The following is a 72,089-nucleotide window of genomic DNA, read 5'->3' on the forward strand; positions in this document are numbered from 1 at the left end:
ACACACGAAACTTTTATTTTATTTTCATTTAAGAGTTTTGTGAGGTTTTTTTATTTTGTTGTAATATTCTCTCTCTCTCTCTCTCTCTCTCTCTCTCTCTCTCTCTCTCTCATGGTTTGTAATTATTCATTGAAAGTGTTGTAATAATTTCCCGACTTGCTTCTTTTTATCCCGTTCTTTTACTTACTTTCATTATTTGTAAATACACATCATATTTTGATTTTCCTCATATCCATGCTTTGCATCTATGTTCCATGCATCTTAATTTGGCTAAATTTGCATCTACGGATTTAATCAAATCTTATGTGATTATGTGCGCTACCCCATGTTCTTGAGATGATTCACATGTCATTTATTGGAAGCCGAATCTTTAGTTGTATTTCATAAGTGAATTATATTAGGATTTTGTATATAAGATCATGCATGTTTTAGTAACTTTGTTTTGTAGCTATTCGCAGGACGTTGGTACATATGTAAGTTTTTATGCTTTATGTTTAGCATCTTATCATGATGCTACTTACTTATTTGATATAACTATATGAATGTCGATGGATGGAGGTTGTGTTGCTTAATTTAGAATGATATTCATTTTCATGTTTGTATACTCAAGTTCTTTGAATTGTACATCTTCAAAACTCTTTCAAAACACATGAAATCAAATTGTTCCAAAATGAATGACATAGTCTATACTTGTATGCTTCGTATAGTAATTTTTAGGATTCATTAACTAATCGGAACATGAACATATAAAGTAAATAAAACTCATATTATGGTTTAGTAGAGGTTGATCTTTTGATCGAGTAAACTTGAGTGCTCAATTAATGACCTTTTCCTCTCATACCTAAGGTCCGAATCGATATATCTTTGGTTACGACAAACAATGGCATTCCCACAAGTCATGGATTTCCTAATTTCCTAAAATATTAGGTGACGACTCTGAGATCTAATGACATAGTCCATTTCTGACAAAGGTTTTGCAATAAAATGATTTTTCTATAAAAGTTGTCGGATTTGGATTCTCATCTATGTTTCACATTGCATTCGTGAGATTAGATCAAAGAAATCGAGAATCCAAATTGTTTAACGCGTGCAGGTACCCCCCGGGCGATGTTACAGCATAGTTTTGGATGGTTAGGAGATTGGAGGTTCTAAGACCACAACCGAACCACGAGGACCCCTAACTAGTACAAATTGTCACACCACATGAATGCTCATTGTTTAAAGTTCTTATGTAAAAGAACCCATTTGTTTTTTTCTACTAAAGCATGTACATGCTACATGCATGCCCTTGATTCCTTATATGCATATTATGCAGTAATCCTTAGCTTGTCTTTTCTAACATACATAAAGTCAAAACCAACCTCAATAGCATACTTGCATAAAGCAGTACAGAACTCAATCACGCTACCCTCAAACTTTTGTCTAACACTTCTAATATTATTTTGCCAACCAGCTGACAATAACACATTTTCTTGGTGTGAGCAAAACTTAGAGTGTGAATTCTTTTCAATATCTACAAGCCTATTATATTCACCATGCGCAACATCCACCCAATTAGACTCCACTTCATCCACTAATCAGAAGTACTACACCTAACAACTGTAACATTAACTATCTCAACACCATGTGTATAAACAACTCTCAGCATATTCACAAAATCAATATTATTACGAACCATACAATTCGGATGGCCCACAATACTATATGAAATTGTGATCGTTTCAGATTTCAAATTCTCTCATGTTTTACACAAAATGCTAACCAACTCTTTAAAGTTCAATTTGTATAAAACATTAATGACAATAGTATTATTCCCATATTTGCACATCAACAACACTGTCTTATCCATCTAAATTGCCAAAAAAAAAAAAAAAAAAAAAAAAAAAAAAAAAAAAAACAAAATACAAAATACACAAAAAAAATAATTTGTTCAATATAAATAAATTTAGAAAATCACATAAAAAGCACAACGTAAAAAAAATAACATAAACATAAAAACTTACACAATAGAGAAAATAATAAAATATCATGCCTACAGAAATTTACAAACTTAACAAATATAACATCTTACAAAGAAATTCCTCTCTGTTAAAACAACTACAACTGAAACATAAACGTACAAACTTACATTCACTTTGAAGATCACAAAAACAAAAACATATATTCACATCAAAACATAGAACGCTAACTATAGAAAAAATCACAGACAAAATTTGATTTGCTCACACAATTTTCATTTAATTTCCCAATTCATACAAATAATCTAGAGAAAATTTAAAAAATAAAAAATAACAAACTTATAATAACATGTCCATATAAAATTATTAACTACAAATAAAAGTTCAGAGAAAATTACAAACTTATAATTGATAAGCATGTTAAACATAGAAAAAAGCATAGTGAATTGCTAACTATTTCACAAAAACACAAGGAAAATCTTATTTGAGCACAATTCCACAAATTCCAATTAAATTACCAATCCATACATCTAATCCAAAGAAACTTATAATAGCTTGTCCATTGAACAAATCAAAACAACAATTCCAATGCAAATAAAAAAAAGCATAAAAAACAAAGATCGAACTCCACTACAAATCGAACAATGAAAAAGAATAGTTTAATGATTCAAAAAACATACCAGATCAACTTCGAAGCCGAAATTAACGAACAACTCAAACAATGAACACGATATGGAAATCAACGAACACCAAACAAACAAAGAACACGATCAAAATAACGAACAACAGCAATACGAATAACTTGAAATTAATTCCACTGGAACAACGAACAAAGAATTTGAAATAACCTTGAAACCTAATTCGAAATCAGAAATCAAAATCCAATCTCCACCTAAAAATCAAAAATCAAAACTCAGTCTCCACCAAAATAGAAAATATATATATATATATATATAATCTTCAATTATCAAATGAAAATCAACATACTTATATGGGAGGGAAAATTAGGTATTTTATAATATAAAAAACAGGTAAGGGACCTGAACCATCAAAAAAAAAAAAAAAATTTGTGGATATCTCCGACCACCAAAGTTGGAGAGGGATTAGACCAATTTTTTCAAAAAAAAAAAAAATTAAAAATTTATTTAAAAAAATAAATTTCAGATTTAACCATTGTAACAAAATAAACTTCAAATTAAATTTGATTTCACTTTAAATTATGTCTATTTCCATTAGGTACAATTGGAAAAAAAAATATTTTAGTCATTAAAAGTCAACAAAAAGAGTATTTCAAATATTTTATACATATTTAATGACTAAAATATTATTTTTGTTCTTTTGATTTTACTTAAAGAAAATAGGTCGATAATTTAGATAAAAAATGAATTAAAAAAATTATGATTTAAATTTATAAAATTTAAAACTCATTTTTTATGTTATTAGAATGGTCAAAATCTGGAGATTTTTTGTAATTTCTTTAAAAACAATTTACAAAAAGAAAAATGATATGAAAAATCCGTTTTTTGGGCTCAATTTGTGCACCCAGTTACGTGGATAGCTTCTGGGGGATACTATTTGCATCAAAATAATAACATAGTACGTTTAATTAAAATTTTATAATTTTAGTTCATATTATATTTTAATATAAATTTATTAATAAGAACAACACATACTAAATCTTAAAATAAAATATATTTTTTTTCTTATGGTACGCTATAATCACTTACACATATTCTTCATATTCTAGTCTCTTGCTTCACTAAGTTTCAATTATTTTCTTTTCATCTTTTTCCTCACTCCAAAACTCCTATTCACCCCACTAAAACTCATCATTATCATCAACATCATTATTTTTATTGTATTGTTACTTGTAAATAGAAGAAAGTTTAACAAAATCAAACAACGGATGAGAATAATAATCAAAAATGTTTTTTGGAACAATCTATCAAAAAAGAGATAAATATTCACATAAATATCAAAGTATAATTATTTATTTATTTATTTATTTTTTAACGTAAAGCACATATTTTGTTTATTTTACATAAATATTGTTCTGTCTTTCTAAGCCGAACAAAGGCAATATGTTCGGCATATCAAGGCGACCGGCTTCAACGAAGATTAGAAATTGAAATCAACCATTGCGGTTCTAATAGGCTTACAACCACTCTACCAAACAACAAAAATATATAATCAACGAAAAAACATGAGGCATTTATCTATTCATGGAGATGAAACAATATCATTATTTTTCTTCGAATCCGGATCCTCGGCCGCCCTTCTCGGCGGCCGTTCCCAGCAGCCCCCCAAAACGACGTCGTTTTGGGGGTTTTCTGATTTTTTTTTTTTTTTCTTTCTTCTTCCTTCTTCGCAGAACCAGAGTAGAGGGGAGGGGAAGAAGAGAGAGAGGAAGGGGAGGGGAGGGGGTCCGGATTCGCCGAAGACTCGCCGTCGCAGGTCGTCCGATCGTCGCCTCACCTCACCTCCCTCGCCTCCGCCGTCGCAGGTCGTCCAGCCGTCCGATCGTCGCCTCGCCTCCGCCTCCGGCCCGCCTCTGCCTCCTCCTCCTCCTCCCCCGGTGATTATGGCCCCCTCCAGTCCGGCCCACCGGCGGCTCCCCTCCCCTCCCCCTCTCTCTCTTCTTCCCCTCCCCTCCCCTCTAGTTCGTTCGAACGAGGAAGAAGAAAGAAAAAAAAAATCAAAAAAACCCCCAAAACGACGTCGTTTTGGGGGGCTGCTGGGACGGCCGCCGAGAAGGGCGGCCGAGAATCCGGACTCTTTTTCTTCTTCTTCTTCAGCATTTGCCAATGATAATAGCAAAGGAGCACCGTAGCCGAGAAGAGAGGAAGAGATTGAGGAAATCCTTTTTGAATTAATTTGTTTATTATTTGGGTGTACCACAAACTATAATTTTATCTTGAATGGTAATTTATGAAAAAACATAAAGTGTATTGAGAATAAATTATAATTTTAAATAAAAAAATCTAAAAATTTAAGCATACTAAGGCTTTGTTTGTCATAACCCTAAAAGTTAAAAAGCCAAAAAATTACTATAATATTTAAATCACATCATCTTATTTAAGTCACATTACATCTCTATCACATCACTTCAAATTCAATATATATTTCATAAAAAGTCAAAAAATACACTTATTTAAATCATTTTAAATAATATTTTTTTGAGTACAAATAGAATCTTCCATAACATGTAGACGTAGGTTCTGGGCCCAAATAACAACCAGTGTGTTTGGTTTGAGTTTTTTGAATTAAGTTTTTTGAAAATTAAATTTTTTGATTTTCGTGTTTTTTTGTTTTTAGTGAATATTTTTAAAATTTTAAATATTTTTTTATGTTTTTAGATGCATCATACTTAGATGTATCTAAAAAGTAAAAAATTTGTGAAAAAATATTTTTAAAAATTAATAAATACATAAAAATACAAAAAATATACTGAATTCTCGTATTTTTTTTGTATTTTTGGTATTTAGTGAATTTTTAAAAGGTTTTTTTCAATTTTTTTTTTTACTTTTTAGGTATATTTATGTTAGGTATGTCTAAAAATTAAAAATTTTGCTCAAAATATTAAAAAAAATCAATAAAAATAAAAAAAAACATGAAAAATAAGAAATTAGGATTTTCTGAAAAGTGTTTTTGAAAAATGATAACCAAGTATAGTGAACACTTTTCAAAAAACTTTGAAAGGAGAAAGAGAGAGAGAGAGATCCTTATAAATCTAGTGATCAATAACAAATCAACAATGCTATCGACCCGATATAAAAATTCAGAATTTTATACTAATTATTCAAATTCATTTCATATGTAACACATTATTTTAATTTAAAAAAATCTGAATAGATATATCATGTTCCATAATATTTATGATAATAAATAATCAATGAGGTACATCAGTGAGTGTATAATAATGAAATCTCCGTTAAGTCTAGTGGATAACAATTACAACGCGTGGCTGGTTAGCATTCAAAGTTGACAAACTAGGGGACCGCGCACGACAGGAGCATCAACAACTGCAGCCAGAGCCGCGCCCAGATTGATTAAAGCTCTGTTTATCTTGTTTCCCGTTCCCCCATTCTCTCTCCTCTATCCTGACAAAAGATTTGCAAGAGGAAAAACATTTTTTGTTTGTCTTGTTTTGCCTTAGGTTTACTTCTGAGCGCCTTACAATCTGTTTTGATCTTTCAGTAAAGTGTCTCTCAGCTTTCAAAGATCAGGTAACTACTATCAAAGCATCTCTTGAGATTTTCCTTTTCAATTTGTTTATTTGTAATTTGTTTATGAGAAATGTTTTTTTCTCCGAAATTCCCCCCTCCCCCCAAATAGTCCGAAATTTAGAAGAGAGAGAGAGAAGAGAGGGGAAGAGGAGGAGCTCTGTCCGCCGTCGCCTCGCCTCCGCCCGATCGTCGCCCGCCGTCGCCTCCACCTCTGCCTCGCAGCGCCCCCTGCCTCTGCCTCTGCCCCCCGCCCCCGCCTCCGCCTCTAGCCTGATTTTGTTGGCCTCCTCCCGTCCTTCTTCTTCCCTCCTCCTTCTTCTTCTTCCTCCTTTTTCTTTCTTCTCTTCTTTCTTCTTCTGATTTTCTTCTTCTGAAAAAAAAAAAAAATCAAAACGACGAAATGACATCGTTTCGGGGGATTCGGGGAAAGCAAATTCGAGCTACCAATCACTTCTGTTTATTTATTTTAAACTCTCTTGCATATGTTTGATTTTTTGCTTCAAAGGATGCTTCTCGTTTAGCAAGCAGGCATTTTAGCTTAAAAATCAAATAGATATTGAAACTGCTAAAAAACAAATAAACTATACGAGAAGTCAAAAAATTCTATTTCTCTTTACTTTTTTGTTTGTTTTTTTTTTATTAAATATAAGAGGAGTTAACTTGAACTAACTAAATTAATTGGGTCAATCAAAACTCAATCTGAAAACCAAAAAAATTTGTGAGCTCAAAGAAGTTATCGCCAAATGCACCCAAGTGAATTCTATTGAATAGGCTCATATGAAAGTCAACAACTTGGACCGAGGAAGACCCATCGGGCTTTCTCTAGAGAAAGTCCAACAAGCCCATTTGAGGAGGCCTAAATGATAAGGACGTTCGAGAAGGTTGATCATTGTTTTCAGAAGAGATGAAACTCTAGGAGAAAATCTATTCTCTGAGTTATTTGCTTAGTCTTGAAAGGCCTCCGAACCATGAGCCTAGAGACCTATTTGAGCTCGGACTCGAATGGTTTAGATCTATGAACCTAGAGATCCGAAGCATTTGGCTTCAAACGAATTTGATTGCAATCTATAAGTAGCTCCGTTAATGAGTCTCAGAACATTAGCGATCTCGGAGCTTTTTGAAATCTACGCACTAGAACCATGGGCGTGATGGAGTCCAAATAAAGTACCTGATCCCGAGGATGGTGAGTGGATATAAATTCACTCTTCGGATAAACGAACCTATACCCGAATCTAGGTGGCACGATCTAGCGGGTCTTTGAGACTCGACGATATTTGCGGCAATACGTTCTCTTATACTACCCCTGACCTTTCCGCAGCAGGGCGTCCTCTGGGACTATCCCTGACCCTTTGAGATGATTGGGGATCATTGGTTAGGCGTGGCAATGAAAAAGCGTTCACCAAGAGGTTGATCTCCTCTTCGAGATTTTTCTCATCCTCGGAGAGGTCACATCCTCAAACAGAGTGGTTAGAGAGAATATTCTCTATATGCTTTGCGCATGAGCTTCATCCTACATCATGAGGTGCCTATAAATAGCACCCATTCATAACTTTACAAGTGATGAATTTTGGGGAAACAATTTGAGAAAGAACTAATTTCCCTTTTCCATTATCTACCTTCAGAATGAAAGTGAGAGATCCATGGGAGAGTCTTGTCATTATTCTTTTTCTAACTACGTTGTCTTCTTTTTCACCCTATCTCTTATCTCCATCATCTCTTTACCATTGTGTTTCTAGTTGTAATCATTGAAAAATCTAAGCTTCTCATAATTTCTAGAGAATTCGGATTTTCCAGCGATCTTTGAAAATTTTCGAATTTTCTGATAGACATTCGAAGTTTTTGGCTACTTTTCCAACAACATTCGAATTTTCCGGCGATATTCCCAGACCCTCTCATGCACCAAACATAATAATTTTTTTTTTTAACTCATATTTTGACTAAAAAATCAAAAAAAAAATTACTAAAATAGTATTCCCAAAACGAGTTGTTTGAGAATTAGTTATTTAATTAACATTTTAATTTTTTACGAAATGTATTTTAAAAAAAAGAAGAAAAAAAAACGATGGAAAAGGGTATGGAAAAGGTGTAATAACTTATAGTGTATTTTCTTTCGGCCGGAGGCTTCTCTCGAGTTTGCGTGTTAACTGGACTCCATGGATTGAGATCTTGCCACCACATCTTTTCTACAAATGGCTCAAATAGGGCCACGTAAGCTGAAGCCCAAACGAATATATTTTACCTTAGCTAAGCAAAACATTGTCATTTTGTCTCTATTAAGCAAACAAATGGTGTTGATGCGGCGTTCAAACTGCATCTTTTTATTGTTAGCAGGAAGTTACAACAAACACAACGACCATCCATGAATTTCACCTTTGCGAAATTATTAGTGTGTTTGATTTGAGTTTTTTGAATTAAATTTTTTATTTTTTATATATTTTTATTTTTAGTGAATATTTTTAAAATTTTAAATATTTTTTAATTTTTAGATACATCATACTTAGATATATCTAAAAAATAAAATATTTGTGAAAAAATATTTTGAAAAATTAATAAATACATAAAAATATAAAAAAATAAGTTGAATTTTTATATTTTTTGGTGTTTAGTGAATTTTTTAAAGATTTTTTGCACAAAAATTACATATATTTTTTAAGTATATTTATGTTAGGTGTCTAAAAATTGGAAAAATTACTTAAACTATTAAAAAAATTCAGTAAAAATAAAAAAATACGAAAAATAAGAAAGTAAAATTTCTGAAAAGTGTTTTTAGAAAACCTAAACCAAGAAGTGATTATTTTCTTCTCCATTTTCAGATTGTCATGGCAACTTGAAGGAACAAAAATCCTTTACACTGTATTTAATTGAGAGATTTGAAGAGAGATTTGGAAAGAGAAAGAAAAAAAAAATGAAATGTGAATAAAATATACTTACATTTCACCTAATTTCACATACCTTTTCTCTTTTCCTTTCTAAATTCCTTCCTAAATCTTTCAACCAAACAGTGTTAATAAAAAATTTCAGAAACTCTTTGTTTTCAACAAAAGAAATTCAATGGAAAACAAAACAACCCATAAAATAAATTGGAAATCTGAATCAAGAGCTGACCATGAAATGGACATCATCATCCTCCATCCATTCCTATTGATGAGGTCGAATGAGTTGAAGAATGCATACCAAACTGTATGTGTGTGTGTGTGTGTGTGTGTGAGACACAGAGAGAGAGAGAGAGAGAGAGAGAGAGAGAGAGATGAATGGATTTTTGTGCTTTTAGTTACAGAGAATTAGATCCCTTTTTTCTCTTCTGATAAAATAGAACCTGGTTAGGACTTGGGACAGAGAGTAGAGAAATTGAAAAGATGGAAGAAAAGAGGAAGGAAAGATAGCGTCTCTGTTTTGCTTAGACTATGGCCCTGTTTGGTAGAGTTGTGGGAAAGTGCTTATAGCTTATGCCTTAACAGCTTATAACTTATAACTATGAACATAAGTTGATTTCTGACTTATAAATTAAGTTTCTCTTGCCTCACTCAAAGAATAAGTTGATTTCTGACTTACAAAAAGCTACAAGCTGCATTGTTAAGTTAAACCAAACACATCAAAATAGCTTAAATTAAGCTGAAAGCTGAAATAAGCTGAAAAAAAACTGTACCAAACAGGGCCTATGTTTGGGAATCTAAGGAGAGAGAAGAAGAAAAATGATTACTTAAATTATAAGATAAAAGAAAAGAAAAGAATTAATTGTGATTTCTCTTCTTTTTGTTTGGTTAGATTTTATAAGAGAAAAAAAAATTATTTTATGTTATATTACTAAAATAACATTTTTATATTTTCAATCATTTTATTTCTTTTATTTTTATAGGAACAAAGTTGGTATTATGAAAATATTAGTTTTTTTTCTTTCCCAATCTCTTCAATTTTGGGAAGATTAAAAATGAGGATTATAAGAGAAATAAATTTCTGTTCGTTTTTCTCTATTTCTCCCCATTTCTCTTCATTTAAGTTATCCAAACAAGTTAGATAAATACATTTCTCAATTTTTTTCTTTTCTCTTCAAATCACTCAATCCAAACATAGCGTCAGTATTAGAAAAAAATACCCACTCACCTCAGCAAGATAAACAATCACTGTCTCATCACCTTGATTTACTGCTTGTATATGTCAATCATAATCCTTATTCTTAGGCTCTGTACAATTAGGGATGTAATTTTGGCCCAGCCCATGTCGGGCCTTGCGGGCTCCAGCCAAAATCGGATTGGCCCGGGCCGGTCCACAGGCTAGAAAACTAGGCCCAGGCCCAAGCTCAGGCCCAGGGGTATTTGGGCTTTGGGCGGGTCAATGGGCCAAGCCTCGGGCCGGGCCCCTGGGCTTGGGCCTAGGCCTGGGGCTCGGGCTTTGGGCGGGCTTGGACGGGCCTAAACAATTTTTAATTTTTTTTACCAAAATTTTATTATTTTCTATTAAAAATAACACCGGGCCTCGGGTGACTCGGGCGGGCTGGGCTTTTGGACGGGCCTTGAGCTGGCCGATGAGTTGGGCCACGGGCCGGGTCGGACATCAAAACGATTGTCCAAGCCCTGGCCCAAGGTCTCGGGCTGGGCTTGGGCCCGAGTCTTAACAGGCCTTAATGGGCCGGGCCCACCTCGAGTCACGGGCAGGCTTCGGACTACTCGCGGGCCACGGGCCAAAATTACATCCCTAGGTACAATTGGCTTTCCATTTTCCAAATTGTATATCTCGTATAAATATCTGTTTAGAATACCAATCAGTGTGTTTGGTTTGAGTTTTCTGGATTAAGTTTTTTGAAAATTGAGTTTTTTGACTTTTGTGTTTTTTTGTTTTTAGTGAATATTTTTAAAATTTTAAACATTTTTTTACTTTTTTAGATGCACCTTACTTAGGTGTATCTAAAAAGTAAAAAAATATTAAAAAAATTAAGAAATACATAAAAATATAAAAAATGTACTGAATTCTTGTATTTTTTTTTGTATTTTTTGTATTTAGTGAATTTTTAAAAAAAAAATTTACAATTTTTTTACTTTTTAGGTGTATTTATGTTAGGTGTGTCTAAAAAGTAAAACATTTGCATAATATATTTAAAAAATTCAATAAAAACAAAAAACACGAAAAATAAAAAAGTAGAATTTTCTAAAAACTGTTTTTAGAAAAATGGAACCAAGCAAGATCAATGTAATTATTCATTGACTCCATTATTTTATTCACATTTCTGCCTTGGTTCTTTACTTAGCTAAGATAAAATATACCGGTTTTGGCTTCAGCATATGTAGGGATGGCAATTTAAACCCGGCCCGACGGGGACCCGATCCCCCGACCCCGAAATAAGTGGTTTTTCCCCGAAAAATATCCCCACGGGGACGGGGATGGTATTAAAAAATCACTCCCCGATCAATTTCGGGCCGGGGACGGGGATAGGCCCGTCAGCCCCGGCCCCGCCCCGGAATTTCCCCGATTCCTCCCCGCCACTGATGCTTAGTTGTATTATTAAATATTAGTTGTATTATATTACTTTTGATGTGAACTCTCTCATTTCCTGTGTCTCTCTCTCTCTCACCGACCGTGGCCCTCATCTCTCTCTCCCTTAAATCTCAGACTCAGTCTCATCTCTCTCCCTCCCTCTCCTCGCCCTCTCCCCCTCTCCCTCTCCATCTCCCTCCGTCCGTGAAGCGTTCCATCGTCAGATCCCTCCGTCCGTGAAGGCTTCACGGTGAAGCCCTCCATCCATCAGATCGTAAAGCTTTCCGTCAGATCGTGAACCCTCTCCCTTTCCCTCCGTCCGTGAAGCGCTCCGTCCGTGAAGCCCCTCCGTCCGTCAGATCGTGATTCATGAAGAAGAACAGAAACAGATCTGAAGAAGATCGTGATTCATGAAGAAGAACAGAAACAGATCTGAAGAAGAAGAATAGATCTGATTGTTGAATAAATCTGATTGTTGTGTGTATATATATATCTATGATTTTTTATGATTGTTATATATATATAATTTTTTTTATGATTGTTATATATATATATATATATACATATATATATCTATGACAGATTTTTTTTTCTTTTTTTTTTTTTTTGATCTTCTTAATGTTGCTTTTTGAGCTCACTGAGAATCTGAGATGTTGAGATTTGTTGATGTTGTTTTTTAGCCGGGGATTTTCGGGGTCGGGGAAACCCGATCCCCGTTAGGGGGCGGGGGTGGGGGTGGGGGTGGGGGTGGGTTCTCCGTCGGGGACGGGGACGGGGACGGGGGAAAGTTCTGCCATCGGGGATCGGGGACGGGGAGGGTGATCCCCGGCCCCGCCCCGCCCCGTTGCCATTCCTAAGCATATGTAGCCCTATTTACTTAAGCCATTTGCAGAAAAGATGAGGCGGCAGGATCTCGGCACATGGACTGGACCGTCCAGTTAATATGTAAATTGGAGAAGCCTCTCCCCTAAGGAAGGCCAGCTACTGTCCTCTTCTGCATAGGTCGGGCCTGCTTGCTTTTAATTTTTGGATTCTTTGTTGAAAGATGCTTAGGGCTTGTTTGGGAGGTTAACAAAATTTTAAAAATAAAATTTTTTTGAAAAAGTCAAAAAATTAATAAATTGTACAAAAAATTCAAAAATTCTTTTTTCTCTTTATTTTTTTGTAGGTCTTTTCGTGAAAAGTTAAAAAATCATCCAAAATGTACTAAATTTTTTATAACCTCACATTTTAATCAAAAAATCAAAATATTACCAAAATAACTTGTTCCCAAATGAAGGAGATGATTGATGATATCTTTCCATCTCTATGTCTATGTGAATTTGCAATATTGTATGCTGATTTGCTTCTTTCATTTACAACATCAACATGTTTATTTTTATCCTTTTATTTATTTATTTATTTACTAACGTATTATTTGTGCTATGAATGGGTATAATTAAATAATCAAAAAATAATTTTTAAAATTAAATAATAACATAAAATTTATCTAAAATAAGTAGTAAAATGATTTATAATTAATTAAATTTTATTCATTTTTATTAGAGTTACACATAAGAGAATGATTTTTTTTTATTATTTATTATTATGATGTGTTCTAAGTTCCTAATAAAAAATACATGTTATAATTTGATTCGTAAAAATTAATAATAAACTACAAAAGTTATATTTACAATTAAATATAAACACATTTAGTTTTATAAGTTTCGTAATTTTAATTTACCATATGATAGTAGTAATTTTAATTCACCATATATTGATAAAATATAATTATGTTTCATCTATATTTCATATATATTTTTTCCTTTTTTTAAAAATTTCTACCCAAATCCACAAACCAAACACAATATTAATATTTGAAAGGAGTTAAAGAAGTTCCTCGGGAAGGTATCTTATATTCGGAGGTTTATTCCAGCACTTGTGGAGATCTCCGCCCCTTTCAAGTTTTTGTTAGAGGAAGATGCCATGTTCGAGTGGAACAAAGAGCACCAAAAAGCCTTAGAGATCAAGGCGACCCAGACTTTCCACAGATCATGATAGCTCGCAGCCCGAGGTATCTTTGATGTTGTATCTAACCTCAACCCCCAAGTCCATAAGGGCATTGTTGGTGTAAGAGTAGAACATCCAGTGTACTACATCGGCCAGAACATCAAAGGGGTAGAAGTTCGGTATACTTTGGTGGAGAGACATTGCCTAGCTTTGGTATTCACTGCCTAAAAGCTCATACATTACTTTTTAGCACATCAAATTTAGATTGTCACCAGAAGTGATCCAATGCACTACCTCTTCAGCAAGCCTGCTCTAATCAGAAAAGTGGCAAGATGGTTGCTAGCTCTGGGTGAATTTGAGATTACATGTGTAGCTCCCAAGGCGATCAAAATCCAAGCCTTAGCTAATCTCCTTGCCCAATTTCCATACGGCGACTAGGAGTCAGCGAATGAAGAATTGAGGGGAGAAATGTATGCAACTATGTATTTTAAGGGAGGCTTCTGGACATTGAGCTTTGACGGACCAACAATTGGAGGGAAAGGTGGAACTGGGATAGTTCTTATAAGCAAAGGTGGAGAAAAATTGTACTTATCTTATAAGCTAGACATCTATTGTTCAAACAATGAGACCAAGTATGAGGCTATTATTTTAGGCTTCATAGCAGCTGTGAAGCACAATATCAAGAGGATTCGGATCCGAGAGGATTCAAAGCTGATAGTGAAGCAAGTTTCAGGACAGTTCACCTTAAAAGAACTTGCCTTGGTCACATATCGAACTATGGTCCAAGGACTTCTAGACAAATTTCAGAAGGTTAAAATGAAGCATGTGCCTTGACCCGACAACAAATTTTCAAATGCCCTCGCAATACCAGGGGCAAGAGTTAACATCCTAGAGGAAGAGGTGACAATTGTTATCAAGAAGAGAACGGAACCTTCAGTAGTGCCCGAGAACAAAGACATTTTGAGGAACTGTAAAGGAGAAGTCATTGAACTACTCAAAAGTAAAGGCGGAAAGTTGACTATGGCCAAACTTGCATAATTCACAGTTATTGGAGGTGAACTTTACTTCTGGGGCAAGTACCAGATTCCTGGCCCCGTGCATTGACCAAGATGAAGCAAACTTCTGACTATAACAGATTCATGAAAGGTCCTGCGGGGATAGAGATATGAGTCTGTACCGAAGGATCTAGAGATAGGGCTACTATTGGCCTATATGAAGAAAGACTCGAACCAAGTACAAAAAGAATGCCCAAAGTACCAATCATACATCCGGGAGGATGAAAGTTGCTTTGAGATTGATACCCTCAACTGGTGACAAGTCTATCAACTATCTTAAGGAGGGGACATTACCTAAAAATCCGAGGGGCATTGCACACCTCAAGAGGAGAGCGAGGCAGTACTTTCTTGATCAAGACAAACTTTATAGAAGAAGCATTAAGGGAACTTCCCTGAGGTGTCTCTCTAAGGATCTAGCCCTTGGAAGAGCTCACAAAATTGAACATCAATGAGGGGCTCGATTGTTCGAGCAACTGATACATCTCAAGTATTATTGGTCGACCATGGAGTCAGATGCCTCCCATTATGTGAAGAGATGTCAATTCTATTAGAAGCACAGAAACTTGATCCATGTGCTAGACATAGACCTGCATAGCATTAGAACACTGTGGCTATTTCATTCCTGGGCTTTCGACCTTATAGGGCCAATCTCTCCACCATCCAAGAGGTATAAACGGATCCTCACAACCACGGGGTTGAGCAGAAAATGGGTTGAGGCGATCCCTTTGAAGAATGTTACTAGGCCCGTGGTTGCAAACTTTATCAAGGAAAATATTAGCAGGTTCGGAGTGTCGAAAACCATCCTTTTGGACAACGACACACCCGTCATAAACAAACACAAGAAAAGCCTTCATGAGACTTACCAAATGAAGCATCACAAATCCACTCCCTATTACCCCAAAGGGAATGAACAAACAGAGGCCACAAAAAAAGACCTTGATCAGAATTCTGAGTAAGATGATGGATGAATTCAGCGGGATTTGGTTTGAACAGTTGATAATAACCCTATGGACATATAACATCTCGAAGAGAAAGTTGACTCAAGAAACTCCTTACTCCTTCGTGTATAGGTCCCAAGCGGTGCTACCTATGGAGTTCCAGATGTCATCTGCCCGGATGGCCCTCGCCTCGGGAATTGTGCTTCAGCTGCGAACCACTAGACTTGAAACGTTGGAAGAAAATAAAGATAGGGCCGCGAAAGTCATGAAAAGGTATCATGAGTCCATCAGCTGAGCCTATAATCAGATAGTGGCGCCGAGAATGTTCGAAAAAGCGTGATCTAGTATTGAAGATCGTAGAACCAATCATGTGAGGACAACCCTTGCCTAAGTCCTTCCCAAAGTGGGAGGGGCCCTACAGGGTGATCCAAGCAAGCCCAAACGTGTCCTACAGGCTCATAAGAGTTGAAGATGGCTTCTGAATAGGCCCGCTCAATGCAAAGTTCATCAAGTGTTATTACCCATAAATAAACTCATCTATGTTAAATACCACTTTCATTCTCTTGCTTTGTCTATAAGTTTCATTTTCCTTACGTTATGAAAAAAGTGGTTTTCCTTTATGATGTATATGTCTGTTGGATCACTTGAGATCCATCACTTGAGATGAAAACTTTTTATTTTTGTCAAGAAAAGTGAGAAAGTAATGAGAATACTTCAGCTTTTATATAAATATGCCTATGATTGTTCTTTCCATTGCATCATTTGAGATAAATGTTTTATCGAGTAGAATGAGAAAACAATGACAAAGCCTCCAAAACTTTGTTATTCCATTGCATTGTCCTAAATCAAAATTTTTTATTGAAAGGGGCAAGAAAACAATGAGAAAGGAATCAAAAAAGCACACAAGAACTCGGAGGAAGTCATACCTACACAACACTCGGAGAAAATCTCATGGAAGCAAGAGTTAGGTTATACTCATACAACTATCCAAGTGAAGTCATAATCAACAAGCCTATTAAGTCATCTGTGCATCTACTTAGCATTTACAAGAAGCTAGAAAATATCATAATATCATGTTCAATAGCCTTCAGTAATCTCTATTATAGACCCAAGCAGAAAAGAAAATAGAAGTGCAAATAAAAGGCGAAATGTCAACAAAGTAAAGTGAAGAAACTTAATCCCTTCTAAAGACCCCCTCGAAGAAGTTGTCCGTCACTTCTACATCCTAAAGACAATTAGTGGAATGTGCCTCTAAAACCTCCAAGGCTTGAGTATAGCCCAACTCAAACTCACGAAGAGTCGCCTTAGTCTCATCTATAGAAGTCTGATAAAAGTCAAGCACAGACAAAACCTCTACCCGATGATTGGCATTCGAGGCTATATCCAGGTGCCTCTAAAGCCATGATAGATCCACCTAGTGACGCTCTATATCCAAGATCCCCTAATATGCTGTCTCGACTACCTTCCTATTAAGGTCACATATTCATTGTTTATCCAAGCTATATAGGAGAGTGGCAAAAGACTCGAGAAGAACAGTCTGAATTAGTGGGTTTACCCAATGCACAAGTCGAAAAAAGGTCTCGGGGTAACTCGAATGCACAAGCTGTAGAATTGATGTGAACTTAGGAGTTAACCAATAGTGAAGAAATGGTATTTTGCCAAAAGTTGGAGATGGAGTCGGGTCGGGGAGATGTTAGTTTCAGGAGCCTCTCTAATCTCTATCGGGTTAGACGAGCCACCCGAGAGAGTGGCCTTTGGAAGAAATCCTGAGCTTGAGAATTCAATCCGATGAGGGAGAGGACCAAAAGCATCACTATCAAAATGAGAATCGCTAAGATCTAGATCTAGAACATTCGGGGGTACTTCTAATAGGGAGCCCATAGCAATTGTCTTAAAGGTAGATGTGTCCCCTGCTATGAGGAGTCACAAAGAGAGTTGGGACTGAGTCTAAGGCAAGTGAATGCAAGACCCCAGTAGCAGCTAGCACTGAAAAGAGAGGGGAGCTTTATTAGGAGTAGTGACTAGTAAAACCATTTGAGCAAGAAACTCTCACAAATGAAAATACTTAACAAACTTCAAAAAGCAAGATTACAAGATGGGAAATCATTAGGTGGAGCCGGGGTAGTCGGGGCTGAATCAAGTAGAGTTTAAGGGCCCCCAGCTATAGCATTACCCAAGGGGTACCCCCACGCTAAACAATTCAGACCCTCGATCTCTTTGATCTAGTCTCACGAGTACAATGTGAAATATAGATGAGAGTCCAGATTTGGAAACTTTTATAGAAAATCCATTTTATTGAAAAATATTTGCCATAAATGAATTGCATCACCAGATCTTAAAGTTCCCACCTAATATTTTGGGAAAATTAGGAAACCCATGACTCTTGCTAGGCCACTGTTCGTCGTAACCAAAGATGTCTCGGTTCGTAACCTTAGGTATGAGAGAGGAAGGTCTTTAATTGAGCACCCCCACTCACTCAATCAAAGATCGGCCTATACTAAACCATGATATGAGTTTTATTAACTTTATATGTTCATATTTTGATTTATTTAAGAATTTCTAAAATTTACTATATGAAGCATATAAGTATAAACTATGTCATTCATTTTGGAATAATTTGATTTCATGTATTTTTGAAGGAGTTTTGAAGATGTACAACTCAAAGAAATTGAGTTCACAAACACAAAAATCAATATTATTTCAAATTGAACAACAAAACCTCCATCCACTGGCATTCATAGAGATATATCAAATAAACAAACAACCACATGGTAGGATGCCAAACATAGTATAAAAAAATAAAAATAAATAAAAAAACACACAAAAGCGGGATGCTAAAGCATAACAATTTACATATTTACCGATGTCCCGCTAACAGTTACAAAACAAAGTTAGAAAAATATGCATGATTTTGTATATAAAATCCTAATGCAATTCACTCATGAGATGCAACTAAAGATTTGACTTCTAATATATAACATGTGAATTATCTTAAGAACATGAGGTAGTGCACATAATCACATAAAAATTGATTAAATTCATAAATATAAATTTAGCCGAATCAAGATACATGAAATATGGATGCAAGGCATGGATAGGATAAAAACACAATATGATGTTTATGTACAAATAAGAAAATCGAGTAAAGGAATGGGATAGAGAGAAGCAGGGCGAGGAATTATTACAACACTTGAATAATTACATATCCAAATAAGGAGTGAGAGGAAGAAAATATTACAACGAAATAAAACCTCATGAATTTCTCAAATTAAAAAGAAAAACAAAAACTGCATGTGCCTCGGAGACCGCCAGAAACTATTCTGCTTAACGCCGAAAGACTGCTCTATTCTGTCTAGAAGAAGTTGGCTGGCTGGCCAAAAACTTAGTGGTTAGGCAATTAATTAGCCAACCGGCCAATTAGGCCTGACAGAATCTATTTTGTTGCAACACTGAGACAGGACAAACAAAGAATATGCATGTGGCTCAACCAAAAACTTCCAATTAGATTACAACATGTTTATAATATGAAATCAAAGTAAGAAAATTAATATAAAAAAATACAAAAAGAAAAATAAAAGAGATTAAAAATTTACCTTTCAAAGAAAGAATGAATTTCTTAATTTCCAAACTTCCTTTTGATCACCCTCAAGTGTATGAAATTTGTTCTTAATCCTCAATTCGAAAACTTAGAATTTTAGCTATAATGGTGTTTTGGATTGTCTAACAGTGTGGGGAGGGGGGAGGGGGGGAGTTGATTAACACAATGATTTTCTTATTTTCAACAACAATAACCCTTTCTTTGATCAAGGCTCTTGAATTTGACTACAATGGAATTTTTGTGTGATTTTGGTAATGAAAGATGGGCTATAATAGTGTATGTAAATGATAGGCAAATGGAAGTTTTAAACTCAATTTTGATCAACTCTCAATTCAAGCAAGACTTCTCTTTCTATCAATTTCTCTTAGTCTCTCAATCAGTATCCTCTCTTTAGTCCTCTCATTCAAGACTTAAGCTCTTTTTATATAGGCAATGCAAGTATAGAGATGGTGGAAGACAAAGTGGAAGACTAATGGAGCATTAGTGAAGATAATGGAGCTAATAGAAGACAAAATTAGAGCATTACCTTCAATGGATCAAGCACTAGGCAATGAAGGTTGAGTGTGTATCCATTCGTGTATGAATGGATCAGAAAATGGGATAGTGTAGTGTCTCACACACACTAAATAAGAATTTTGCCACAACTGCCTTGTTGCTAGACAAATTTGTCGGCCGGCCAATTTTTTGGCTAACCGACTACTATTTATGCACTATTGGCCGGCCGGCTACTATTTATGCACTATTTGGCCGACCAACCAATTAATTGGGTGGTCGGCTACTATTCATGCCGATTGGCACTATTCATGCACTATTCACAAATAATTTTTTTCTATAGGGAAAACAAGATTTTTCAACAGAATTATTGGAATTATGCGTAAAAAGAATATTTTGAAAAAAGAGAATTTTGAACAAGTCTAAAATACTTGGCCAAGATAGGTTTGAGGTTGAGGATAAACCTCAAATTCCATTTTTCTTACTGTGAATTTTGTGAGATAGCACATTTTTGTTTTCATCATCGGGTGATAAAAAAAAAGCGTCCAAGTCTTTTGGCCAGTCAAAATGAGGTGTTTACACCAATATCAACAAAGCCACTTGGCTATACGAAGGGCACCTAATCAACTACCTGATCAATCATGATGAAACCAGAATATGAAAACTTGTCGTCGTGGAAGGAAGGAACGTCAGAGGATGGGAATCCCCATAAGTGCTAGAGTGAGTCTCAGAGACTTTTGTCATAGCCAACTCCATACTACTGCTAGAGGCACACCTCACTTCCGCACCGCTTCCGAAATTGTGTCCCTTGGCACCACTAGAAGCACACCTCACTTCTGTATTACCTCTGGAAGCATGTTCCTTAGTATCAACCCGCTTAATTATCTTAACACCGAAATCGTTTCCCTCAACGATCTCATCACTGGAGCGGCGCTCCTCCCCCACAGCTGATTGAAAAGGGAAACATCTAGTAATAAAGATGGTATCCTCAGTCATAGTTGGCAGGGGACAACGCACACTAGGGACAAGATCAGAAAGGTGATTAGAATGCTCATCATCATCATCAGTAAGAGCCATCGGAGGGGTGTTTCACAATCCTAGTGGACAAAGGAAGGGTGTCGTTTGGGTCTGAGTTTGGTATATATGCAAAAAGAAGGTCGAAAGCTTGAGAAGAAGAATTAACAAAGGAGGAAACTTCCAAAAAGAAAATAGATTTCATTACCCTCATGACTAGCCGCCTAAGAGGCAGGCCCGATAGGGGCAGTATGACCAATATCTGAAACATCCTTAAAACTAGGAATGTCAACAACTACAAGATTAGAAGGTGGGGCAAGGTCTTGTATAGCGAAAAAGATAAAAAGTGCTCATTTAAAAAGACAAAACCTCGAAAGAAATAAAGAAAAAAAAAAAGGCCACGAATCAGGGAAAGAACTAAATGTCTATTTAGTACCTGACAGAGCCTTTTAAAAATGCGAGGGGCAAAAGGGTCAGCATTGGGAGCTCGCTTATGGGCCATCATCTTGAGACTAGTCGTCTGAGGACCAGAAGCCTTGGTCAAAAAGCCTGGCTCTGAGACAACAACTGCCAAAGTAGTAGTATAGGCCTGAATAGAAGGATCAGTCAGAGCAGATGAAGAAAAGAAGCTCTCATACATATGGTCAAACTTCTGGCTCTCGAACAACCGAAAAGTCAAGTCTTTCTTATTGATCAGTGAAGGCGAACAGATAACTGGTTTACTCCGAACAAACTCAATGAATGCATCAATATTCTTTCACGAACATCTCTTGAAAGATGGAGTGGAACCCCTCATCCAACTTAAACCCAGTAGTAATAGAGAGCCAAATGTAGGAAGCAAAGTGTGTAGGAGTCCACGAGTAAAGTGCCCATAACTTTCTAAAAAGGACAATAAATGAGGTGTCGGCTTCGGTACACATTGATCAAACCCAAATTGACAGTCTGCCTTATCAGGCCTGTAGACAGCGCTACCAAAGCCTTCATTATGCCATACCAGTAGTGAGCTAGGAAAAACCATTACGAAGATATTAACAAGGTGCGCAGAAGTATCCTCTGGCAAAGGAAATGACACTAGCTGAGGGAAAGCATGGAAAATAAGTGGTGTCGCCACACCCATTAATAGACATACATAAGGGTGAGCCACAAAGCCCCGAAGATCATCTACTAAAGTATTCAAAGATAGGGTGGAAATGACACGCGACCAATGTGAGATCAACGACTGACAAGTTTTCCCCTTTTCAAATATACGGGATCCGTCCTTTCTAAGCACGTGAATACCATCCTTGTTTACTACCTCCGAAAGGACGTTCACCTTCAATACGGTCAGAGTATAAGCAAACTTTGGGAATCTCTTAAAGAAAAAATAGAGTAGGAATTGACTTTGGACGAACGAGATAGGCTCAGATTGATCCATAGACCGTATTGTGTCCCGGTGAAGCAAATCCAATCAGTAATATAAATTCCCAAAAAATAGTGAGGCCAAGGGGATTCGATCACCCTTAAAAAATATGATCGGCAGGGGAAAGACAAAGGGTTTAAGAGTATTCGAAGGCATGCTTAGAAGAATAAAAAATGACAGGAAGCAAGTCAAAAACCTCAGAAAGTAAAACTTGGAGCCATACATCGGACCAACGTTGTACTGCTGAGAAGCAAGGTCAGTATCTCTAGCGAAGGGTTGAAGATCTCTAAAGAAATGGAGGATCCATGCAGTGTAAGAAGTGCAGTCCATCCTTACTTATTTAGTCCTCCTCTTCAGACCATCGAACCAAGAACTCCATCGACCACAATCTTGAAAATTCTATTTTAAAGATTCGATCAGAGGCTCGTCATCATGGGGAATCCACTCAGGACATAAAACATCAGGGCCAGTCATCTCCAAGCACAGCAACATAAATACATCTTCAAGGGTAAGCCCCAACTCATGGTTGCGAAACATGAAGGTGTACATCTTGATACCCCACCGAAGAGCCATAGCTTCAAGGCTAGCATTATTGTAACGGATAGATAAGGAATGGGAAATCCTCACAAGAATCAACAGTTGGGCTGCCTAAAGCCTTTGACAGAAACCCTTGTCTGAGAGAACATCATCAACCCATTCTTGCCAGTCGAAAGGAGGATTAGAAAAAGCTTTGAACTAGAAGTAGTAGTAAGGGAAATCCCCTAGCTCAATCCTGAGGCACAACACTGAGGAAAGAGGGATGATGGTTTCCTCTCTTGAGTCAATATAGTCAGAAAGACACAGTGGTGTCCTCCTCAGAGATGGAAGAGAGGTGGTAGATATAACCGCTCGCGATGAGGGATCCTTCTTTCCAAAATAAGGGGATTTCCTCCACTTAGATGTCGGAGGCACATCCCTCTCCTTCATAAGAGTCGGTTCTGACAGCCTCGGAGTTGAATTATTAAATTTATTTCTTTGAATTAACTTGAGGAAGTTAATGTTAGTAATTCGAAAGTGAACACTTGTATTATATTTTATAATTATAGTCAAAAGAGGATTTTGATATAATTAACTAAGTGTTGGAGGTATTTACTTATGCTTATTGAGAATTACAATTTAACTTTGAAGATCCCGAGACTTTACTTGCATGAGAAAAAATGGGAATTTAATTGTATTGAATGTTTGGGATAGTGATGAGTTTTGGAAAGAATGTAATTGTACGGGGAGGAAATAATTCTCCTCGTATAATCCTGTTGACCAAGTCCACGCTCCTCCGTACGACGTCGCTTTATCACCTGAAAACACAAACGTGAGCTAGCCGGCGGGTGTGTGCCGGAAACCTCTCCGATGCCTAAGTCAGAAAAACTTGACAAATAGACAAAGCTCTAAGTTCTCAGAAAGATTGTGTTCAATTACCTCCTCCAAGGTGATGCTTGTGGGTTTTTATAAGTTTCCCGTGGCACAATCCTGGTAGGACTTGTATTTCTCCATGCAGAGTCCTCCTAGGATTCATACTCCAAAGGATAACGCTTATCCTTTTACACCCTCCCCCACTGCTTAAACCAAGTGGGATGGTTCTCTTTATGGCCGAACTTCCATTTGACCGAAGTAAAATTGGCTATACCGAGCCACAGAGGGCCGAACTATCCTTAGCTCGGTCTTCTCCTCTAACTCCTTACTTCGGCTGCCCTGTTCAACCTTGGTGTGCTTAGATCAAACTTCCAAGTAACAAGTTCTGACCGACCTAACCATTGTAAGTCACGACCGGACTAATTCCGAAACCGGCCTTCCCAGAACATACTGCGACCGGACTAACTCTGAGACCGGCCTAACTCTGAGTTGCCTCCGGACCGGAGTAGCTTTATTCTTCCTTGGGCCGACGCAACTATCTCTTCTTGAGCCGGAGTAATCACACCTCCTTAGGCCGGAGTAACTTTGCCGGAGTAACCTTGCTCTCCTGGGCCGGAGTATCCTTTTCGGCCTTTTTTACTCAGTCCTTCGCGTTTTGGGCCTCAAAGCCCAACTCGCAGCTCGGCCCAATTTTTCCCAAAAATTACCCTCTCAATTGCCCCTTAATTCCATCTGCGCAACATGATTGGGATTATCAGTCTACTGGCCGAGCTAGAGTTTATTAAGCCTTTTCAGCCGAGCTAAAAACCCTTTAGCCTCTCCAGCCGAGCGAAAAACCCTCAGGCTTTCCAACCGAGCCAACTTTACCTCGGGTATCACTATGTCCGGTCAAAACGTCTCTTCAATCACAGCGACTGTAACGCTTCCCATTCCAGTGACACGTGGCAAGCTCTGATAAGCTGCGGCCAACTGTCATGCCGCCCTTCAGAATTTTTGTACTGTTCCCGCCTCTTTTTGCCGCCTTTTTCTCTCCCTTCTTTCACAAAACAACCTTTCTACTCCTTGAATCACTTACTCTACTGTTTTCATCTTCTCTCTGTGCCTCTACTCCTTCCATACTCAAGCTCGTGTTCTTTACTTGCTGCCACCGTTTCCGACTCCAGTCTTCTTTCTCTCTTCTCTGGTAAGAAAATCTAACCATCTTGCTTTCTATGTTTTCGTACTTTACTTTCCATGCTTTGTATGTTTTTTGCAAACATTTTTCTCCATTTGTTGCTTTACTTTCGTACTTTTATGAAAGAAAACCAGTAGAACTCCATGTGTGTATGAACTGTTATGTAGAAAACCACTTTTAGATCCAAAATCACGTAGCAACCGAACTAGGATCCTGTTTGCCCCCAAATAGATAGATCTTTGTAATCAATAACCGAACTCGCTCTAGCCGAAATAAGATCACCAAGTTTTGAATATAGCAATCTAGGAACCTCGGTGGTCAACCGAACTAAGCTTTTGGGGCCAAGTCGGCTCTCTTGGTTCCTAAACCGAACTCAGAAAGCCGCCCCCAGAGGCTTAACCGAAGTAACTCTATTCACATTGCAGCCGATTTAGGCCTTGGGGCTAAACCAGCTCTCTTAGTCTTTTAGACCGAACTCAGAAAGCTGCCCCTAGACATCAAACCGGTCTACCGAGCATACTGCTCAAACCGAGCTGCCAAACTTTTAGATGAACCGAGATAGAACCAGCTAATTTGAGGCCGAAGTAGGGCTCTTATACCTTGCTTTAAAATTGTAGCACGGTCCATAGATCAGTGCTTTAACCCCCTCTGTTTTTTACTTTGCAGACTTAGGTTACCCAGGTACTCCCGTGTGCGCTCAACCGAGCTACTGAGCACGATTTTTGCACCGAGATAACTTATCCGTAAATTATACAACAAATGGGCAAGTATAGGTATCTAGTTGAGACCCCGGGTGGGATGGCCGAATTCAGGAAGGACTATAACATACCGGATGACGTCCATTTGACTTTGGCCAAAAAAGACATCACACCCTGGGATAACGAAGGCTTCGTCCCCTTTACTCTTCAATCCATAATAGAAACCGGACTACGGTTTCCCGTACAACCGTTGATCTGTGAGTTCCTTAGGCAAACTAGGTTATGCCCCACCCAACTGTCCACCAATACATACCGTATTATTATGGGAATTGCCGCACTAAACCACCAAACCGGTTTAAACCTCGGCCTTGCCGAAATATTCCATCAATATTCCATCGGCTCGAAAGATGCTGGGTGGGTCTACTACCTTAGGATCCGCCGCCGCCGAGAGAAGATTGTTAAGCACACACCGGACAAAGACCTTAATGATGACGACTTCTTCTGGGTCTCTGGGAATTTTGAGGATTTTCAAGCCCAAATTCCTGGCCGACCTATAAATTGGAAAAAGGGAGAGCCTGGTAATCTGACTTCGGTCTTCTTATTTGTATTTTATTTCGGTTTTTGTTAGTTTATTAGCCGAACTAACACTTCTGTTTTTTGCAGATTTCGCCCACCTTCATTCCTTATATAGCTATCCCAACCTTGCGGTTTTGCGAGCCGCACTACGGATTAAAGAACGAGGTTGGGCCAAGCTTCTAAATTTTGAACCGACCTACCGATATAGTGGTCGCCGAAAAGCAAGAGTGACCGATTTCCTACTTGAGGAAGAACCAGAACCGGACCCAACCTTGCCCGAAATAAGACTTGTTCCATTAACTGCTGAGGAAGAGATGGCAAAGAAGAGCAGAGTCAGGGCCCTTCTAACTTCAACAACCAGAGCCGAAGTACAGCCATCCGTCGAGGCGCAGCCTGCCGTTGTGGCCCTCCTTCTCAGCAGCCTTCTACATCTCGCCCTTCCAAACGCGCCCGACCTACATCGACCGAACGGCAACTTGTCGATGAGGTTGAATCCATCCCCCAGAGTCCTCAACCTTCCCCTCAACCAGAGCAAACTGACCGAGCTGAGTCTCCGAAGTGGGCTCCGCCGCTGACCTTCAACGACCGAGACATCAAAGCTACTGATTCGGTCGTAGCTGAAAAGGACCACCAACTGGCCTTTAACCTGGCCAAAAGTGTGTGCCTCCCCAAGGACATGGAGCACCACTTGAAGCAACTGAACACCGAAATGAAATCAATTCGGTCTGCTTCCAAGTCCATGATCTTGGTAAGTAGCTCTGTCTGTTTTTTCTGTCTAAATTTTTCCAACTTTTACTTCGGTTGAGAAGAAACCTTTGTTTTGCCAGGCCTTGCAAAAGAACAATATCACTTATAGGAAAGTCCAAGAACTCCGCAAAACCACAAGGCAAGCGATGGTGGAAGCCGAAGCAAAGGCGGCCGAACTAGTGGAGGCCGAAAGGAAAATGACCGAGCTTCGAGCAGAGAACGGCCGACTTGCCGATCTGGTTAACTCGGCTGAAGCGGAGAAGCAAAAAGCGGCCATTGTAATGAAAGACAAATATCTGCGCGAGCTGCTGAAGCTTGAGAAGAGAAAAGACGCCGAAATCAACGAACTAAAAAAGAACATGGAGGCGGCCGAAAAGGAGGGGTACAAGCAAGGTTACAAGGAGGCAGAGGAGGCCTATGTCAAACAATGCGACGCCGCCAAGGAGCTTTTCTTCAAGTGCGGCTGGAGGGCGGCTGTGGAGAAGCTCGGTCATGATGAACAGACCGAGGTCTTCGACCCTCCAGCGTACTTTATACCGAAGTCCCTTGCGGCGTATGCAGACGCCTTGCAACAAGAGTTCCTAGAGGACTCAGACACTGATGACTCCTTTGCTCCTGAAGACATTCCGGTCGTTGGTGCCGACCCATCACTTCGGTTGGAACCCATGGTAGAGGACCTTCCTAACGAGCAGCCGAATGAAGACGTGATTCCAACCGAAGGAATCATGGCAGCCGAGAGTGAGCTTCCTCTTGAGACCGGTCTTCGAGTTGGTGATGATGCGGCTTTTGACACCGAGATAGATGAACTTTTCTCTTAATTTTGTACTCTTTTCTTTTTAACCGAACTAAGCCCCTTTGTAATGACTTCTCTTTTGAATGAAAATTTTACTTCTCTTACTCCGGTTGTTGTGTGTATGCTTGCATTTGTTATGTCTTCTATTACTCTAATCTTTTCTTTCGGTTTAGGCTGGTTAAAATATGCTTACTAGCCAACCACTCCTTAGCCGATATAATCACTTCGGCTGAAGAGTAACAAGTGTTGGTTTATTCCAGCCAACCACTCTTCAGCCATACACTTACTTCGCCTGAAGAGTAACAAGAGTTGGTTTATTCCAGCCAACCACTCTTCAGCCATGCACTTACTTCGGCTGAAGAGTAACAAGAGTTGGTTTATTCCAGCCAACCACTCTTCAGCCATGCACTTACTTCGGCTGAAGAGTAACAAGAGTTGGTTTATTCCAGCCAACCACTCTTCAGCCATACACTTACTTCGGCTGAAGAGTAACAAGAGTTGGTTTATTCCAGCCAACCACTCTTCAGCCATGCACTTACTTCGGCTGAAGAGTAATAAGAGTTGGTTTATTCCAGCCAACCACTCTTCAGCCGTGCACTTATTTCGGCTGAAGAGTAACAAGAGTTGGTTTATTCCAGCCAACCACTCTTCAGCCATACACTTACTTCGGCTGAAGAGTAACAAGAGTTGGTTTATTTCAGCCAACCACTCTTCAGCCATGCACTTACTTCGGCTGAAGAGTAACAAGAGTTGGTTTATTCCAGCCAACCACTCTTCAGCCATGCACTTACTTCGGCTGAAGAGTAACAAGAGTTGGTTTATTCCAGCCAACCACTCTTCAGCCATGCACTTACTTCGGCTGAAGAGTAATAAGAGTTGGTTTATTCCAGCCAACTATTGAAGTTAGTTTTTCCAGCTAACTTATAGTATTTGGTTATTCCGACCAAATGTCCTGCAGCCTGGATCCTTATCCTGGGCTTAGGAAGGGTGTTGGTTTAATCCAGCCAACCTCTAAGTTAGTTTTTCCAGCTAACTTAGAATAGAATGCTTGCAATATACTTAGTCTTTCAAGCTAACTTTTACAAAGAATAATTCGTGCTAAAAAGAATTTCTCATTTTATTGAAGGAAGACAGAAGTACATATGTTTGGAAAAGAAAAGCTAAAAGTAAAATAACTTGAGATTGGCCGTATTCCATGGCCTAGGGATTGCCTTGCCATCCTTGTCTTCTAGGTGGTATGCCCCTTTGCCTGCTAACCCAACCACCTTATAAGGACCTTCCCAATTTGGGCCTAGCTTGCCGTCTCCTAGGATCAAGGTGTTTCCCATTACTTTGCGTAGTACCCAATCCCCAATTTTGAATTGTCTTGGATGAACCTTTTTGCTGTATTTTCTGATTAACTCTCGTTGGTATGAGGCGATGTGGACTAGTGCTCTTTCTCTTCTTTCTTCTGCAAGGTTGAGTTCTAAGGCTATGGCTTCTCCATTTAAGTCTGGATCAAAATTTTCGCTTCGAATTGTGGGGAGGCGAACTTCTAGTGGGATCACTGCTTCCATGCCATAGGCTAAGGAGAATGGTGTTTCTCCAGTTGATCGCCGAGGCGTGGTGCGGTAAGCCCATAAGACGTGAGGAAGTTCATCTGCCCACTTGCCTTTTGCTTTCTCTAGCCTTTTCTTTAGTCCATCCAAGACGACTTTATTTGATGCTTCAGCTTGCCCATTTGCTTGAGGATATGCCGGTGTGGAATTGTAGAACTCTATCTTGTATTCTTCACAAAAGCTTCTAAAGATTCTGCCGTCGAACTGAGTTCCATTGTCTGAGATCAGTGCTTTTGGTATGCCAAACCGAGTGATAATATTCTGCCAAACAAACTTCTTCACATCTTTTTCTTTGATTGACGCCAATGCTTCTGCTTCCACCCACTTTGTGAAGTAGTCTGTTGCTGCGAGAAAGAATTTTCTGCCCCCGGGTGCTGTTGGAAGTGGTCCTACTATGTCTAAGCCCCACATTGCGAAAGGCCATGGGCTAGTTAAGGGTAGGAGTTCTCTTGCTGGTTGATGTATTTGGTGCGCGAATTTCTGGCATTTTTCACACTTCTTCACATATTTCTCTGAGTCTGCTTGCATATATGGCCACCAATATCCTTGTGAAATAGCCCTGTAAGCGAGCGACCTTCCCCCTTGATGACTTCCACATACCCCTTCATGTATTTCGAACAGGAATGCCTCTACTTTGCTGGGATGAACGCACTTGAGGTAAGGCCCAGAGAACGACTTCTTGTATAATGCCAAAGATGGAGATAGCCAAAACCACTGCGACTTTGCCCTTATTCTGTTGGCTTCTTTTTTCTCTTCTGGTAGGATGCCGTCTTTTAGGAATAGGATGATGGGATCCATCCAAGAAGGGCCTAATTCTGCGCAACATACTTCTTCTGCTTCGGGGTCTTCTATGCTTGGTCTTGGTAAGAAGTCGATGAGTAATGGGTGAGGGATTGATGTATCTGCCATTGAGGCAAGGCCTGCTAGCTCGTCCGCTCGGCTGTTTTCCTCCCTGCCAATTTGTTCTATCCTTACCACATCAAACTTCTTGATCTCCGTTCTGACTAACTCTTGGTACTTGGCCATTCTGTCGTCCTTTGCTTCGTATTCGCCAGAAATTTGGTTTACCACCAGCAGAGAGTCACTATATACCATTATTTCGGTTGCTTTCATGAAGTGTGCTGACTTGAGTCCTGCGAGAAGCGCCTCATACTCCGCTTCATTGTTGGATGCTGGGAAGCCAAGGTTGATTGCTTGCTCTATAACCAGGCCGTCTGGAGAGATGAGGACTATGCCAAGCCCTGCACCATGTCAGTTGGATGCTCCATCCACAAAGAGTTTCCACATCTCTCCAACGAATAGTTTCCAGCAAGTGGAAGGATCAGACGATGCCATGGGGTCAAGGATGGTGTTTTCTTCAAAGTCCATGTTGGCTGTCTGTCCTTCGTCCTCTGTTTGAACTGTTGGTGAGCCTTTGTTTGCCTCTTCCTTGTTGTCCTTAGTATGGTCTGCCTTGGTGCTTGATTGACTACCTTCTACTAGGGGTTGCGCTATTCCGGCGTCAACTTCCGTCCCTAGTTCGGTTGTGTCAGTTAGGTCGACTGGGCAGATATGATGACTTCCAGGAGTAAACTCTGCGACGAAGTCTGCCAAGGATTGGGCTTTTATTGCGGTCTTGGGTTGGAACTTGATGTCGAATTGTCCCAATTCTACTGCCCACTTCAAAATTCGCCCACTAAAGTTCGCCCTTTCAAACAGAGCTTTTAATGGAAAGGCTGTGAGGACGACTATGGTGTGGGCATGGAAGTAGTGCGCCAATTTTCTGGATGCCATCATTAATGCTAATGCTAGTTTCTCCAAGGGCAAGTACCTTGTTTCGGCTCCCAACAATGTCTTGCTGACATAAAAGATGGGCAGGTGTTGTATTCCTTCTGCACGAACCAACACTGCGCTAACTGCGTGCTGAGAAACTGCCAGGTACAAAAAGAGTTCTTCACCAGGTACTGGAGTAACAAGTAGTGGTGGGGAAGACATGTACTCCTTCAAGCTTTCCAGAGCTCGGTCGCATTCCTCATCCCACTCAAACTTGGCCTTTAAAGCTTGGAAAAATGGTCGTAGTCTGTCTGATGACCTGCTTATGAACCGGTTGAGTGCAGCCGCCATGCCAGTGAGATGCTGCACTTCTTTGACTGAGTTTGGTCTCTCCAGCTCCTGGATCGCTTTAATCTGAGAGGGGTCTGCTTCTATACCTCGGTTGGTTACCAGGAAGCCCAAGAATTTACCAGATCCAACTCCGAATGCGCATTTAGACGCATTGAGGCGCAACTTGTGTTTCTTCAGGATCTAGAACATCTCGCCTAGGTCTTTAAGATGGTCATTCTCATCCTTGCTTTTGACCACCATGTCGTCGATGTAAGCCTCCATTGTTCTGCCTAACAATGGTTCGAACATCTTGGTGACCATCCTTTGGAATGTCGCCCCTGCGTTCTTTAGGCCAAAGGGCATGACCTTGTAGCAATATAACCCCCTTGGTGTTGTGAAGGATGTGACCTCCTGGTCTGGTTCGTGCATGGCGATCTGGTGGTAGCCTCTGTATGCATCCAGAAAGCTAAGTCGGTTATGCCCTGCCGTTAAGTCCACCAGTTGATCTATCCTTGGTAGAGGAAAGCTATCTTTTGGGCACGCCTTGTTGACTGTTTTGTAGTCGACGCAGACACGCCATTTACCATTCTTTTTCGGTACTACGACTGTGTTGGAGATCCATCTTGGGTAGTGCACTTCCCTTATTGCTCCTGCCTCCAGCAGGTTGCCTACCTCTTCTGCCACTATTTCGGCGTGGTGGAGTGCCGATCTGCGTGTGCGTTGAATGACTGGTCTGGCGGATGGGTGGACATTGAGTTGGTGACTGATGAAGTTTGGATCAATGCCTGGCATGTCGTAAGGTGTCCAGGCAAACACTTCGATATTAGAGGTCAAGAATTCCAAGACTTCTAATCTCTCAGCGCTGGATAACGATGAGCCAAGCAAGAAGAACTTATCCGGGTTCTTCTCATCTATTTTTACCTCCACCAAGTCCTCCACCGCTTTCTGATCAGCCTCTTTGCCGACGTCCGCGAATAGTTCATTACTTTCTGGCTCTTCCACCGAATGAACGTATCCTTTGGCAGCTCGGCTTCCATTCGCTGTGGCGAAGCACTGTTTTGACATGATCTGATCGCCATAGACTTCTTCAATTATACCGGCGTCATTGGGGAACCGCATTACCTGATGGTATGATGACGCTACCGAACGTATGGCATGCAGCCATGTTCTGCCCAGGATGATGTTGTAGGTGGAGGGGACCTTCAATACCCAGAACTCCACTTGTTTTGTTACACTTCCTGCTCTGACTGGAAGGATTATTTTGCCGACAGGCCACTCTGGCATGGAGTTGAATCCAATCAGGGGAGAAACTGCAGGTGCCAAGTCTTTGTCTTGCAGTTTCAGTTGCTTGAATGTGTCGTAATACATGATCTCACATGAACTACCCTGGTCAATCAGAATCCGCTTGACGTCAAAATCCTTGACTCGGAGAGTGACAACCAGGGCATCATTATGGGGGCAGTAAATTCGTTCCAAGTCCTTATCCGAAAAGGACATGACGTTTGTTGCCTCTGTCCTCCCCTTTTTGATGGCAGGTTGGGCACTTAATACTTCCCTAAAGTGCTCAGCCTTCTTGATTGAACCTCTGAGCTCGCATACGCGCTCAGGTTCAAAAACTCCATGAATTACATTGATAGTGCCTTGAGGTGGTGCATCAATTGGCATTCTATTTGGATGGTTATCATGATCTTGGGGGGCCTGTTGCGCTCCTCCTTCAATGTATTTGTCCAAGTGGCCTGCTGCCACCAATTCTTCCAAGTGTTGTCTTAGTGGCGTGCAATTCTCAGTTCGGTGTCCCTTTTCCTTGTGGAAGGTGCACCGTGATCTGTCGTCGTAGTTCTTCTGAGCTTCCCCTAGCTTGGCTGGCCACTTGACGAATGGCTCATCTTTTATTTCGCTCAGAATCCGATATATTGGTTTTTTGAACATCGTTGTTATGGCAGTGCGGATTCTCAACCATCTTTTGTCTGGGTCTTCTCCGTTATCTCGTCTGCCACGCCCGTTTTTATTCTGTCGATCTACTGTATTGACCTTTGCTGAGGTCTTCTTTTCTGGTACCGTGGTTGCACTAGTTTTTGCTTTTGCACATGCGCCATCCTCTTCTACCCTGATGTGCTGATGCACTCGTTCCATCAGGGCCTCCATGGTGAGGGGTGGCGTCATGGTAATTGAATCCCTTAGTCGGTTCCCTACTGGTAGGCCTCTTTTATATTGCGCAATGGCGAGATTGGTGGGGCAGTCTCCAATCTGGTTGAATGTCTCCCAGTAGCAACTGTTGTAAGATCTGAGGGTCTCTTTTTCACCCATGTCGATGGAGAGTAACTGGTCTATCTCCACCGGTGTTTTAGTATTTGTCCGAAACCTTGTTACGAACGCTTCTGCCAATTGGGCCCAGGAGGCTATGCTGCCCTCTGGGAGTTTTTCGAACCAAGTCAAGCCTAGGTCGCCCAGACTTGACGGGAAGAGTATGCACATTAGGGCCTCGTTTTGCCTGTACACAGCCATGACTTGGCGAAAGTGGCTCAGGTGTGAATACGGGTCCGTCTTCCCTTCATATGTATTGAATTTCGGCTGAAGGAAGCCTGATGGTAGGGGTGCGTTTTCAATTGCTGGGACAAACGGCGAAGTCTGTAGTCTCGCCAATGCCTTGTCCGTTGGTTCGTAGGCCGGTCGCGGTATTGGCATTCCAACCTCGACGCTTCCATGCGTCCGAGGAGCCAACCGTTGTAAGGCCGAAACTCGGTGTGGATCCCTTGCCCTGGCATCCTCCTTGCATCGTGCTTTTTCTTCTAGCACGGTTCGTAAGTCGGATGACCTGGGTAGCTCTGTTTGTCTGGATCTGGTTTGGTGTGAATGTGAAGGCCAATACGTGCTTCCTTCAGTGTATGATCTTTCGGATCTCGTCCTCTCAGACCTGGAGTGATGAGTCCTTGAAGATAAGGAGTGAGTGTCGCCTGTCCTGAGGCTTCTGCTCTCTCCTTGGGAGGGTGTAGTATTCCTACTACGATTCTCTGAGTGGCGAGGGGGCGTCTTGTGTTTGCGCCCCTCTCCTGTCGCCACATCTTTAGTCTTCATCTGGCGTTTCAAAGCCTCCATGTCCGCCGCCATCTTTCGAATTAGTTCGTCTTGTTCCTTCACGCGATCTTCCAAGGCTTGAGGATCAATCCTCCTCCTTTGCCTGTCAGGACTCTGAGAATGTCGAGGGCTGTTATTCCGCCTTCCCCTGCCACTCCTCCTGGAATTATGTTGTTGGGGCTCCAGATCTGCCATAGGAGGGACAGAGGGTAATCCTTCACGCCTTGCGCCCCCCTCTGGAGTTAGTCCGTCTACGGCGGACTGCGGCAAGTCTTCAATGTGTGCCATTGAATGAGAAAAGGAGAAGCTTAGTCAAGAGGTTTTTGTTCTTGTCTGTTATTCCCACAGACGGCGCCAATTGTACGGGGAGGAAATAATTCTCCTCGTATAATCCTGTTGACCAAGTCCACGCTCCTCCGTACGACGTCGCTTTATCACCTGAAAACACAAACGTGAGCTAGCCGGCGGGTGTGTGCCGGAAACCTCTCCGATGCCTAAGTCAGAAAAACTTGACAAATAGACAAAGCTCTAAGTTCTCAGAAAGATTGTGTTCAATTACCTCCTCCAAGGTGATGCTTGTGGGTTTTTATAAGTTTCCCGTGGCACAATCCTGGTAGGACTTGTATTTCTCCATGCAGAGTCCTCCTAGGATTCATACTCCAAAGGATAACGCTTATCCTTTTACACCCTCCCCCACTGCTTAAACCAAGTGGGATGGTTCTCTTTATGGCCGAACTTCCATTTGACCGAAGTAAAATTGGCTATACCGAGCCACAGAGGGCCGAACTATCCTTAGCTCGGTCTTCTCCTCTAACTCCTTACTTCGGCTGCCCTGTTCAACCTTGGTGTGCTTAGATCAAACTTCCAAGTAACAAGTTCTGACCGACCTAACCATTGTAAGTCACGACCGGACTAATTCCGAAACCGGCCTTCCCAGAACATACTGCGACCGGACTAACTCTGAGACCGGCCTAACTCTGAGTTGCCTCCGGACCGGAGTAGCTTTATTCTTCCTTGGGCCGACGCAACTATCTCTTCTTGAGCCGGAGTAATCACACCTCCTTAGGCCGGAGTAACTTTGCCGGAGTAACCTTGCTCTCCTGGGCCGGAGTATCCTTTTCGGCCTTTTTTACTCAGTCCTTCGCGTTTTGGGCCTCAAAGCCCAACTCGCAGCTCGGCCCAATTTTTCCCAAAAATTATCCTCTCAGTAATTATATTAATTGATAAAGTATGTAAGTTAGAAATAGTGAGATTGATTGAAATCTTGAATCCGCTTTTACGTTATATGTTAGTGATATTGATGAACCTATTGCTTAGAGGTTTTGTCCTTGGCAACTGGTAGAGAGTTGCATTGTTGGTGGTAGAATGATATGGATTTAGGTTGAACAAAAACCCTACGTGTAATGTAGTTGTTTTTATATTGGAAATGAAATGGATATGGTATATACATTGTGATTAGTTGACGTGAGTGTCAAGTTCCTTACGATTAGCACCTAGTAAAGTGGATTATGGTTCTAATGAGAGGTACCAATTTTCTTCCAGCTAGCGTCTGGTAAAGTGGTTTCCCTTCGAATGATGGGTTCCAAGTTTCCTCCAGCTAGCACCTGGTAAAGTGGATGGTTGTGGCTTGACGAAGCTAGATTGCATTATATATATTATGTGATAGTAGGTGATGATATTATGGTAGATGATTAAAGTGAGTAATTGAAGTTGTTTAATTATTTAAGTAAACCGGTGTTTGTTGATTAAATAATTTGGACTTATGGTCCTATTGACAGTCGCTAAGTTTAATAACTGTGGATCTTTTTAAGTTAATGAGATATGAGTATACTTGTTGATAGCTTGTTACTTATAGATTTATTTAAGTTAATCGGCATGAGTTGATTAAATAAACTGATTGAAATTGAGGCCTTGCTAATAGTTATTATAACTTATGGGTTCATTTAAGTTAACTAGTATGAGTCGTGAAAATGAAATGTATTTGATGCTTTGTTGGACGCCATTATGAATTGTTTAACTATTTAATTTTACTAGGATGTGTTAGTTGAATAGATTAAAAAGGATATTTTGTTGACATTTAGAGCATTTTTATTTAATTAAGTTAACTAAGTCGGCTTAATTAAATAAATTGTATTTAAGAGATTATGTAATAAAATCATAAGATTTTGGCATGATATGATTTTACGTTTAAGTATCATTGTACTCGTATGTCTTTTAATGTTATAATATGAGTTTGCTTAGTGAGCTAGTGGTTTGTTCACCCCCTACCTGTACATATGTACAGGGAATGTTTTCGGACTTGAGGATCAAACAGCAGGTTTATCTTGACATAGTTATAAAGTGGTGATGAGTCGTGGTGCATTTTATTTGTTTCTTTGGCTGAATACTATACTTTGTAAAGGGCAACACCCTTTTATTTATTGTAAGCCTTTGAGGCATTTTGTTTGTAAAAGAATATGTTATATTCAATGTAATACATGGAGAGTGGGTTTAATAGTTTTTATCAATGGTATTTTCTTGTGTTGACTTGTGAAGAATAAAGAAAATATTTAACTAAAAGGATTTTTGATAATTAGTTGAATGAGAATGGGATTTCTTTCAAAAACCTCACGATTAGGTTCATTATTTTCCACCTAATTAATCTTTAAAAATCGAGGCGTGACAAACAAAGCAAGACTAAACCCATTGTTAGCCTTAAGGTAGGGAATCCATTGAGGAATGGCTGAAATTGGCTTTACAGCCAAATGCCAATAGAATAAAAAGAGGTCTTCTAATCCGCGATTTTCAGAGTAGGGTTTGTATGGATATGCGCCCAGGGGATGACTTAGTGGTTGAGGCCAAGCTCGTGCTCGAGGGAGAGATGGCCATGTAGCCCTGATAACAATTGTTGTAGGCTAGGGAAGAGGCGGGATTTCCTAATGGGAAGCTATGGGTTTTGACTTCGAAGCATTGGGAGGAAGTTCAAGAGCATGGTGTGCATTAGGTATGGAATCGTCTGGAGCGAGGACAACATGAAGAGCATCAGTTAGGCTAACGGCTTTGAAACGGAGGTTCAGATTCATAGGAGGATATTTGAATCCAATGGTAGCATTGGCATTGGCATGCCTCACATTGTTTTCAGCTTGATCATATGGATCAAAACCATCCATGTTCAAACTTGTTGGATCTTCAATATTCAGAATACAAATGGTTTGGAGCTAATGGGTCTTATTTCTCAGTTCGAACCTCATTAAATACAAAAACCCAACAGTGCAAGCCAAAAGAACGTGGAGGTAGTTGATCATAAAGGCTACATTTAAGGAGTGGCGATTGCGGGAGAAGAGCAACCGCCAAAAGTTATGTTCACTGCTGTAACCATTATGCTTACACTAGTGCGACGCGTATTGTTGGCACCACATTTAAACCATCCAATGCGAATGCGACACGTGGCAAGCACAGTGTATTCAGATATCGAAGAGTCCAACCTTCGAAGGTGCCCACGTGAGTTGCGAATGCAAGTCTTCAACCAGCAATTATGATAAGCGGCATGTGAGAGGCACGTGAAAAAGGAGTTAATAAAAAGCAATCGGTAGTAGTTACACATGCACAAAGAGAGGATTATGGCCCTAAGAAGTAGTGAGAAGGAAAGATGTCATGGTGAATAGAGCGACCTAACTGCTTTGAAGGCACCGAGAGAAGACTATAAACAGATGGAAGCAAAGACTAAAGAGGTCTCCTGACCAAATCCAGACTCTACGTCTTTGTCAATTTCATTTATCTTTAAATTTCTGCACTTTATTTTCATGCGCTGCCCTTACATTTCGTAGGAGTAGATTAGCCTTGTAATTCCAGAACCCAGTCGGTTTAAAAGTTTTGAAGTTGTCCTTACTAAATGCAACATTTTGTAATTGTTTATTCAACCAATTAATTGCAATTTCTGCCCAGTTTCTCCCTCCCATTCTGTTACGAATTTGAGTTTTGGTTCATATTTTCAACACAACACAGTAAAAGTCTTTTTCATTGAGGCCAACAGAACCTTAACACAATAGCTTGATAAAAATTAACATTTATTATCTATAAGGACTTTTCAAATCCTTATTGATACGCTTAAATTACACTTCCAACATTCAAAGTGTTAAAAATAGCCAATAAAAGAAATTAGCATAAAACTCTGGTGCAAAGAAAATGCTTTTAAGATGGAAAATGCACTACTTTAGTTTGAACCGGTAATGCAATGATTAAGCCTTTTTTTCCAACTCAACTATGCAGTTATTAATTTTTAATTTTATAATATTTATTTTGCATTTAGGTTTATTGGGTAGATTTTAGATTTTAATATTGTTTTAGAGTCGGCTTAAAATGAAACTTTAGCTTAAAGTCAAAGGGTGGTCTCCAGTTGGAGATTAAGATTGAACCGTGCAGTCAGTGAGGTGGGCTCATTTTTGGGTTCCACTTCAATAACTCGAACAATTCACATTTTTGGGTTCGTTACTATATTATTCATGTAAAAAATCAAGTCGATGTGATAACAATAATCATATGTTCGAATTAGTTTTCTATGAACCGTTCACCATCCATTTTTTTTGTACAAAACTGATTCAAACATGTGGTTGGCATCATCCCATCTACTTGATTTTTTATATGGATAATGTACTCGACGAATCCTAAAATATGAACAGTTTAGGTCATTGAAACAAGACCCCAAAGTGAATCCATGTCGCGGACTGGATGGTCCAGTCTTGATCTCCAACTGGAGACAAGTTGGACCCAAAGTGAGGCTAGACTAAACTTCAAACTAGCAATTTTTACATACTCTGATGGCGAGTGACATGTTATTAAAATTTGTAAATATATATATATATATTTGTGAAAAAAAATGGTTTGTATGCATGGACCACGTAAATAACAGCACACATAGATTATAATTCTCATATGGTATTAGTATGATGTGGAAACATAAATACTTTAGCACCATCTTCTCTAAGAACCTTTGCCGCTCTTTTATTATACTGATTCTTCATTTATTTTATTTTATTAGTTGGGTAACATCATTTTTTTGGGTACAATGGAGGGCGAAGCCAAAAGAAACACTATAATTTTTTCTTGTACCAAAAGTTGGACCTCTCACATGCTAAATCTTTTGCTCACTAATTTAAGCACAATTTTGTTTTTTGGGTATCAGGCAGTGCTGTTGGAATGGAGCTATGGAGGAAATTAAGCGGCCAGGAGGAAAAGATGAAAACACTCGGAAACAACTTTGAAGCGTTGGAAAGTCAAGCAGCTGACGTAAAAACAGAAGTAGAAGGTGCAGAACTGCAAACAGGAAAGAAACGGAAATACGAAGTTGAAAATTGGCTGAGAAATGTAGAAAGGATGAAAAATGAAGTCCAAAACTTAGAACAAGAAGTACGAGAAAGGAAGATTTCTTTGCTCTTATTGGGAAATCGTGTTGATAAATTGAATGCAGAAATTGCGCTACTCTGTAAGCAATGTAGTTTTCAAGGGAAGCTTCTACTTGACGTGTGCGCAACTCGAGGAGAATCTCTGTTGGCAACAGAATTAATAGGTCAAACAGTAGAGCAAAATCTGAAGAAAATTTGGGCACACTTAATGGATGACTCTGAAAAAATACGCATTGGGATTTGTGGAATGGGGGGAGTCGGCAAAACATCCCAGGCTGTGAACATCTATAATAAACTTATAGAAAACTCTAAAACTAGTCATCATGTCTTTTGGTGTACTGTATCGAAGGACCATGACTATAGCATTGGTAAGCTGCAAAGTGACATTGCTAAATGTTTGAAGTTAGATTTGTCAAATGAGAATGACGAGAAGAAAAGGGCAGCAAAATTGTCACAAGCCTTTGCAAGAAGGGATAAATGTGCTCTCTTTTTGGATGATGTGTGGGATAAAATTGATCTGCATAGAGTTGGAATTCCTAATGGATGTAAGTTGATTCTCACTACTCGCTCAGTTGATGTATGCCACAAGATGGGTTGCAAAGAACTCAAAGTGGAACCTCTTTCTAAAGAAGAAGCTTGGAACTTATTTTGGAAGAAACTTTGCAATGGGGAGGACACGACACTTTCTCCAGAAGTAATAGATATTGCAAAGTCTGTGGCAGCCAAATGCGATGGTTTGCCACTTGGGATTATTACCATGGCTGGAAGCATGAGAGGGGCGGACGACATTCGTGAGTGGAGGAATGTGTTTAAAGAACTGAAGGAACTTACAATGGGGCATGAAGACATGGAAAGGGATGTATTATCGTCATTAGAACTTAGTTATAGTCGCTTGAATGATATGAAATTGAAGCATTGTTTCTTGTATTGCGCCTTGTATCCTGAAGATTGGATGATAGCAAGAAATGAATTAATAAGATATTTCATTGCTGAGAGACTGATTGACAGAAGTAAGAGTTTGATAAGAAAGTTTGACAAGGGTCACACCATCTTGAATAAACTTGGAAGGTCCTGCCTATTGGAACATTATGGGGATGATAAGTATGCACATGTGAAGATGCATGATTTGATTAGGGACATGGCACTAAAGATAATAGAAATGAATCATCATCGAGTCATGGTCAAAGCTGGTGTTGGATTGAAAGAAATACCAGATCAGCAGGAATGGGCCGGAAATCTGGAAAAGGTTTCCTTGATGTGTAATAACATAAAAGAAATTCCATGTGGCCAGTCCCCAAGGTGTCCTAGTCTTTCAACATTGATTTTGAAACACAATCCGTTGAAAAGTATTGCATCATCATTCTTCAAGCACATGCATGCCCTTCAGGTTCTTGATTTGTCCGATAATTCTGAAATTAAAGTGTTGCCAAATTCCGTATCAGACTTGGTGAAACTCACTGGATTGTTCCTTGCGCGTTGTACTTCACTCACATACGTGCCTCCACTGGGAAAGCTTAGAGCCTTAGAAGAATTGGACCTCAGTTTTACAGGAATTGAGGAAGTACCTCAAGGTGTGGGCATGCTGGTCAATCTAAAAAATCTGAATATGGAAGGCACAGAAAAGCTGGAGAAGATACCAAGTGGGACATTGAGCAAACTCTCCCATCTCCAATGCCTCGGACTTCAATGTAGATTACGACCTGTAAAAATACAAGCAGAGGAATTGGAGGAGTTGACGAAGCTGGAAGAATTTAATGTCCATCTGGACGATGTTCATTCTTTCAACCGAATCGTCAAATTTCTACAACACCAAGAGGTACCATTGGGCAAGTATTTTCTTCAGCTTGGAGATAGTAATTTTGAATATTTTGAATGTAAAAGTTATAGCAAAGCCATATCATGGATGGGGGAATACTACATTACCAAGGGAAGAGAAGAAGATGTTAGTTTCCTGCCATATGACCTTGAGGCCTTAACAATTAGCGATCAATGGTTTACTAGCGACTACTTTTGTGATGTTTTCCCCTCATTTTGGGGTAATGCAAGACACCTGCAGTTTTGTGCAATCAAGAATTGCAGAGGGATAGAGGGCATCCTGTCCGCTTGCTCGTCCTCCACTTCCTTGTCTTCACCCCGCAATGAGGAGGAGATAGAAGTAGATGATGATCAAATACAAGAGTCCCATAATGCCCCATTTCAAAGCATTGAGATATTGATGCTCTCTCATTTGCAGGATCTCAGGGGCCTAATTAGATCGAGGAAGTTGGGGCGGTTGGGTTTCGGAGTAATTGCACCTCATGGCACCTTTTCCAATCTTAGAAAGTTGGGCATTTCATTTTGTGACAAAATGAATAGCGTGTTCACGCCTGGCTTGCAGCTACCGCACTTGGAAGAGATAACGGTCAAATTTTGTGATGAAATTAAGGAGATATTCGATCATGAAGGGGTGGGAACAATCTCCTCCAGAAATAATCATGACAGTGTGACAAAGTTACATAAATTGTGGCTTTCTTCTTCTCGGCTTGAATTTGAGAGCATCTGCCAAGGAATGGGAATACGCTTCTTCAGAAATAATCACAATATGCCTTTCATTCTTCCCAAGTTAAAGAAACTGCGGCTTGAATCTCTACCGAAATTGGGGAGCATCTGCGAAGGAATGATAGTTTGCGCTTCCATTGAAGAAATTCATGTAAGCCGTTGTCCCAAGTTGAAGAGGCTCCCTTTCTTTTTGCCCCTTGATAACAATGGACAAGCGTCTACTCCCATGACTCTTAAGGAGATCAACGTTCACAGAGATTGGTGGGAATCGTTAGAGTGGGACCCTCCCAATGTCAAGGCTGTGCTTCAACCCTTTTTACGCTTTGACAAGATTTGGGAAGTAAAAACCATTGGATAATAATGTCTCATGCACATGTGTGTCTCTCTCAATTTCCCTGTTGCACTAATCCAGTATCCTTCCCTTCCTTCTACCCTTTGTTCTTGTTTTTTGTTTTCGTTACGCGGAACACACTCTCTGTCCCGTTTGTTTTCCATTTGTTTTCAGAGATAGAATGAAGGAGATTCATAGTAAAAGAATTAATAATGAGAAAATTGTTAGTGAGGGGATTAAGTAAAATTGTGTTTGTTTTGATAATAGTTGTTAGTGTATGAAATGTAAAATTATTTTTATATAAAATAATAAAACAAATAAAAAAATACAAAAAATTAAACATTAATGTTCAAAAAAAATTTTCCAATATGTAAAAAATAAAATAATAATAAAATTTCTAATCTTCTTACTATTTTTCTAATACCACTTCCACCTCCACCTCCTCCATTCCAATCCCCCTTCCAACTTCCATCTTAATCTCCTCCTCCATCCTAATCCCTTTCCCAACTCTACAAACAAACACAACGCTAAAAAACCCCACCTCCATCCTAATCCCATTCCATCCTTTACACCCCAAAACAAACAGAGCCTCTATTACTTGCACTGAATCTCTCTTTATGATTGCTAGTGTAAAACCCCTATTATATATGGATAAGTAACAAAATATGATAAATAATATTAAATATGTTAAAAATTAATTAAATATTATAATATTAATTTAGATAGGTATTTAAATAATAGATTTGAATGATTTCACTATATTTATATAAACATGCAAGACTAATTAATTTTTTTAAAATGCACTCAATCTTATAAACTCAATTGAAAATGAAGAGTAAGAGTGACATTCAATAAATATAAGATAAAGATAAAAAAAATTAAATTTAAATTTGAAGATGAATATAGAAAAAGCAAATTAGATAAATTTTCGAAAAAGAATAAACTCAACTGAAAATTAAAAGTAAGAGTGGAATTTATAAATATAAGATAAAGATAAAAATAAGTTTGTTTGACATCCCCTATATTATTATACTTTTTTTTATTATCTTTTTTATCTTTATTGGGTCACATTATTTCTCTATTTTTCTGCACATCTTTTCATAAAAAATAAAAAAATGTACTTATTTAGATCATCCTAAATTACTTTGAGAAACTATAAGAATATATAAAGAGAAAATTAAATAATTTCTAGAAAAATGAGTTAGAAATAAATTCAGTAAACATCAAATGAAGATTGAAAAAAATAAATCAAGTTGAAATTCAAAAATTCAAAAATAAAAAAAGATAAACCTTAAAACAAAAAAATCTAATATAACTCTAATAATAGAAGAACAGAAGAGGGTAGTAATTTAAAAATTGGATAAGAGTGAAATGTCATCTATAATTTTTTAGCAACTAAGATGTAGCAAGTTTAAAATTAGATAAGAGTTAAATGACAACTATAATTTTTTAAAATTTGAAGTTTGGGTAGTTAAAAAATAAGCATTTATGATATCTTATGACAAAAATTGTAACTCTATTTTGTGTCTACTACTAATAATTTTTAACAATTCAAGCTACTACTTAAAAAAATATATATATATATTCAAGGAATCACATTTTTATATCTTAATTTTGTTTTGTTTCAATAACATATAAATTTCAACAACTTTTATATTCTAAAGCTACCAAATTAAAAATAAAATAAAATAAATAGCATCACTTTTATTTTTAAAATCTTAGTTCGTTTGATTTTAATTTTGTTTTGTGTCAATAACCTATAAATTTTAGCAATTTTTGTATTCTGAAGCTAGTAAATAAATAAATAAAAAAAGTCAATTTTCTTTTTAAAATATTAGTTAGTTTTATTTTTACTTTGCGTTAAGAGTCGGTAAAGTGGCATTGGTAGTGCTATGCACGAGTATAAATAAATAATGAAAAAATAATTTTAAAATTAAATAATAATAAATTTGGAAATTTTCTTTTAAAGTCCTTGATATTAAGATTTTATAGATAAATGACATAAAATATTTTCATAGTAGTTAAGGGACCTTAACTTATAAAAAAAAAAATATCTTGGACCTCTCCTCACTACAGGAAATTACACTTTTGGGGACCAAAAAAAATTTAGTAGCCAAAAGTTGTGGAATTGGCGACCAAAAATTATATTAGTCGAAAAAAGTACAAAATTTAGTTACTAATTTTTTTTAGTCGTGGTATATTGATTATTGGTGACTAAAAAAAATTTAGTCGCTAAAAATGTCACAATTGGAGACTGAAAGAAATTTTAGTCGCTAGAAATGCCACAATTGGCAACTAAAATAATTGTCAGTTGCTAAAAATGCCACAATTGGTGACTAAAAATTATGTTAGTTGCTGTATAGTTAGTTTTGGCTACTAAAATTATTTAGTCGCCGAATGAAAAACAAAAATTTACTTTTTATCTTTGACGACCAAAAGTTTGGTCGGAAAAAATTTAATTTCAACGACTAAATAAATATTTTAGTCACTGTATAGTTACTTTTGACTACTAAATTTATTTAGTTGCTGAATGGAAAACAAAAATTTACTTTTTATTTTTGGTGATTAAAAGTTTGGTCGCCAAAAATTTATTTTTAGGGAAATAAATTTTAGTCGTCATATACAAACTTTGGCCAACTAAAAGAAATTTAGTCGCCAAATATCTAGAATAATTTTATTTTTAACCTTTGGCGACTACCTCATTTAGTCGGCAAATATATATTTTTGGTGACCAAAACACATTAGTCGGCAATAAAACTCATTTTTTTTGGTGGAAACCTTTAGCGTCCAATTTGAGTTTATGTTTAATTTATTATTATTATTATTATTTATTTCTCTGTATCTCAGCTGAGACACATAAACCAAACACCAAGCACTAAATAGCATAATTTTTTACTTTTTATTTCTGGCGACCAAAAAATTGTACGGTAAAAAGTTATTTTTAGTGGCCAAACAACTTTTAGTCGTGTTATGAGAATTTTTGCCTACTAAATAATTTAGTCGCCAACCAAATATCATAATTTTTACTTTACTTTTTGGCGACGAAATATTTGGTCAGTAAATATTTATTTTGGATGATTACAATTATTTAGTCGGTAATATTTAGCTACTAAAAAAAATTAGTTGTCTTTCGTTGACTTTTACCGACTAAAGTTTTTAGTCGGCAATTGTAATTAAAAGTTTTGGAGGTAGGACTCCAAATTTTGGATGGATTTTTAAATTATTTTGGTGAGGAACTCTGGAGGAATTTCAAACATGTTAAAATGAGTTAGGGCTTAAAAACGTCTGTCTGTCTGTTTGTCTGTCTCTCTCTCATGCCGGTTGCCTTCCTCCTGATATTGAATCTCTGTCGCTTTGTTTCCGTCGCTGTCGGGTAAGGAGCATCACCGCCTTCGAGCACCACCGTCGATCAACTATTGGAGTATTACCCCAAGTATGTCCTTTCTATTTTGCCTTCTCTCTGTCTCTCTTCCCCTAATATCTGTTTCTTTTTTCCACCATTTGGATTGTAATAGTTTTGGGGAAGAAGTAAGTATAGAAATCACATTTGGTATTTCTGGTTTTCTTTTATTCGAAAATTGGCTTCATTGGGTATCCTATTGTAGACAAATCCCATTGGAGCAATATTTTCATGTTTGGATTGAATAAACAGTTGACCTCTGCTATTATTCATTATTTTAATCAAATTCTTATTAGTTAGATTTTTGACCATTGTAATACATTAATTCTATGGTTTGATGTAATCTCCCAGGTTGGTACTTGTTCACTTCAAGCTTTTATCTCCTTCTTATAATTGATTCGGTTTTCAAGTAGACATTCAATTGATGTACATATATAGTCCATCCAATTGATATATAGCCCACAATCTACATACTTGCAAAGAGTTTGTGTTATCAATGGCAATGCCAATATGGATTGTGTGTTTTGTAACCAGAGACTGCAAACCATGTGCTGCCCACATTCTCTGAGTTTGGCTACTTTTTGTCGGCAAGGCCATTACTTTATTACTTTGCTTCACTTTGGCTATTTTATATGTTCTCTCTTTCAACCATTCTCATCCAACATAGCGGGGTTGCTGAATTGCAGTGTGTTGTACCAGTTGGTGTGGAGTTCTACACATCAGGCTTCAATTCTAATGATGTCTCACCCTTTCCACAGAGTTATCCTATTGTTTTAACTGGTATGCAACTCTTGTATATATTTCTAGCAATGTTTACTTGTAATTATTCAAGTTTTTGCTCCTAGCATTGAGAGTATGCAATTTGTTTTTTTCCTTGTCAAGTTGGCTGACTAGGTGTAGTAGAATTTGGTTTTCTGTTGTTAAAGAAGTTAAAATCCAATAGATAATTGAATATGGATTTAAAACCAAGTTATATTCTTTTTATGAGGTTCTAGCACATCATTGAGGGTCTGTTTCTTTTGTTCTTTGTAGAGTGGATGCTCCCTTGGGGGGTGGAAGAAATGTAAAAACAAAATGACAAGTCACATATAGCCCTCCAATTTTCTAGAAATAAAAAATAAAGGTATCCCCTTGTTTTTTTTTTTGTTTTTTTTTGTTGTTGATAAATATAGGTATCCCCTTGATAGGAGAAGACATTGAAGCCCAAAAGAAAGACAAATGACAAATATTGTTCCACAACCCTCCACTCTCTTCAATCTTGCTCTAAAAAAACTCTTATATTTCTTTCCAATCAAATTCTAATTCTACACAACCAAACAACCTACTTCCAGTAGTCATAACTTCCCTAGAATAGAGGTTGGGACATTGAACTTACTAGTAGTCGTAAATTTCAATTGTGAGTGGAGTACTTTACTTGAGGTTAGAAGATCTTTAAATAAGTTGGTCTATGGGATGTCAATTTTCAAATCATATGTCCTCAAATCTTCTATTGGTGACTTGTTTTCTTCCTTTATTCATGTGATTGACAGGTGAGAAGAAATCAGATCAGTGAAAGAATGAGGAAACTACAAGAGCTTGTCCCAAACATGGAGAAGGTAAGGTTATAAAAATGCACACTTTTTAAATGCCATTTGGTGCTTTTTATTTATGTATATTAATGGGATCTTAATGTCAGATTTTGATCAACTGTTTGAATGGTTATGAAGCACAATTTGCTGAAGAGAAGCAAAGGCATTTCAAGTTAATGAGAAACCTGTTTGATATTTTGCTTATGGGAGGATTTGAATAGTTGGAGCTATTTGATATTTCAAATTTTTATTTTATTTTATTTTTTTGTGCAGCTGCTTGTCGTAGCATTTCAGTGCACCATGTTAACCCATTAAAGGTATCCTAATTTAGTTTTCTTTTTATAATTGTTATAATTTGAAATGTCAATTTTATTGAATAAGTGCTAATGGTTAATTTTATTTTTTTTTTATATTTTACAGATTGCTTTTGCGTGGGCTATTGTTGATATTTATTTTTGTGTACGAAGAGCATTTGTTCTGTATATGGAAGACATTTATTTTTCTACAACTCTTTGTTTTGGAATTCCAGTGTTTTTGTATGTATTATTTAATTTAGATGGATCATACTTGGTTGGTGTGGATTTATATGATATTTGGAATATGATGTTATGAGTTAAAGTTTTTTGGATAGTTAATAATGAAATGGGTATTACTGATAATGGATTTAGATGATAATTGATAGATGTATTATTCTGTATATGTACAAGTTACAGGTTGTATGTACAAGTTACAGGTTGCATTGATAATGGAATGCATATAATTTAGAAATTAATGAAAAATATTCAATTTATGCTTTTTAAAAAAAATAATAAATATAGCTTTTGGCGATTAAACATTTAGTAGCCAAAAAATAAAAAGGGAACTTGTTGGCTACTAAATAGTTAGTAGCCAAAAAAAGATGAAAGTTTTTGGCGATTAAAAAATTAGTAGTTGAAAAGGAGCACCATGATTTTAGCGACTAAAAAATTGGTAGCCAAAAAAGGAGTGTCATGTTTTTAGCGACTAAATATTTTAGTCGCTAAAACAAAAAAGCACATTTATTGAAAATTTTGGGCGACTAAATTTTTAGTCACCAATTGGCGACTTTCAGTGACTAAAAAAATTAGTCGCCAATACCTTTCCTTTTGACGACCAATTGTTGTCACCAATTTAGAATTTTCAGCGACTAAATATTTTTTAGTCACCAATACCTTCCCCAACAATCTTCCCGTAACCAAGTCAGCGACCAAACTATTTAGTCGGGAAAACTTTTCGGCGACTAAAATCTGACTTTTGGCGACTAAAAATTTAGTCGCCAAAAGTGCAATTTCTTGTAGTGCCTACTACACAAAGTTGGAGAAAGATATTTCACTACATAAATATCTAGTAAAAATTAATCAATTAAATTTTATTCATTTTTATTAGAGTTAGTCATAAATCACTTGTATATTTAGGCCAACATGATGTTTACCTAATTATTAAAAATTGTCTTTGTCTATATCAAACTTATGAATCATTTGACCTACTTATTTATTAAATTTTAAAAATAAATATCTATAAGTATTTTTTATTTTTTAAATAAGAAAAATGAACATATTTTATGCATGTCTATTAAAAAATTTGAACTTAGTAAAAAAATTATATATATATGTTAACACTATGAAATAAATAGTTACATATATTTATATGTTAAAAAATTATCTAAGATAGAGTCGCTTTAAAGTATATGTCATATTTTAGCTTTAACCTTAGTAAAAATATTCGATAATAAATTTAAACATTATGTATAAATTATATCACGATTTATTAATTTGTGACCGGTATGAGTTAGTTTGGGGGTTCTAATATTGGATTAAACATTCAATGGGCCAATTTTTTGGCCTCGTTTTGATGAGCAGAACTGTTCATGTTTTAGGATTTGTCGAGTACATCATCCTTGCAAAAAAATCAAGTCGATGAGATAACGAAAATCACATGTTGGGATCAATTTTGTATTACGTTTATTTTATCACTATCTATTATTTTTTTTATTATACAAACTGATACAAACACACGGTTATCATCTGATTGACTTGATTTTTTATAGGGATTATATACTTGACGAATCCTAAAATATGAATGGTTCAAATTATCAAAATGACACCCAAAAGTGAGCCCATAAGGCCAACACCTCTCCAATCCGATGGAGGAGTAGAGAGAAGCTCATGTCATGTTAAAATATCAATAATGTTTAAATTTTAAGTTAAAGAAGTAATTATTTTCCATATGCGTATGTATGAGTGTATCAAAATCATGCATTAATGTAATCTTAGGGAAACAATTTTTAAAATAAACATAAATTAAGAAAGTAATTTGAAGGGGAATTTTTATTTTTTATTTTTTTAAGGTTTGTGATATTAAGATTTTATAAGATAAATGACATATAATATTTTCATAGTAGCTAAGGTTCATCAACATTTTCACAGAGAAAATTCAACTCAGAGAAATTTTGCCCAACTTAGAGAAATTTCGCCCTGACACAGAGAAATTTTGAAATTTCTCTATGAAAATCAAAGAAATTTTGATATGAAAATTGAAATTTTTCTGAGTCAAGACTGAAATTTCTTTTAGTCGAGCGAAATTTCTCTGAATCAAATTTTTTTTTTTTTGTGAAAATGGTGTGGGACCTTGGCAAATAAAAAATTAAAAAAAAAACATTTTGGACCTCTCCTACTATACAAAATTGGAGAGGGATGTTTCACTAATTTTTCTTAATTTGAAATGGTAATTATGGTAGCATAATTTAAGGGTTTAATATAAAACTCCATGAATTTAATTATAAACTAATTAAAATGCAACACATAATGACATTTAGTATTTTCATTATTAAAAAAATTAAAAATTAAAAAAAAAATTGAGTTGAGAGTTCGAACCTTAAAGAAACCCTATTAACCTTTACTGTGTATGAAAATAATGAAATTTGATATAAACGTTGAGTAGTAATGACCATGGTGAGAGAAAAAAAAAATGTTACAAAATTTTAATTATATAAATTATTTTATGCTTTATGGTGAATAATTTAAAATATTTTAATAGAAAATATTTTACGACGAAATATTTTTTAGTGTGATTTATTAATTTTTTTAATTGAAAAACTCTTTTTTGAGTGTATATAACGATTCTGGTTTAGACTCGACCCATTTGTTAGTTTTGGATCCGAGATCCCATGTATTTAACTGTTGTCCAGCTCATTTCCATCTTATTGTTTGTCGGGTTTAGCTATTGGGAGCTTTGGTTGTATTCAAAACATGTTAGGAAGTTCGTTTTCAAGGAGTTGTTGTCCAAAATTTTGCTTGTTCACTCGAGCGACCATTCCTGCGCTTGACAGTCTTTTACAATTTGCAAAACTGTTGGAAGTTTGATATCTTTGCTCGAGCGATCTTTCTTGCGCTCAAGCGGACTTTTGCATGTCTGAACTTCTTGGAGGGGATCATTATGCGCTCGAGCGGTGTTTTGGTTACTCGAGCGGTGTTACTTATTGTGTCTGTTCTCAAGTGACCATTCTTGCACTCACGTAGTCTGCACGTATATCAGTCCAAGAGAAGTACTTTTTGGATCACTTTTTTATCTTTCTCTCTCTCTCTAATCATCGCAAAACCCTAGATCCAACCACTCTCTCGCTCTAGTTATCATTTCTTGCTCTAAATACTCACAATCCATGAGTTTCTTCACCCTAGTCCTTTGGAGAAAAATGTTGAGCACGTCGAAAGCTTCGTTTTGATTGGAGCATCTAGTATTTTTGGCACCGTCAAGTTCTACCCCTCTTTTCTTCGCGCCTTCTTCTTTGAGGTAGGGATTTCTTTGACTCTTTATATGATTTTTAGTTTAGTTATTTTCTCTTTGAAAAGGGTTATTGATTTGGGGAATTTTTTTAGAAAACCTAGGGTTTGGTTTGAAATTAAAAGAGGGGTTTTCTAAATTGACTCTTGAAAATGATTGTGGGAATATGGTTATGGATGAGTTAGGTTGAAATGATGGAAATCTTTCTTAAAATTGATTTTGTAAAAAAATGGGTTTGCCCTAATTTCGGATATTGGAATTGAGGAAAGGAAATGGAAAATGACTATAGTGATCCCGGTTTTCCCCGTTACTTATAGTGTTCCGAACTTGGGTTCCATGGTTGAGTATTGTTGTATATATCTTTTTCCGTCCCTTAATTCCTTGTATTTGAGTTTTGGGATGTGTTGGGCAAGTTTGAAACAGGTTGGTTGTGAGTTGAAACAAATGGTTGTTGCCTAGGTTTTTCCTTCTTCATTCGAGCGAGGCTTTTTGTGCTTGAGCGAGCCTTGGGTGTTTGCTTCTTTGCTTGAGCGAGGGTTTGTGCGCTCGAGCGAGTATTGTGGGTCTTCAGGTTTCTTTTTCAGACGCAGCTTCCGTTCGAGCGAGCTTTCTTGCGCTCGAGCGAGCCTTATGTCTTGTGTCTCTTCGCTCAAGCTAGTAGTCTTGCGCTTGAGCATGCGTCTGCGTCTCTTTTAGACCTGAAGGTTGGTATTCTTCGCTCAAGCGAGCTTTCTTGCACTCAAGCCCTATGTTTTTGTGTTTCTTCGCTCGAGCGAGAACTCTTGCGCTTGAGCATGCTTTTGCGTTGCAGACCTGAAGCTTTGCATTGTTTGCTCGAACGATGCTTCTTGCGCTCGAGCGAGGTTCTTTTGTGTCTGGTCGCTTGAACGACCACTCATTCGCTTGAGCGAGCCTTGTATATATCAGTTCGCAGCAGCGGGTTTGTACATCACTTTTTCATCTCATTTTCATCCCAAAACCTAGATCCGGCTGTCTCTCTCTCTACATACACACACTCTCTCTCTCTCTCTACATATACCCCATATTCTAGAGGTTTTCTACCCTAGTCCCTTTGTAGGAAAGTTAGAGCTTGGCTTGGGCTATCTATTGATCAAAAAAGTTGGGTTTTGGAGCATCTTAGGTTTTTCTCTTCATCTCCTTTGAGCTTCTCCATTTGAGGTAGGGATAAACTACTCCTTTTTATGAGTTTTAACATAAATAGTAGTCATTTTGTATAAATGGTGAAATTGGGAAATTTTGGGAAGTTAGGGTTTGAAATTTGAAATGTTTGAAAGAGGGGTTTTATATATTTGGGTTCCATTGTGTGTGTGAGGCCTTGAAATGGGGTTTATTTGTGTATAATTAATGGAAGTGAGCCTTAGGATTGAAGTTTGAGAAAATGGGGAAAATGCTCTAAATGAATTTAAATAATTAATTTGATAACTTGTGGGAATATGAAATTGGGTTGAGAATCTTGAAATTGGGAGAAATTGTGATTGAATGGTGTAGTTGGATTGATAAATCACTCACTGATGGAAAATGTAATAAATTATCTGTTTGATAGATTTATTTATCTGTTTAGAAATAACTGTTTTGGGCTATTGGTAGAGGATGGTCTTGATTGTTGTAGACACTGCATGATGATTAGGGAAAATTGAAACTAATCACTTGGATTATGTCATTGAATATAACAGTTGGATATAAACATCGAATATGTGATTTATTTAGTCATTGTCTATGACGACGTGTTAAATACATTGCATATGTATCTTTGTATGGGAGGAGATAGGGGATGTACTCCATTGTGTAGGAGGAGATAGGGGATGGACTCCATTGATAACCAGGTTGGCCGGAGTGTCCAGGATGCAAGTCTCAAAATCTTATTTATTTATGGGTGCCGATTCCCTCGGATGTAGTTTCGTAAAATGGCATGTGAATGGAAGTGGTGAATGATGTTTGTTATTGAAGGGTTGATATATGAGTTGTAGTCTCATCTTAAACTGCTTGGATAATATCGGACTATGTCAATGGATTAATGTGGATAAATAATGGGAAATGGATTGAATATGATGAAAATGTCGATTGGCTATGAAAATGGTATAAGTTGGTTTACTTGTGTTAAACATTTATCGGATGCTAATGTTTTAGTTAATTCTCATATAATGTTTAGCGTATCTCTACTGGGCTTTAGCTCACCCTACTTGGGACACCATTTTCAGGTTCAAGTGACATGCCGCCTCAAAGGTCTTAGCTTGGAAGGTTTTGGAGTTGAAAACTCTTTTTGTTGTTTTGTCTTAATGATTAAATGTAAATTCAGGCCGAGGGCTTTATGTGTAAAGAGTTAGAACTCTTCTTTTGTTGTAACCAAGTTATACTTGGAAAGATGTAAGCCATGAGTTATGTATCTTATGAATCAATGAGTTATCAAACAAGGAAGATGTAACCAAGTTATGGATCTTATGAATCAATGAGTTATGTATTTTTTTGAGGGTGTTACAATGATATTGGATATTGTGAAATTGGAATAATGGTTATGTTGATGATGATGATGGAGTTGGAGCTGGATATGTAATATCACTCCCATTGTAATTGATAAAACTGTATCTTTTAATTGGAATATTTCTATTGAATAGAAATATCTATTTTGGGCTATCGGTGGAGGATAGTCTTGATTGTTGTACATTTTGCACGAGGATAGGTTGAATTGAAACTTATTTCTTATCTATTGTGCATTGAGCATCATTATACATTGAACATTGTAAATGTATTGATTTTGAGAAAAATTGGTGAATACCTTGGTGAATCTGATTAGGGGATGTGGTTGTGGCTATGATGTTGGTCTGTGTGTCCTTGGTGAAAGTCCAGAAACCCGTGCGGTTAGGTGTCAATCCTTCTGGTTAGTACCGATAAACGGTTTTGGTAGTGCTTGTATAGTCTACTGGCAGACACGGACCTAGAGATTCCCAGTGTTTTGTATCCACTGTCCTGTTTTCTGTATAAAATGATTATTTTCATGAATTGATATAAAATCTGACATTGCATTGTATTTGAGATGGAGAATGAGAAATGTTTGGAAAATGGCATACATGTATATTCACCTTATGATTTTGCTAAGATTCATACACTGAGTTAGAGTATCACTACTAGGCTTTGGCTCATCCTATGTGGAAAATAACTTTCAGGTTTTGATGGTATGCCTTTGCCATGGACATAGCTTAGAAGGACTTAGAGCTTAAGGCTTCCCTTTTTGTTTCTTGATGTAAATATTTTTGTTCAAGCCTCAGGCTTTAATTGTATTAAGTTTAAACTCATTTTGTTGTAACCAGGTATCATCTTAAAAAGTTGTAAGCCATTAGGGAATTTCTTTATTTGATTTTGGTTTTTTTTTACTCTTGTATCCGTGTCATATACTATAGATTAAGAATTTAGGGTTTGTGAATATATATTGCATATCTCATTTTATGTAATCATCAAGGACTCAGAGCTTAAGGCTTCCGTTTTTGTTTCTTGATGTAAATATTTTTGTTCAAGCCTTGGGCTTTAATTGTATTAAGTTTAAACTCATTTTGTTGTAACTAGGTATCGTCTTAAAAAGTTGTAAGCCATTAGGGAATTTCTTTATTTGATTTTGGTTTTTTTTACTCTTGTATCCGTGTCATATACTATAGATTCAGAATTTAGGGTTTGTGAATATATATTGCATATCTCATTTTATGTAATCATCAATGATAAAATGAATAGAAGATATGAGATTGTTGATCTATTGTGACACAGTTAGATAATGGGTTAATGTTAATGATTTTGGGACATTACAATATGTGATTTATTAATTATTTTTTCTTTATTGGAAAACTTCTTCCTTGTTTGATGGTAAGGAAGGAATGATTTTATGAATAAAAAATACATTCTTTATTTAAAAAGAAAGTGTCAGTGTGTAATTTGTTAATTATTTTTTTAAATTGAAAAATCAAGAAATTTAAATTGAATACTTAAAGCTCTCTTAAATGTTCTTACTAAAAATCTCATTTTACTTATATAATATATAGATTATTATTATTATTATTATTATTATTATTATTATTATTATTATTATGTCTTTAAACTGTAACCAGTCAAATCAAATGTGATGTATTTATTTGTTTAGTTTTTATTTTTATTTTTTTATATATATCTGTTTAATAATCTTTTTAATATATTGTGGCTTTGGACATTGATTGGAGTTGGATTGATACGAATTTTCAAGTCATTTAATTGTGTAGTTATTATTATTATAATTGTGGTATCGTGGATTAGTCTATTTAAATTAGTAAAAATGAATTACATTATTACCTTTTGATTTTGACCATGTGAGAATCGCTCAGTGATTTTTAGTTTTAATTAATTTTCATTTTTAGGTAATATCTCCGTGTATAAATTTAATTTTCAGACCTTATTTAATTAGTCCATACCTAATTATTGGTTAATTATGTCAATGGTGGGGACTGTATACTCTAATCTCACTTGGTAAATTATTTTAGATTATTAAATTTTATTCTTTTTTGACCTAATTAATTGAATCACGATTCGTTTATAATTACCTGTTGTTGTTGTTATTATTATTATTTTATCATCATGAAAAAATTAATTGAATCACGATTCTTTTTTGACCTAATTTTTAGATCATTTTTGACCTAATTAATTGAATCACGATTCGTTTATAGTTTAGGACTTTCGGCGACTAAATATTTTTTAGTCTCCAATACCTTCCCTGACAGTCTTCCCGTGACCAAGCCGGCGACCAAACTATTTAGTCTGGAAAATTTTTCGGCAAATAAAATCTGACTTTTGGTGACTAGAAATTTGGTCACCAAAAGGGCAATTTCTTGTAGTGATTCAATTAATTGCAAAAGTGCACTACAAGAAATTAGGAACGTTATCATTAAGTCAATTCACAATTTTTAATTATATCAAAAATTTATCTCAATTAATAATTCGAGTAATTTTATTATTGTATATGAGAGCAGTTAGAAATTTTATTTTTTCAGTTAATTTTGTTAAATAAACAATTCTAACAAGATGGTGTTTGTAATTTTTCAAACGATAGGGGACAATTTGTATTTTAAATAAATTTGTAATTTTTTCAAAAAAATATAATGAGTCATAACTAAATTGTATTTGAGGCATAACCAAGACCTATTTGCTTATAATTAAAATAATAATCCCAACAAGTCTTAACAAAAAAACTACTTGAGGCATAATCAAACACTTTTTCAATCATAATCAGAATAGCAATCACAATAAGTGATAATTAATTCATAATTGATATTATAATGAGTTATAACTAAGTTAAAATAAAGGGAAAATTAGTCTAAGGTCCCTTTCCCACTTTTAATAGTGAAAGAGATCCACAAAATTATTTTATGATGTCTAAAGTCCTTCAACCCCAAACTCATATATCACAGAGAAATTTAAGAAGAAACGAAAGGCTTCAAAAACTGAGTTTGGTCTCTCTCTTCTCCCTCTCTCTCTCCTACATCAACCCCAAAAGATATTATTGTGCATTGAATTGTGCCTTTCCTCTTCTTACTCTTCACTCCTCAAAGATTTAGACCGAGATCATTTGCTGTAAACAGATGGACCAAAGACGAACAAAGACTCTTCAGAGTCAACTCTACGTTCGCCAGTGGAGCAACGAATCTAGCGCAACCGCCGCCTCCTCCTCTCCGGCAATGTCGCCGTCACATCACTACCACTCTCGCTCTTCTTTCACCACCAGCATTTCCACCTTCAAGCGCAATCAGACCTTCCATCATCACTTCTTCCTTTCACTGCATTATAGCTGCCTTTTATATTTCCTCTTTTTTTTTTAATCTTTATTTTATTTTTATGGAAGCAACCAGATTTCATAGCCGAACTAGCTACACATACCCATACACATATATATGTATAGTTATATGTATACACATCCAGAACCCATGCCTCTTTCCTCTCTTTCAATTCACTACCATAAAAACCCACACATATACATACATATATTTATGTAGACCTTTTATGTATGATGGGAATCATCACAGTAGGTTTGGGGAATATAACAGTGGGCATATATGTCTACTGGTTAATGAAAAAGTCTTTCACTGTGGGCAGAAATTGAATAATGAAAATATTTATTTTGATGATGAAAGTATAAGAATGACCTCAATCTGTTCTAATGTCTATGAATTAATTATAAACTATTCCATATTAATAACCCATTTCAGTGGGCGTCATGGTGTGTTAGTTGTGTGCAACAGTGAGGTGGTTGAAGAATTTCTCTGGGTTGAAGTGTCCAGAGAAATTTCAAAGACCAAAAACAGAATTAAAAAGGAACTTGATAAATATGCAGAGAGTTGGTTAATTGTAGATTTGACTAAGTTGGGTTTTTGGGATTGATGGATGAATGGATGATGCAGAGAGTTACAGAGACATTCAATAATTCAAGCCATTATTTTAGGTTGTTGTTGTTGTTGTTTTTTTTTTTTTTTTTTTTGGGTGATGCAGAAAATTTCTCTGGATTGAATCCAGAGAAATTCTCTGGTGATGAGATTTTCTTAGTGAATATGTATCCAAGTCACTGAAGCCATCAAGCTGCAGATAACAAAAATGAAGTAAACTCTTGTGTAGAATTTGAAATAAATTCAGGAAGTTACAAAGGCTGAAATCTAGACTTGAAGCTCAAATGATTAAATGGCTTTCTATGTTTCCAGGTATGTTTTCATCGTTTCAAGGGGTTTACAAGTGAATTTCTCTGGTTGGAGGGGATTTTCTCTGGGGTTGAAATGTCTCTTTGATAGAAACAGAAACTTAATGTTTGGCTTTGTACTTTTGAAGGCATTTCAACAAAATCAAAATTTCTCTAAAGAGAAACAGAGAATTTCTCTAGGTTGGAGAGAATTTCTCTGGACAGAATTTCTCTGGACTAGAATTTCTCTGGATCAAATTGAGGGACCTTAGACATTATAAAAATATTAGATGTCATTTATACTATAAAGTCTTAATACCAGGGACCCTAAAAAAAAAACCCCTAAAATAAACACCATAATTGATTGTATCCAAATATCACAAAATTTGTAGCTAGATGTATGTAATAGAGAATTTTCCTTTTATTAAAAGAGGCAATGAAAATCATGTGGTGTTTAAATGCGGAAATGTGATAATTATTGAGAGAGAATGACTTCCCTTTATACTCTTATTCTCCATATTTTATTTTTTGAATTTCATTCTATCCCTACATTGATAATCTAAACCGTCTATCTCGTAATTCTAACAATTTAGATGAGTTATATAAAAAATTAGTTTCATCAGATATCACTAGATATTTGAATAAATTGCATCTTATTTTTTAAAATAGACAGTAATTGTGAATTTAACTTTAACCTTTCATTCTATGAAATAAAAAGTGATTTGTTTATATATTTATCCATATTCGATGAAATTGATTTTTTACACAGATGATTTTTATTGTGAGATTTATCATATAAACAGTTTAGATTATCATTATGTCTAGAATCCAATCCAAATAAACATTTTTTATTCAAATTTTAGTTAATAGATAAGGTGGTACCTCCATAACTAATGCACCAGTTCCCACATAAGTCCAATAGTATTGAACACTAATATCACACCACACAATAAATAAAACATGTTAGAAAAATATATAAATAATGAGTGTTTACCAATTATTGATCCACTATAATATGTATGTATTATATTGTTGAAATGTTTCATGTGGCTTATATATTAGAATATGCTAGTCCGTAAAATGGTATATATTAGGTCCCACGATTTTTTTATTAACCCATTAGGTAAAATTTAATTTTTGGTAGCTTAAAACGTTTTTTTTTTCAAAATTGTAAGAAAGATTCAAATTGATTTGACCTTTGGTGGAGCACTCAACAACACCATTCATGTTGCTGAGTCGTTAAGTTAATTATTTTATAATTTCAAACTTTAAACTATCATTTTTCATTGTACATATTTGATTTTGATAAACTCGTCCTATCAAAATTTATCCAACAAAAATTGTATTAGATAAGAAATTATGTAGAATAAACCAAAATTTCACATATGTTTGTGTTTAGAAACTGTGAAAATTAATTTTTGTGCTTGCGTATTATTATGAAATTTCACAAAAATCAAGAAATTTTATTAAATTGATAAATTTGTTAATTTTTTCAAATGTGACATTTCATATTTTTGTGTATTACAGAAATTTTGAAATTTCACATTTTTATTTATACAAAATTTCATATGGAATTAGAACTTAATTAAGTTTATGAAAATTCAGAAATTTGTCAGTTTTATGAAATGTAATTGCACCTTTTTTTTTTTTCTTTTTTTCCTTATATAATAGCGAAATTGTAAAATTATACATTTTATACAAAATTTCATATAAAACATGAATTTTTGTTTGATAAATTTTCTTGAATAGATTTCAAAAATATAAATTTTATAAAAATTAAATTTGTATAATAAAAATTTATAATTTTAAGATGTACAATAAAAAGAAGGTAAAGTGTCAAACGTGACACTATCTCACATTTTAACAACTAGGAGTATTATGTGAATTAGGTCTTCCATACGACTTAGACTAAGTTTGGCATAACACAAAAAAGTTAAAAAGTCACTATCATATTTAAATCACATCATCTTATTTAAATCACATCACTTCTTTACCACATCACTTCAAACTTAACCCATATTTCATAAAAAGTCAAAAAGTGTACTTATTTAGATCATCTCAAACAAATTCTTAATAGGTGGAAGAATGTTTTATGAAACTTAATCGATTATAAGATCCCATATTCGGATTTGTAGAAAAAGTTTCTTATTATAAAATTGTTTTAACTACATGTGTGCTTTACTATATGAGTACATGTTTAAAATTTATATAGAATGGCGTGGATGAGTTGTGAATTACCACTTTAAAATAAAATATGAACTCCCGAAATTAATATTGAATCCGACTAATAATAGTGATGTTATTGGTCAATAATCTCATATCTTCTATTCATTTTATCCTTGATGATTATAAAATATGATATATGTAATATATATTTATAAATTCTACATTATGAATTTATAGCATATGGGATAAATACAAGAGTAAAAAGGAAAATAAAATCAAATAAGGAAATACCCTAATGGCTTACAACTTTTCAATATGTTACTTGGTTATATCAAAATGAGTTTAAACTCAATACAGGTAAAGCCCGAGGCTTAAACAAAATAGTTACATCAATAAACAAAAATGAAGCATTTAGCTCTAAGTCCTCCCAAATTACAACATTGGCGGAGGCATATTATCGACACTTGAAAGTTGTTTTCCACATAGGGTGAGCCACAACCTAGTTGAGATACTCTAACACAGTATATGAATCTTAGCAAAGTTATAAGATGAATGCACATGCATGCCATTTGACAAACATTTTCTCGTTTTCCATCTCAAAACAAGGCTATGCTAATTTATAATCAATTCATGAAAATAATTCTTTTATAATAGAAAAAATGCACTACAAGAAAATAATGATTTAGAGACTAAAGAATTTGGTATCGGTTGACTAGATCAATTGGAGGTGCAACAATGGGTTGACTGGTTGGCGTAATGGCAAGAGGTTTTGTAGTAGGTTTGTGGCTTGACATCTGTAATAAAAATGACAGAAGTATATTAGCATCCACTGGGGACATCTAATCTATTCATATGAAAGTTAACTAGATTAGTGTAATGAACAATGAAATTGCGATAACTTCTAATCTGATTGAATTCAAGATAAGGGTCTTGATGAAAGTAAGGGTCATTTTGTAGTGACTTTAAATAGGATATTTTAAACTTGTAATAGCGAATAATTTTGCAATATTGGGTGACTTGTAACCTGTTTGTAGAATAATAAAGAGTAGGTATAATGCACTATCCTCCCTGTAAAAATTATCGGGTAAGGAAATCAGGGATAGAATTTTGACTATCAGGAATATATTCAATATCAAAATAAAAAATACTTAAAATGGATTGCCATTGAGCAAAAATATGTTTACTAGCAATATTTTGAACATCTTTTTCCAAAACATATTTAGCACTTTTACAATCAACACGTAATAGGAATTTTTGATTTAAGATGTCATCTTGAAATTTACTAATACATAAAACAATAGATAATAGTACTATAATTTTTCTGTGCTTTGTTCCAAACACCAGAATGAAAATGAACAATTTATTCAAGTGACTGGGGAGTGATTTTCTGAAGGAGAATGCCACCATAACCAACATTAGAAGCATCAGTCTGAATAATTTTGAATGAATTTTCAGTAGAAATGCCAAGACAAGGCAAGGTCTTGACATATTTTTTGATTTGTTGAACAATAGCAGTATGAGTAGAAGACCAAGGAGGAGGATTATCTTTCAACCTATCAAAAAGGGGTTCACAAGTTTCCCTAAGGTCTTTGTAAAATTCAACAATGTAATTTAAGGAACCTAAAAACCATTGTAACTGGGTTTTGTCTAAGATTTCATCAGGGAACCTAGAATTAAATTCAATAGATCGACTGATAGGAAGAATAGTACTTTGGTGGATATCATAACTTAAGAATCTAACTTTAGTTTGGAATAGCTTAATCTTAGGGGCAGAAATAACTAGACCATTATAGATAATAATATGGAGAAAGGAATCAAGATGTTGCTAATGTTCATCTATTGATTTAGAGAAAATGAGGAGATCATCTATGTAGACAATAGAAAAATGACTAAAGGAATTAAAAATTTCATTCATAATGTTTTGAAATTCACTAGGAGCATTTTTTAATCCAAAGGGTATGACATTTTATTCGTAATGGCCAAAAGGTGTAGTAAAGGCAGTTTTATAACGATCATCAGGATGAATTGGTATTTTCCAAAATCCACTTTTAAAATCAAATTTACTAAAGATGACAGCTTGACTAAGTCTTTTAATGAGATCTTTTTTATTAGGGATTAGATAGCGTATCCATTCTAAAACTTTGTTTAGCGGTTTATAATTAATGACTAATCGTGGAACAGCACGTTCAAGTTCAGCATTTTTATTAACATAAAAAGCAGGGCAAGACCATGGCGACTTGCTATTACTAATGATGTTGTTTTTTAATAATTCATTAATCTCTTTTTTGCACATTTCCACTAATTCGTGATTCATTTGAATAGGTCGAGACTTTGTAGGAATTTGTCTTTCACTAAAATTTTTAATATAAGGGAGTGTAATTACATGTTTTTTCCTATACCATAAAGCACTAAGTAAAGTGGAACAAACGGTATTTTCTAATTGGTTTTTAAATTTATCAATTTTGGATATAGGAATTGGATTAGTCAATTAAGTTTCAATTCTTTTGTATTTTACTTCTTCTTTGAGAAATCTGAATTCTGGGTTAACTTATCATATTTTCACATACAATGTGTTCACTCATATCCTTTCCGAGAACCCCTATTTCCATTAGCTGCCTAAACCAAAGGACTTACACAGGATGCGGGACGAAAGGTGGGTGGCTACTGACAGAGTGGAAAAGAGATGATAAGGTTAAACAGAATAAAGATTTGGTTAATCGGTTAATAGATTGAGATATAGAATATGCTTTTAATTGATTTAATTCTGTGATTTCAGAAGGAGACAAGAATTCAAAAGTCACTGTTTGACCAAAAGCTTGTGTGGTTATTCCATGGTTAGTAGTAGTAAATGTATATAGTAAAAAGTTAAACGGAGTTCCTAGGATGACTTTGTCGGTCATATTTCTAACTAGAACAAATGATGTTTTAAAACAAACATTATTTTGACAAATATGTACTTTGGGTAATTTATATTTAATATGCATTCAACTTCCATTAGCATAACTTAATTGTTCACTAGTTTTATAATAATATTTTGTAGGGATTAAACCTTCTTAAATACAATTTAAATCAGCGTCGGCATTAATGAGGGCTATGACTTCTATTTTAAAATCATTAATAACTAGTTTGACTTTCATATGCCATTTTTAACATGAATTCTATTAATAATATTTAAACGATAACTATCATTGTGATTATCACTATGAGATTTAGTTGATCGATTATCAAAGATGATGTGGCTAGGATTAGGACTAGAGCTAGATTCATCAAAGGAAGTATCATTATTATTTTGGAAATCATTAAGATTTTTGTTGATTTTTAATATTGCAATTTCTTCTTCTAATGGTTTGTCTTTAGCTTTTAACTCTTGAATGGTTAGTTTAATTTGGTTAATCTCATTTTGTGAATCTTGTAAAGTGATTTTTTTATGTTTATTTTTTCGGAATCTTTCTAAAGTAGTTGTGAGACTAATAATTGGTTTATCTTGATGATTTTTTTTATCTTTATTTATTAGTAAAGATTTTAACTTATTAGTGTATTTTCTTTTTAATTTAGGATTTTCTAATTTACTAATTAATTTTATTAAAAAATCTTCTTCTTGATGTGATTTACTAAGAACATTGATTTGTTTACAGCAAGTATCATTACATCCTAATTCAATCTCTCTGTCAATATTCTCACTAGGAGAGTAATAAGTAGAAGTATCACTCAAGGAAGTGGTGTCACTGGATGATGGACTAGAATGGTCAGGAGATTGATTTAGGGTATTAGTTAGTTTAAATATGTTGAATATTTGACTTTGATATTCTTCAGTAATTTGTAGTTGATTAAGCTTATTCTTAAGTTTTTCTTTAACTTTACATTTATTAGTATAATGACCCTTTTTCCACAGCTGTAACAAGTAACATATTGGGTAGATTTTGACTTCTTAAAGTGATTTATTTGTTTGTAATATTTCTTTTTTGGTTTAACATAATACTTATCAGGTGATCTGTAGGTGAATATTTCTTCTTATATTTAGCAAGGTATTTGTGTGAAGATCTCTTATTATTATGTTTGCGTCGTGATGGTGCAACAGGAGGTAGACCATATTGTTCGCAGAAATTTCCTAATTCATATTTAGCTTTGTATTTATCCTTAGCAGCTTTTTGACTAAGTTTCATGTCTATGCACATTTTTAATCATTCTTTTTGAATGGTATTACTTATATCACTATAAGTTAAATTATCATATTCTATAATACCAGTAGGTAACATCTCGAATTTTATGGGCAAAAAGATTGGGTAATCCATTAATGAATTTTTCTTTCCAAAATGACTTAGTACAATCATCTCTAAGCATGACTCTAGAGTTAAAAACATCTTTATACCATCGAAAATCACTTAAAGTAGGACAAGTTAGATTACTAAGTTGATCATGGATGTGAGAATGGACATTAGAAGTTGTGCAAATAAAATGTTTGACTATAGTAAATATTAAAGTATTAATACCATCAAGTTTACTTGATCCTATATCTTCATCAAAGATTGGGATATCATTTTCATCTAATTGGACAGCATATTGTAGAGATTCACGTAGATCTAAAGTGAGATATTTATCCCACCAAGATTTAAGCATACCAGTAAAACCAGAGGTAAGAAAAGAGGCTATTTCAGGTTGAGTGTAATCAGGATAATTACTAAGGTAACTATTTGAAACCATAGACATAAGATTTAATTTTTAAAGAATTTGATTTTCACTAAGACCATCTATATTCCATTCATATAATTTTTTAGCTGAAACAGAAAATTGATTGTTAATATTGATTTTTTCGAATTGAAGATCGGGAGGTGTAGGTTTAGGATACCAATTTTTGGTAAGAGTAGTAGGATTAACTTTGGGATGTGTGATTCGGTTAAGATTAGTAGCCTGGAATTGTTGGGTTAATTTATCAATTTCATTTGTGGATGTATCGGAGTCACTACTAAATTCAACAAGTGGTTGTTGTGTTATGACAATAATTCCTTTTTCGTTAGATGTAGTAGATATCTCAATAAATAATTGTTCAATAGCTTCAACAGTATTAGTGCCTTGGGCAACTAGGCTTAACCGTTTTCTGGTGCTAGGAAGATTAATAAGGGGTTTGTCTAAAAGTTTACTAGTGGATGTATGACTGGTGGAGTAATCCTCAAACGAAGTTTCTATTTTATCTAATTGTTTACCAATAGTTTTTAAATATTGATTGGTATAATTATTTTGTTCAATTACTTTTTTGATTTCAAATTTATCACCAGGAAGTTTAAAGGGAGAAGCATGTACAATAGCACCTTTATGTTCAATGAGAATAGTTTCTAGAGGGGAATGGCTAGAAGAAACAAAAGTATTAGGGGAAGTTTTTCATTTAGTTTTTGTAATAGTATTTATCTTTTGATAATAATTTTCAAGATAATCAAAGAAGTGAATTTCATTATTTACTTCGTTCATAAATTTATACCGTTTCTTAGTAATCTTGGATTGTTGGTGTTCATTATAATTATTTCTATAGGTTTGTCGTTTAGACTTATCGGCTTTAGATTTAAATTCAGCATGGAGTTTATTAAGATTTGGGTTAAAAAGTTTACTAAGAGTTAATAATTGTGGGTTAACAGGAGGAACGACTTCAAAATCAGTCTAAGTAGGTGAATCCTGAGATGTGGTTTCATCTTCATAGAGATATGTGTGAGTTAAATAAATTGGTTTACTAATTTGGGAAGTAGAGGAATTATCTATTCCTTTTAATTTATTAACTGAATAATGTTCACAAAGATGAAGTTTCCTATCTTTGCGAGTAAATAAAGGTGTATTAAATATTTCATCATCTTCTAAGTCGGTGGGGGATATTAGAAGTACTATGACAGGATGAGTGACTAGGAAGGCGATTAAAGTGTATATGAACTGAACCATCATTAAATTGTTGAATAGTTTGAATATCTTGACTAGATGAAGATTGTTGATTTTAGGAATAATTTTCATTAACTGTAACACAGTCTTCAGGAAGAGTAATATCATTCCAACAAATCATTTTGGGGATTGAAATATTAGTTTCACGTGTACTACCTTGAATACATAATGTTTTATCTTTTGGACTTTTATTTAAAGCTTGAACATTGAGATTAGTTTTAATACATTTATAATAAATGCGATAAATCAAAGCAATATTATGACCATCAACTAACATATTGGTGAATACGCCAAACAATTGAATATTTAATGTTAATGCTTTTAATATATGAGGATCTCTAAGACTTAAAATAAAATCGGAAAAACAATTAAAGTGAACAGGTCCTTTATGAAGGCCTGATTCCATCATACCCATTAGGCTATCATGATAATTAATAAATCATGCATCTCTTAAGCATAAAGAACAAAAGTATTTTTACCTTGTTGTGTTAATGGTTTGATTCCAACTTGAATTAATCCTAGATGAATAAAGTTTTGACCATCTTTGATATGTTTTTTAATTGACTCTTTGGATAATAATTGGCAAATTTCTCTAATTTTAGTTAAAGCATAAACTTGTTCAATAGTTTTGACCTATAAATCTACATTAAAGGTTGATTGTAAAGTACTGGTTTTGTAGATTTCTTTAATCCTTACTTTAGGGATATTCAAACTTAAACCAAGTTTAACATCTTGAAATTCATGTTCTTCTTTGTTAATAAGTAAATCGTTATCAGGTATAGGAGCTAATGTTGTAGATCTAGATCTAACTATAGAGTTGCTTCTGAATAATCAACTCATATTTCTAAATTTATAAAAGATTGTCAGAAATCTAAATTCTGGTTAACTTATCATATTTTCATATACAATGTGTTCACTCATACCCTTTCTAAAAACCCCTATTTCCGTTAACTACCTAAACCAAAGGACTTACATAGATGCAGGACGAAAGGTGGGTTGGCTACTGATAGAGGCTATTAACTATTCGAGATGGAAAGGAATGAAATGCCATCCTTTAGGGAAATAGGATTTGGCTCATTTAAGAACATTGTGGATATTTTTATGGACTGGTTCTTTGTAAAAAAAGGTTGAATGACTGTTTAAGAACATAATCTGCTCTTGGAGTAGACTTGTTGGGAGGCATTGGCATAATTGACTGGCATGCAAAAGGGTTTGAAGCCAGAGCTGAAGTGTAACTAGGTTTAAAAAACTCATTGGATTCTATATATATATACACCGTCTTCAATCATTACTCTTACGTTGAGAAAAGTTGCTAATATATATATACATATATATATTGATTCCCTATCAATCATATTGATTCCCCATCAGTCAATTGTATTAGTCTCTAAAAACCATCATTTAGGGACAAAAATAAACTTTAAGAGAAAATTATACAAACACACCATATTCCTTTATGAGAGGCCAAAAAAATTATTTAAAGCCTTTTTGGGACTTATGTTCGTTTGGGCACTTGACCTATGTGTGTGAGGTGGGTAAAAAACTGGAGACCAATTAATTTGGTTTCTAAACTTTGTCAAATACACACTGATATCAGAATCAATCTTCACTAAGACTCAATCAATCTTCAACTACAATCGATCTTAGCTATTTCCTCTGTCTAGGACTCAATCAATCTTCAACTTTGATTGATCTTCAGCTTCAATCCAAATCGATCTTTGTGCCACCTCATATAAAAATCGATCTTCACTTCAATCCGAATCGATCTTTGTACTGATCTCAGCCACGAATCTTAGCTTCAATCAATCTTACGTATTGTAACATTAACCCAAATCGATTAAGATCTTAGCTAATGATCTTAGCTTAAATCTGAATCGATCATTAAAGATCTGAGTTCTTTGGCTTCAATCTAAATGTAAATTAATGATTTTCATGGCCGCTAAGATCTTCATCTCAATGCATATCATTTATTCTTTATCTTCTTCAAATTTTTTGAAAATATATATAAGTTTGAGTAAATCGATTTGGTTTCTAACAGAGATCGTAGTAATTTGGATTCAATGGTGATTTGGTGTGTTTTCAATCTCTCTCTCTCTCTCTCTCTCTCTCTCTCTCTCTCTCTCTCTCCTCCCTCCTAGACATTGCATACATGTACATACATATCTATATATATACTTCTCTGTGTTCATTCAAATTGCTTGAATTTGAAATTCTGTATTCCTCTGTATTCTATGTTTTTATTTTTATGCTAGAAATTGCTTGAATTCCTCGAATAGGATCATACACTCTTTTCCCCATTCTTGTACACTGTTACTACTACTCTCTGATTCACATTTTATGTTGTTTTTGCTATTTGTTGAGTTTAGAGGGTTTTTGAGTAGTAGCATTTGCTTGCTTGCTTGCTAAGAAAGTGAAAAAATTGGAATATTGTTGAGGTGATAATCTTTGGTTAGCATTTTGGAATTACTTGTCATGTTTATTTATGCATGTTCTTGGCAACAAAGAGGGGAGCAAAAACAAAAACAAAACAAAACAAAAACAAAAAAAAAAAAGTAGAAAATACTACCAGTTTAGTCCCACTGGAAGTAGTTGAGGGAAGGAAAAAAAAAACAAAAAAATCACAACACTAGAGTATAAGAGTATAAGAATCTCGATTTGGTCAATGTAGAGTATTTTCATAAATTTCCAAATAACTTACTGGTTTGGTAAAGAAAAAATAATTAATTTAAAAGACATAGTCACGCTATTGAACAAGTTGGCAGGAGTGGTAACATAAAATGTTCTATTTGCATGAATTTGAATTGTGTTTATTAGCTAACCATATTCAAATTTTTGTTTTTGCACTTTAATTTTATGTTACCAACTTTTAGTTTAGATTGGCCTAATAGCAAATGAATGATGATACATCTAATACCCGAAAATCAATTTATAGAACCATTTTTCTTAGCCATTTAGAAGAATCACATGTTCAAGATATTGGAATTTAAGGATAATGTCTTTGTTTACTTTGTAATAGGGATTTTAGGATGGATAGGAGTTAGATGCAACTTCATAATAGAAGGTTACATCAATACACTAATGGGGTAAAAGAATTTATCATGTCTGCTCATGATCATATGATATCAGGGACGAGTAAGATTTGGTGTCCATGTAATAGATGTGACAACTGTACCCAAAAAACCATAGATGAAGTTGAAATTCATTTGTATGCATAAGGTTGTCACAACTTACACTAGGTGGGTGTATCATGGGGAAGACTTTGAGTTGAATGACAGTGATCCCTCGGAAAGTGAAAATGACGAATATTTCAATAATGTGACAGAGAAAATCAAATTCTCTCAATACCGAGGTGTGAGAAATTGTCCATGACATACATAGTGAAGCATCCACATTTATTTATATTGGGAAGCATTTAGTAGTCATAATCCTGACTTGTACGGTGGTTATGGTGGTGAAGCAAATACATTTACAAGATTAATGAGGGATGCAAAGAAGGAATTGTATTCGAATTGCCAATGATATTCCAAATTATCATTCATTATTAAGTTGCTACATCTAAAGATGCTCAATAAATGGAGCAACAAATCACTCACAATGATGCTAGAACTATTGAAGGATGCACTTCCCATCGATGAAATGCTCCCATGCTCATACAATGAAGTTAAACAAATAATTCGAGATTTGGGCCTTGATTATCAAAAAATACATGTATGCAAGAACGATTGTGTACTTTTCTGGAAGGTGTATGAAAATGAAGATAAATGCCCTGCTTACAAGGATCCTAGATACAAATTTCATAAAGGTAAAGGTAAAAAGATCCCTCACAAGGTTCTGCGATACTTTCCTTTAAAACCAAGGCTACAACGGTTATTTATATCAAGGAAGACAACTATTGATATGAGGTAGCACAAAGATAAATGCATAGAGGAGAAAAATGTAATGCGCCATCCAACGAACTCTGAAGCATGGAAAGACTTTGACAAAAAGCATGAATCATTCGCCAAAGATCCTCGAAATGTTAGGCTAGGACTAGCAAGGGACGACTTCAATCCATTTGGGAATATGAGTACCTCATAAAGCATATGGCCAATTTTTATTGTCCCATACAATTTGTCACCATGAAAATGCAAGAAAGATCCAATTTTTATGATTCCTAGGAGTAAAGCTCATGGATTTGACATTGATGTGTTTTTACATCCGCTAATAGATGAGCTAAATGAACTATGGGAGGTAGGGGTAGAGACCTACGATGCATCAAGTGGCTCTAATTTTTAATTGCATGCGGTATTATTATGGACTATCAATGACTTCCCTATGTATGGTTACTTATCCAGTTGGAGCACCAAAGGCAAATTGGCTTGTCCGTCATACAATGAGAATGCATCTTACCAATACTTGCATCGTTGTAAAAAAACTTGTTACATGGGACACTATCATTTTTTGCCGCATGATCATTTTTTATGAACAAGCAAGTCATTCAATGGTGAGCTAGAGCTTAGGTTGGAACCCAAGTTGTTGTGAGGAGAGGAGGTTTTGGGACAATTGGGGAATATAAACCCATCATTATTTGGGAAAATATATCAACGTGGAAAGAAGCGAAAACCGTTATCCTCAATATTTAAATTGGACAAGGAGGAGCATTTTCTTTGATTTACCTTATTAGAAAACCCTCAAAGTTCGTCACAACCTTGATGTTATGCACATTGAAAAAATGTATGTGATAGTGTTCTAGGAACATTGATGGAAAAACCAAGGACACATACAAGGCTCGTCTTGATCTAATGGATATGGGTATAAGGCCTGAATTACATCCAAGGGAAGTACATGGCCAAACATTCCTACCTCCTGCTTGCTTCATGTTGTCTCCAATTGAAAAAAGGGACTTTTGTGAATTCTTGAGAAAAGGTACTGTGTGTACTTCTGTTTCTAACTACCTTTGTTTGAGGATGTGTGCTTTGTTTTGTTGTTTGTTTTTAGTATCATATTTATCATATTACCATATTTTAAGATGTTGTGTTTGATTTTCATGCTATTAATTGGATTGTAAATTTTTATTAATCATAGGGATCTTGCGGATTTTAGGATGGGCATTAATCCTGGAGCCCCTATCATGAGCAGTGAGGAATTTGAAGTTTAGAAAGCTGATATATGGAGGAAGCGTGAAATGGAATCTATTGCTATAAAGGTAATATCAATAAGGATCATTCCTTATTATCTATTATTATTGCTTGAGTTTTTGTTACGAGGAAAAAAAGACAATATACACCTAGATACCAAAAGGGTTTATTGGTTGCAGTAGCAAATAGCTATTACTCTGTTTTTGATCTACATAATTTGTTGGTGCATAGTTTGTTGTTTTTCATGTGATATGATCAAGCACTTGCACCTGCAGCTACTGCAGAAAAGGTTCTCAAGAAAACAAGTGCAAAAGCAAGTGTACAGAAAGGAAAAATTCTTGAAGTAGTGAAGGAAGTGCCACTAGATCCTATGGCAGAAAAACTTTGCCAAGAAAGGTGAAATAATTAATCTCATTCTTCTATTAGAAAGATATGGTATTTGAATAGATTATGAGAAGTTTATTTCCTAAATTTTTTAGAGGAGAAGAACCAGATTTATTAATATAGCATTTTATTTGACAACACTTTTGGATCTTACATTTATTAGTATGTCTACCAAATGTAGAGGTCGGGGAGGCTATGTGCCCAACAAATTAGCAGCTACATCTTTTGCATCCACATCTACTCAATCAATTCCTTTATCTACATCAAAGTTTGTGCTCCCAACAACATCTGCATCAGCATCAACATCTATGCATGAAGTTAAATCACAATCTTCATACTTTACTTCTAGCACTGACTATTGTATTGCTGGTAGGTTTGAAAATATTTTAATTTTATATTCTTTTTTGGTTAGTTGTTTATTCTTTTCATCCAATTCATATATTAGACATTGATGTGTTTTTTCTATATGTTGTTTTTAATAGATACAACTGAGCATAAGAAAGGACACGGGATGTCACAA

At 35.9% G+C, this 72,089-nt stretch overlaps 1 protein-coding gene across 1 annotated transcript; it reads left to right on the forward strand.

The window, feature by feature from the left end:
- The first annotated feature begins 5,901 nt into the window (after nucleotides 1-5,901).
- LOC114312749 (putative disease resistance protein At1g15890) lies at nucleotides 5,902-42,750 on the forward strand. Its single transcript, XM_082898401.1, has 2 exons — nucleotides 5,902-6,184; nucleotides 39,432-42,750. The coding sequence occupies exon 2, from the start codon at nucleotides 39,446-39,448 to the stop codon at nucleotides 42,545-42,547; it is 3,102 nt and encodes a 1,033-aa protein (XP_082754527.1). The 5' UTR covers nucleotides 5,902-6,184; nucleotides 39,432-39,445; the 3' UTR covers nucleotides 42,548-42,750.
- Nucleotides 42,751-72,089: the final 29,339 nt, after the last annotated feature.

Source organism: Camellia sinensis, chromosome 12, assembly GCF_055761805.1.
Source record: "Camellia sinensis isolate YWXY chromosome 12, ASM5576180v1, whole genome shotgun sequence".
Classification (NCBI taxonomy): domain Eukaryota; kingdom Viridiplantae; phylum Streptophyta; class Magnoliopsida; order Ericales; family Theaceae; genus Camellia; species Camellia sinensis.

What these genes read in the sequence shown, in the direction of transcription:
- LOC114312749 (XM_082898401.1), top strand. Translation starts at nt 39,446, where the DNA reads ATGGAGCTATGGAGGAAATTAAGCGGCCAGGAGGAAAAGATGAAAACA.